Source organism: Photinus pyralis, unplaced genomic scaffold, assembly GCF_008802855.1.
Source record: "Photinus pyralis isolate 1611_PpyrPB1 unplaced genomic scaffold, Ppyr1.3 Ppyr1.4_LG6, whole genome shotgun sequence".
NCBI lineage: Eukaryota > Metazoa > Arthropoda > Insecta > Coleoptera > Lampyridae > Photinus > Photinus pyralis.
In genome coordinates this window covers 17,424,935-17,480,601 of record NW_022170663.1, presented here as the reverse complement: position 1 = coordinate 17,480,601, position 55,667 = coordinate 17,424,935, and the positions used below count along the sequence as shown (strand labels likewise).

Genomic DNA, 55,667 nt, shown 5'->3' with positions numbered 1-55,667 from the left:
GAAGAATCGGATCAGAGAACCCGAAAGAATCTAAAATTCGAAAGAAATGGAAGAATGTGGAGAACTGAAAAATCAGACGGATCTTCTGATTCTTCAGTTCTCCACATTTATGCATTCTTTCGGACTTTTTAGGTTTTTTTGGTTTTGGTTTTCAGTGAATGATGGGCAGAATTCGGAGAAAATGAAGAAATTGGATTGATTTGAAAAAATTGAAGAATTGAAAGTTAAAAGAAGATTCCTAGGGATATAATGCTCTGAAAAATATGGCAAGAACCCCCACAGAATTGGAAAAATGGGAAGAATGCAAAATATCCTACGTGCCTGAAGAATTCAGGAAAAAAAAGAATAATCAAATGATAAAAAAGTAAGAATCTAAACAAATAAAAGAATTTGAAGAATCTCAAATTGTCAATTAGGGCAACAAGTTTGAGGTTCAGAGAGACAGCGGCGGAACAAATGCACGCCCAACCGCCAACATGCCGTCACTAGCGGTAACGACACCTGAAGGGTGAGAATCCTAAGAAATACCTCCCGCTTTTTACAAACGGAAAGGAAGTTTTCCTACAATCGGGACTTTGAATCCAGTTACAGCTAGGACATATGGTACCTCGGAATGCAGAGGAGGAACTTGCGAAACAGTACCTTCCGCCAGGGGCGGACTGTCACGGGGGGGGGGGGGGGCGATTGCCACCTGGCCTGTAGATCATAATGGCCCGTTGGAAATTTATAAGTATGTGCTGTATTTAGTTTCTTGCACTATTAAAAATTATTAACACGTTTCTCTAATTGGGGTTGATGTTAGGTTGTTAAAAAATTCTGTTTTAATTGAAGTGTTTTACAATGAATTTATCATTTTTTGTCGTAGCATGAAAGTGCTGAAATACAATGATAGGCGACGCACCTCGTGTGGATTGTATATTTTGTTACTTTTAATTATCAGCTGCAATTTAAAAAAAAACTGTATGGTAATTGATTTTCGAGAAAGGAGTACTTTAAAATGTTTTTGTGGTGCACCTCAGAGCTACCCCCCCCGGCACCTTCATTACTACACTAATACTTTAATGGCTTAATGGCCCGTAAGTACCCAGTCCGCCCCTGTGTATAACCTTCCTTTTTTACCAAAATTCGACTACACCAAAATTTCTCGGGAAAACACTTTTTCTTATTAATTTGGGCGCGTAGAATCCAAAACAATTCGTACTTTTTCGATCAGACTTCCCAATCAAAAGTTATAGACTAGAAACCAATTTCGAAAAAAAATTCAAAGGGCTGTAACTTTTGAACTAGTAGCCCAAACTTGGAACTGTTTGAAATTATGGATTCTACAGGCCACATTCTATAAGAAATTTTTTTTTCCGGGTCGATCTGAGACAATTTTTTTTCGGGGCTCAAAAAAGGCAGTGTATAACCTTCCTTTTTTACCAAAAATCGACTACACCAAAATTTCTCGGGAGAACACTTTTGCTTATTAATTTGGGTGCGTAGAATCCAAATCAATTCGTACTTTTTCGATCAGACTTCTCAATCAAAAGTTATAGACTAGAAACCAATTTCGAAAAAAAATTCAAAGGGCTGTAGCTTTTGAACTAGTAGCCCAATCTTGGAACGAGGAGTGTTCAAACTTAGGAATCAATTGTAAGGAACTCATTTCCATCCTCACCGAGGATCTACAGATCTACAGGAAAAGGGGTTTATGGATCTTGGGCCAGAAGACATAAAAAAGACCATAGGTGTAGAATGGGCGACGATCCAAAATGTCTTTCGATTCAATCACTGAAGAGTACACCTACCAAACGAAGGGTCCTATCCCAAATCGCAAGATTATATGCCGCACTAGGTTGGCTAACCCCTATGGTAATACAGGCTAAACCGTTCATTCAGAAGCCATTGAGTGGGACGAGAAACTTTCAGCACGGTTCATAGATAAGTGGACCACTTTCCAAGAAAATCTCACGCAAATAGGGCAGATCGAAATCCCAAAATGGAAAGTAACCATTGAGCTTCATGCCTCATGTGAAGCATCAGAAAGGGCCCAAGGCGCCGTGGCATACAACCGGGTTCTGTGTGAAAATATGCAAGTAAAAACATCGATGTTAACAGCCAAATCTAACGTGGCTCAGGTTTAATTGAAGAAGACCCTATCGCGGTTGGAACTTTGTAGAGCAGCGCTGGCGGTAAAGCTCTTAACAGGAACCAAAAACCCCTCAACATGGGAAACATTCAGACATTCGCATGGTCAGCCTCTATGATTGCATTAGAATGGATGAAGGGTGACCCCGAAACCTGCAAGTTCGAGGGGCACCACACATGTTTCAGAGACACAAAAAGAAGCAAGAAGAAAGGTAACCGCACACAGCATACAGAAACAGGAGGCCATCCAGGTTTTCCTACCTGGGCAATATGATAACAGTGATAGCACACTGCCGAAAGTTTATCGCGAAATGTAAGAAGACACCCTGCCCAAATGGCGTCTAGGAACACAGAAGCTACCGATACAGCTAACATAGGGAGCGTTCAACGACAACATTACCCAGTGGAGATCAACCTTCTGCAACATGGAGAAGAGTTGTTTCGCAAAAGTAAACTCAGGATGCTCATTTCCTTCCTGGATGTTTGGCACCATTAATTGTCAAGAATGCCCATGCCAGAAACCTTCATGGCGGGAAACGGGGATCGAGCTGGAAACATCGACCCAAAAACGACCTGCTTTCCTGCTGGTGGCCCAAGATGTTTTACAACCATAACACTACATTGATCATTAAGAAACTGAAGAATCAGATGAAGATTCGAATCGTATTTAAACGTTATGAGTCTAATGAAAAAATGAAAGAAACCTACATACCTGAAAATGGAAAATGGGAAGAATTCGAAGAAATGAAACATTTTAAGGAAACCAAAGGATATGAATTTGAAGATCAAGTATATGAAGAATCCAAGAAATCTGAATCATAAAGTTTTAGGTATCGAAAAAATTACTTTTGTGAGTTGTCATCAGGCTGACGGTAAATTTGAAATCTTTCCCCCTTGTTTCTGCTTAATATCGGGAAAATATGAAGTAGGAAACAATGTAAGAACATGATGGAAACGTTTTTCTTTCACAGAAATTGCGGTATAAGTAACGGTTTCTTGATCCATTTTGCAGAAAATATGAAATAAGAGTTGAGTGTTTAGTGATCTCTTTGTCTTTGCACCTGTGTATTATATTATGTTTATTATACAAAGTTTCAGTAGAGATTGACATATTGGGCATTTTAAAGTTGATTTCGGATTCGGGTACTGAAACCACCTGGCTATTGTTCGTGCCCTAAACTTACCATATACGATTTACATTAAATCCCTTGAATCTGTCCATCCCACTCATTCACCAAAAATCTTGACTAATTGCACCACGGCGCAATAAATACCTATTTCATGAATATCGTTAATTTACAGTATGGTAAATTTATAATGGAAATGTGGTCATTGCAGACGCAAAAAGCTTGGGTGGATTATATTTGTACCCATTCCATCAAGAGATGTCATCGGCATTGATACTTGACGAGCAGCTGCTTCGAAAATCGCCATTGTCCCCATCACTCTTCGTCTAATCCCGTCTTCAAATAAATCAAGCAATTTTAGATTAACAATCACGAATTCACGTACCCTCGAAACAGCGGGCCGACGAATTTATCAGATTAAGAACAGACGGACAAATAACGACAAATATTTAAAAAAAGATCTTATAATCATGATTAAATTCACGATTATAGCGCGACCATTAATAAAGATTACCTTGTGCGGAGCTGACGAAGAAGGTATTATACCAATACACCGGGTATAGTATAACACCTTCTTGGACAAACAAACGTGAGGATTTCGAAAATTCCATTGGTTTGTTTATTTTATATTCGTTGGCCAGTAGAATATCTTGAATTAAGTAGTCCTAAGTAACTAAGGCAACGTGCTCGAAGTTGATTGAGTAAATAAGGTTTTTGTGTAGAACTGACCAATCCTGCGGTCCTAGTGGCATTAGCACCTAGACATTAAAAAGGACCAGTTTGTTTTTCTTCTTTCGTACACAAACATATCGTTCGTTTTGTACACGACCTTTGGCTATTTAATATCATTTTCTTTGTACATTACTTAAGTAGGTAGTGATATATGTTTGTATATGTAAAGACCGCATATATTGCCATTGAGCTTTTATGCTTGTATTTGGAGATCTAAATCTTTTATATTTTCTTATATCAAAACGTGTTTGTGGCTGCATGTGACTTAGTGATGTGATGAAATAAAACTATAATAAATTAACCAAAATTCAGGATGCCTAGATACAAGAAGCTATTTCTGTTCTACTGGTACATACTACATGGACATTACTAACTTAAATAAAAGACCTCTTGTTAGTATAACATGCACAATTTTTCCATCCTTCACTTCACTACACTCAGAATTCATTTTGATCTGTTTTTTCAGATTTAAACTTGGCTTAGAGGTGTTCTTACTCAGTACCTTATTACTAAGCTTCTCTACCGCTATTTTAACAAAATCGCTTTATGCTGATGCAGTAATTCCATTATAGTACCTACTATTTCAACTAGATCTCCATATCATTTCTCTGAAACCTCATTAATTCATACCTACAATTTTCATTATGGTTTTAAGATCTACAGAATCTTGTTCAAAACTATCACTCGTTATTGGTAGGTACTTTCCGAGGGCCTCAACCTCCCCCGGATGCTTTAAGGCTCGAACAAGGAAGTCACTTACTTCTAGTTTATTGTAATGAAGTTTTTTCGCATTTAAAAGAAACAAGTTCAAAAAATAATCGCAAACGATTTAAAAAAAGCGCATTTCCACATTAACAGTCTTTGTGCGAAAAAACTAGTTACTTCAGGTAAGTAGAGGCAAATAATTTAGTTTTTTTGTTTTCTTACAGGTTATTGATTTCGAATTTTAATTTCATCATCAGACCTTGCTGAAAATAACTGACATGAAACTGATGATGAAATTAAAATTCGAAATCGATAACCTGTAAGAAAACAAAAAAACTAAATTCCTCTACTTACCTGCTTATATATCATAAATAATTTCCATATGGAGCAATACATCAATAAAACTAGTTACTTCAGTCAAATTTGTTTTCAGCAATTTAACCAAAAAATCCGTCCACAAGAGAGTAGCATTGCGCATGTACAACCTATTCTTTGACGGACAGACGGGTGGACAAAGCGGTGGATTTTTTAAAAATTTTTATGAAAATGTGCTAAAAATGGGATTGTGTATGGGCAAGACAAATTTTTTGAATACGCATTAATTTTACTTTTACTCGAGGTGCTTACATACAAAATTTCATTTAATTATCCTGACAAATTAAAAAAATTAGATTCCGCATGCGCAAACCCAATTTTTTAATGAGCATTAGTTTTACTTTTATTCGAGGAGCCTACATACAAAATTCCATTTAACTACCTTAACAATTGAAAAAAATTCTTAAATAAGCATCGCTTTTACTTTTAACTAAGAACAATCAAATTTCAAAGCGATCGGACAGTTATCTTTCACACGGACAGATAGATGGACAGACAGGCAAAGGAACAGACGGGTAGACCAACAGACAGACGACAGACAGCAATACAAAATTATAAACGATCTCTAGGATCGTTAATACAAGGCAAAAGTGTAAAATTATGGAACATGTAAAAAATGGTTTTTTGGTTTTTTTACAAAAACTTTTTTAGTAATAAACGCAGAAAAAATTCCTTCCTTGGTACCTCGCCACCATAACGAACCAAAATGCGAAAACTCTTAAGATAAAGAACTAGTAGCGTCCAGACGAACGGACGGTCACAATAGCGCATTTTTTTTTATTTTTGTGGAATTGCGCTAAAAATCTATAGTTGAGTTCGTCGTGTTTACTCAATTTATTTAAATGGAACATTCCATACGATATGTTTTTTTAAATATTTGAATGTATCAATTTAAAAGGCGTTTTTTGGTGGTCCTATAACTGCGGTAAATAGTTTAAGATCTTTTTGCAATTTAATATGATGTAAACTTGTTAAAACAAAGGTCTATGGCTCAAATTTTTTTGGATTTTTAAATAAACCATTAAAATATCAATTATTATTACGTTGGATTGGAATTAACAAAACAATTGAGCACTATTCAGTAAGTACCGACGTACCGTATCGACAGTATCCGTGACTTTTGCCTTATCTACCACGGTCGAGTACGGTACAATCGTCACTTGATGCGACACCGCTGTCTTTTCTGCTTGAATGAAAAACTCCCAACTGTATAACCATATGGGTATGATATACCTACGAAACCATAAACATTTCCAATGTTAAAACACAAAAAAAACACAAGCGATGGTTTATATGTGTTGATTAAAGGCAGACATGGATTTGTATGCGAAATAGTATGTTCTGCTATATTCTCTAATATCTGTGGAGACATCGCTTGGAATGCCTCACGTATTATGTGTTTCGTATTCTCCTTGATCGTAACAGGAGTCTGATAGATAAAACTGTCCTTTGCAAACTCTTAGAGCAAAAAAACTATCTTTGTTAAGTCGGGAGTTCTGGCGAATTAAACGATTTGGAAACTGGACATTAAAAGAGTTCCTTTAAAAAAATAAGTGCTGATGCGACGAGGAAATGGGGGTTTTGTGTATTCCAGTCGTCCCACTAGACATGTTCCTTCTTACCTCATCAGTAAATAAGAATGAACTCACCATTTAGGATCTTTTTTGTCTGGTTTGTTAGGTTTACTTTCAGCAAAAGTAACAAAATTACTTTGAGATCAGCACACGATAAGCTCAGGCGAAGTAGAAATGGGTCAGGGGTGAATACCAGGGTTCTTGGACACTAGCAAAAACGAAGCAAACGGAAAAAGTAGAACAGTAAAGAGGATAGGCGAGAAAAGAGAATATTTAGGAAAAGGGGAAGACAAGGCAGATTAAGAGATCCTTGTTCTAATCTTGATAAGCTAAAGAAAGAAAATAATTGACAGGGATAGAACTTAAACAATAATTGATGTCACAATCGAGTGTAATTTAGTATATGATCTCAAAAATATTACAAATAGGACACTGTAATTTATTTTATTTTATTTTTATTTTTTTTATTTTTTTATTTTATTTTATTTAAATTAATTTTTCGGGAGATCAACACGAAGTAAGAGAAAGTACCAAGAAAGTAACCAAACGTTACATTAAGGAGTAGTCGAAAATAAATAAAATTACCTTTTGAACTACACGTCCTTGCGGCCTTTTTGGCTCAAGAAGAGCGCCTTTTACCAATATGCAACAGATATCAACACAAACAAAAAATAAGAGGGGTAGTGAATAGGGCGGTACATAAAATATTGCGAAAGCAATGCTACCGTCTGACACTTGGGCAATCGGATATGAAACCGTAATTAATATTTAATAAGAATCTATAATTTATTTTTTTTATCATCCCTCTATTGTTCTGGACTTCCAGAAACTACTTGCACAAATAATTAAATTTACATTCATCAGCAATGACTAACCAATTCAGAATGTAAATCAGTTAGTATGAGCAAATTCTTTGGAGTAAAACAAGTAACGTAACTAAAAATTGTAGATATCGGTCTCGGACCAAGTCTCGAGAACTTCAAAAACTAATTTACAGAGCAACAGTACTAGTATCTCGTGTAACACTCTGGCTCTGGGATCTGTAACTTAATCTAATCTCGTTGACAAACAGAAAGATAAATTAATTAATTTACTGAAGTATCTACCTCGCGTTAACATTAACGACAAAGGCAAAAGATAAATTAAAAGCAGTTGAACAGTTGATTACAGATAAATACTAAATGGACCTCACAGACTACAGTTTATTGAAGAAAATTTTGTACCGAGAGCCACACTGTAAAGACCTACACATAAATGACTATCTCACAAATTGTTCAGAATTTCTATCGTAGGATGCATCTCGTCTTCTGGAATGGTGGGCCCAGGGTTTGCTCAACACTGCTGATGATCGACAGTTGAGGTGTTGGAACATAATTGAAAGAACGGAGCGGCGGCGGCGTGTCTATCCATCGACGTTTTAAAAGATCACTCAGTAGCTCCGTTAGGCACTCGTAACTAAACATTTCGACTTCATCAAATGTTACTGTTGGGGAAAAATCTTACGCTTCATCAATGAAAATATTCTTCGCAACCATACCGTCGGGGGTCAGCGGAGGATTTTGATTAAAGGAACATACACCAACAGTTCGCATTCCTGTACGATATTGGTCCACCTCGATGTGTCCGGTTCGCATTTTATCCATTAAATTGAAAAGGCAATCTGTAAGATTTATGCTCAGTGCATTAAAGATTGGGGACGTTTTACCCAAATGCTTTTTGTCGTAGAGGAGGGGCGGTTTCGTCAGACCCGATCTGAACATCATGCATTGATCCATCAGGTCGATGATAAATTCAACTGGATTCTCTGGAAGGTTACAAAATAATTAGGGTTTTACGACTGGCGTGCAGAGTTGGACGGGTCCTGGGTTACTGGTCACTGGGTCACCTGGGTCACTAAATTAAACTGGGTCACTGGGTCAAAGTCATCTCTTTTCAGTTAGACCCAGTGGACCCATTTTGACCGCAGTGACCCAGTTTGACCCAGTGACAGTTGACCCCAGTTTGACCCCAGTGACCCAGTTTGACCCAAGTGACCAGTTTTGACCCAGCGGCCCAATTTCACCCAGGGGGGGGGGAGCCCAATTCGACCCAGTCACTAGTTTGATCGAATAAACGCCAAGTTAAGGTCAGTGCCCTCGTTCAGTGTACAAGATTATGCAATACATAAATGCTGGTTTGTTGAAATAATACTCGATTGCTTGACAACTGCCATTCTGTGATGTTTGCTTTAATACTGCGTAAAAAACTTTTCAATGTCCCGAATTGATTAGAATAATGTTTATTTCTTTTTGCTTCAGGGCACCCGTTTGCTTACAGTGGTGTTCATTTCACATTTAATTTTTTCTACTAGTTAGCTAAATCCAAATATTCTTTTCTCTATTACTTTCAAATTGACTAACTTGACTAAAACTATAAACAAAATGCATTTGATTTTTTTAGTATTAGTTCTCTTGATGAATTGGGCCTAAGTCTGGTTTGCCGAATATTCATTGAGGAATTTTTTTTTAAATTAAAAAAGTTACTTGAAATTGGTTTTGGATGAATATAACAATAATTTAATTACTGGCCACCGGTCAAGACGGGTCACTGAGTAAAGCTGGGTAAGCTGGGTCACCGGGTCAAGCTGGGTCACCGGGTCAAGCGGTCACTGGGTCAAACTGGTCCACCGGTCCCCCCAAGCTGGGGTTCACCGGGTCAAACTGGGTCAAAGCGGGTCACCGGGTCAAGCTGGGTCACCGGTCAAGCTGGGTCACTGGGTCAATAACTGGGTCAAAGTGGGTCACTGTCCAACTGGGTCAAGCTGGGTCACCGGGTCAAGCTGGGTCACCGGTCAACCTGGGTCACCGGGTCACTGGTCAGTAAACCCTAACTGGGTCACCGGGTCACTGGGTTCACTCTATGTTGACGCCAGTCCAACCTGCTGGGCGTGTGTACTGTAAAATTCCATTACGTGCAAATCGTAACAAAAAATCGGCATGCATGCAGTATGTTATTACTTATTAGAACTGACAATGGACGTAAACATAATTAAAAATGTGTGCAATTAGATTAATTGGCAATACTCGATGTCGGAAAAAATTAAGACTAGAAGTGGTTAAGAAAATCTCTTACCCATCGCGAGGCCACAAACAAGAGCAGGTGTATGGTATCATATTAATATTAACCGCTAATGGTTCTCATGTAATCATTATAGTAAATTTGCTCGTTCCACTTGCTATATATAAACTTGTTGGCTAAATTTAGTAAATTATAAATTAGAGGTTGTTGAATCTACATTTATCAATGAATTTCTACTCTTTGGAGGAATGTGAAATTATATGTCAATTAAAACTGTTGCTGCGCTTCCTTTCTATTTTTAATAATTAACGGTCATTCGATAATTGTTTTAAATAGCAATTGGGTGTGGTTTTCTCCTCTGTTCGTATGTTTGATTGTCAACTGTCAAATAAATGTCTAAAATACCACACGCAAAAATCTGCCTTTAATTCGAAAATATGCAGAAAGTTAAAAAGCGGATGTTGAACAGAATAGTTCACTTATATGAGGAGGGGGGGGGGACCTCTCGCGCCGCCATCTTAGATGAAAGGTACCCAAAACCGGTTGTTTCAAAATAACTGCATGGAAGAACAATTTATTGTCAGAAGCACTCATGATTACATAATCATGAGTCATTACGTCAACATAAACCGTTCAGGACTATATCAAAGAAAGTAAAACGATAATATCACGAAGTTGTGGCTTAGGTCTCTCGGCGATACCACGACAAAGAAAGCGCGCCACGTCCTGTACCTCAAGGTGCAGGTGTGCAAATGAATACCTTTTGGTTGAACCTTTTTGTCGAAAGATCAACAACCGCGAAATTATTTTGAAAAAAACCGATTTTTTGTACCTTACATCGTAAACTTTTATTTTCAGGCCTTTCAGCCCTCAACAACATATTAAAAAATTACTACTACACCACCAAAAATCCCTACTGACTGGACTAAAGCTGAAACCACTGAACAGGCGATTTGACCAGAACAATTATTGAATTCCTGTTTATTTTCTTGTCCAAATAAGTATAAATTGTACCATGTTGGTTCAGTCCAAGATCAATTGATGTGAACACAGCATTCAAGAAATTTAATTTAATAGTTTTTGAACGTTAACCAAACGAATTTTTGAATTGTGTCGGTATAATAGTCAATTGCAGTTGGTAAGCCCGTATCAAAATGAATTGTTCACTTTGGTTTTAGGCGAGCGTACACCAAAATTTAAAAAATACACAGGATGAGTTTTTTCCGATGTAGTATAAATCTCAAAAATTAAAGTTAAGTGGGGAAAAATTGCAGCTTTACCAAATCATGTGAATACCTTTTTTCATTTTTGATTTTAGATCTAGGATGCAGGTGGCCAAAGTCTTAGACTACAGAATAATTGTTATCTTATGCTAACTAGGCACAAAACTACCAAATACATATTTTGTTTGTTTAAACATTATAAATAATTATTAACTACGACAACAATTAACATTTTCATAAATATCGCGAAAACAAATTTTAAAACTAATTTTTCCGGTAAATTCAGTTATTGCTTAAACAATATAAAGTTATTTCTTAAAATTTGGATGTTTCCGATTTTGAATAGAACTAAAAACACGCATTAAAAAAATTATCAAAATCGGAGCTGTTACTGAGAATTGAGAAGTTAAAACCTTCATTGGCTCGACTAATTATAATATATATTATAGTTGTTCATTTAATGTTATAAAGGTTTTGCCGATTATTAAAATGGCATCAGAATAAATTTGAAGTTTTTCATCACGTATACAAAAAGAAAACGTTTATTAGGTTATGTAGCTCCAATTACGTTCTTATCGACAAGGAAAAATCAATCTACATTTTAATTGGCGCCAACTACTAATAGTCAACAACATACAGGAGGTGTCGTTGACATGTGTTATTGGTAAAGTAGTACGTTGCTTACGCGCCGCCGTTCCGAAGTGGGACAACTTTTACGTCAATTAATTGCAAAAAATCCCATACTCTTGACGCCATCCAGTCTATTTGCGTTTCTTATTTCGAGGCACCTGCACAGTTCGAAAATCGGTGGGAATCTTTCGAAGAAATGTAACCCTAGGCCACGAGAGTGAATCTCCACGAAGGTCATAAGTTACATAAGTACAGAACTTCAAAATACGGAAATGTCATTGACATTTAGGGAAAAGCGAACTTCTACGTCCAAACTTTCGCTTTAGTAATTAAAGCAATTTAAAGGTTATGACGCAAATTGAATGGCGCATTGAAGTCTAAACAAAATGAAGGGCCGGCCGTCTTGTCAAACGAGTCTATGAAAATGGCACTGTTTGCGTACTGTTATTTGTTTGTTTTTTCCCAGAAGTTCAGGTGTTCTTCGTTTTCCCCTCAAGCTATCTGGGATTTTGAGTCGCACCTCGGATAATCCCACCGCTTACAAGTCGATTACGCATACGGAAAATCGCGGCCTTTGCTTCTCTTCATTCTTGTAAGGATTCTTTTATTTACACCTGGTAACGATAAAGCAATTAGTGTTATCTGCACATTTTGAAATTACGTAAGTGCATCAACGGCTAGGTCATCGTGAAATGGGCTGATGGGATTTGTATTTAAACAATCGTTATACCTATCATTGTTTAAATACTTTATAAACAATAGTATAGGTAACCTACTCTTTGCAATTATTGTAGGAGGTAAAATGTCGAAATTTCGTAAAAACTGAGATTCTGGGTCTCAGCTAGCAACTTGCTTAGATCCAAATTTATGAAACTTCAAAGACTAAAAACTTTTTTCCTAGAGGCGAACGCGAAATTAACCACCTTTTGCAAGGCGCCCAACTGTTCCTTAAAGTTAGAATCGCGACCTCTCTTTCTCGTGTCTCGAGCTATGAGAAGTCCGCCAAAAATTGAGTAGTTTTGTAGAGGGTTTTTAGTGAAATCCATTAATATGCGAATTGCGGGTGAACGGGGAGGTCGAATGTGGGTACCCATCCAGGGAATGTGGTAGCTCCCAACAAGATCTTATTGATGGTGGAGTGAAAATATCAAATGGAATCCAATGGAATACTGATCTGTCACAAAAATGCACCGAAGTCCCTTCGATCTCACATGAGGATTTTCATTATTTTTTCTGTCAACTATGAAGAGTGGCGTTAATAATATGTAAATGAAATTAGTGTTCTCTGAAAATCTGCGGTATTCTATGGTAATCGCTCGCATTTTGGTGCTCGTGGATACGTTTAAATCAGGAATCATGAATTTATGGGTTGCTGTAAAAAATGTTGAACATTGTTAAGGAATATTACAGCAATTCAATTTGGGGTAACGGTTTACGACTCGGATCACCTCACATGTGGTAAGTTCGAATCCCACAACTGGCCAGTAAAGCTGGCGGTCCCGGCCATTGATGCAATCTAAAAACGTCTGTAACCCGGGAGTGTCACCCATACGATAAAAAAATAATAAATTCGGTAGCGAATATAACAGTGCAATTAGAGGAATATTCTGGAAATACGAGGATTCTTTTATAATATTGTAGTGACCGATCTGTGCCCATGCGTCATTAACTTGTGAATCAATTTCAGACCTACGTGTATGTGTGCCGAAACACTGTACCATATAGCAAGTGTGAAAACTATATAAACTTAATTGATTCATAAATCAATGGCGCAGGGGCACAGAATTATAGATTTTGGACCGCAACTAAATATGAAATTTACTTGGGTTTTGTTTTATGATAGAATGATCAAAAGCTGTACAATAGCTCAGCAAAATTTGTTGTTCTCTTTTCTGCAAAAACCGTTTCATTTTAAATTTAGAGATGTAATTACTACCCTTATTTTTCAGTGCAGAATCTATTAATGAACAGAAAAGGGGGGTCTTAACACTCACAAACCTTTCGGGCAGTTTTTATATAGGGTGTTTCATAAACGATCGGCAGACATTTTTGTGTGTCCAAGACCCCAAAATATGCTAAGAAAGTCCCTATAAAAATGTGTCCGAAGACGCTTCCTAAGTGAAGTACACCCCCAAACAGGGGTAAGCACTCAGATAGAACTAATGAATAATTGATTCAAATTTTGTGTGTACCCGTTACGGATGCGGAACTACCGTTTGTGCTTATTTTTGTCGTGATAGCCATCCAGTGGTGGTGCATACGGGGAATGAAAATTCAAGCAACTATTGTGAAATTGGTTTCTCCGTATGTAGCGAGTGCACACAAAATTCGAATCAATTATTATTAGTTGCGTCTGAGCTATGAGCAACAATTGTTTGTGTTATTTTAAGGGCCATACCTCAGTTAGGAGGCGTTTCCGAAATTTTTTGTAATTTTGGCATCTAGAACACGCCCTAGAATTTCTGCCGGAGTATTTATTATTGCTATACGTCTTTCGCTATAGAAACCGTTGCACGTCATTGATTTGTGTATCAATTTCAGACATATGCTGCAACACTGCAACATGTACAAAAAAAAAACAAGTGTGCGAAATCTATAGAAAACTTGTCTGAAATTGATTCATAAATCAATGACGTGCATCGGTTTTTATAGCGAAAGACGTATATAACAGAAATGTTTCTCTTTTTATCACTCGAAGATAATTTTAAATTGAGTGTTGACTACTCGTACCCCCATTTTGCTCGAAATGCACTCCACTTGAATTCCTTTAATTCGGTTGAAAAACGTTCTCAAATTCTCAAATTAAAATTTTATCTAAACTACGCAGTTGACAATCAGAAGGTCAGCTGCTTCTGGAGAAACCAATTCATACGTTAAAGACTTACGCTCTAATGACTTAATCAACAATACAAAATGGCGAATTGCTACTCAATATGGACGTGTTTAAAATTTAATTAATTAATTTATTTATTTTGCCTTTTTTTTGAGTGGGCGGGGCTTCAGCCAAGGCTGCTCCACCAACCCAACCCACTATACGTTTACAAATATCTATGCCCGAACCCGGATTCGAACCAGGGACCCTTAGCACCGCAGTCCAGTTTCAACTGAACTGCGCCACACGCGTCGGCCAATCCCCTCACATCAAAAATGAACTAGGGTCATAAATTTTCTCCTCGATTTTTTTCAAACGAGCTTACTAAAAAATGTAATCCTATATTGCTACTAAAAACTGAAAAGGATGTAATTTGAGCTATACCCTAGAGTTTGAGACGCTTAACACTTCTGGGACCATCCAAAGAACAACAAACTCATTGAAAACAATCGTAAAATGACGTAAACGTTACCACTGTCCACTACTATGAACTTTTTACTACCAGAAGCATTTTCACTTTAGGTATTTATTCGAAAAACTTGAGAAATTTAAATTTAAAATAAAAGCTACCGACACACCTGGAGCAATTGCACTTTATAAATGGTAATGAATATCAAGCAATTTTAGCACAAAATTTATTGCCATCAGTTGCAATATTATCACTTGATTCACCCACAACTATTTAGAAGTGGGGCAAAACGCAAACAATAGCAAATTTTTTTTAATTCTTAAAAATTAAAAATTTTTTTAATTCCTAAAAATTTAGAATTTTTGTAATTCTTAAAAATTTAAAATTTTTTAATTCTTAAAAAATGCGCTAAAAATTGAAAATGGTATGTTTCTATTAAAAAACATCAAGATGGCGCAAACTTCCGGTATTTACTGAAACGGCGCCATCTTAAAATGGTTTTATTTCAATTCGCAATAGTCGATTATGGCTGTGAACCAAATTTAAATTTCAACTGCAAGTTTAGAAACTTCTAACGGAACGCCTACTATAACTAGAAATTCGAAGTATCGCTTTTTAAAGGAATTTGTTGGAAACCATGGAGTACACCCTTTTTCACCGTCAAGGGTAGGTCTAGCAACCGGGTGCCGTATTCCGTATTGCGAATGCAAATTTCTATCATTTAATTCGCTTGTGCGAGTACAACTTTCAGGGGCGACACGAATGATGAGAACGAAGGCAATCAGAATTCCAAACTTTGGAATCTTAAAATTATACATTTAATTGTTTCCGACATGAACGCAATAGATGTAAACAATATTTACAAGAATCATTCTAATTACGGCGATTACGACCGGGCAAATGTTCAAGCTCGTTAAAGACTTCTCACGTAGCCAAATTTTTCAGCAATTGGAATTGAATTAGGGCCTACCAAGAATAACAATTACGGTCTAATACTAATTTAATTTCTAATGCACCTTTTCTTGGACTTGATTACGTAAGCGTGAGGCTGATTAGAGACTGCGGGGGGTTCGCGATGGGAGGCTTCATTATATAATTGTATAATTTGTTTTGTGCATAGTTGAAGACAACAAACTCGTTAGTCTCGCATTATCTTAATGTGCATTAATTTGAGAAGTAGAATCGGTGATATGTTTCTACGCACCAATTGCTCACGAAGGATCTGTTTTCTTGATGCTCTCAATTGCCTATTAAAATAACAGTGTTTCAAATAAACAACGAAACAGATTGATCTAGAGCTAATGATTGGCTTCCACATAATGTTGGCTGCATTTTGCTAATTCGGACTTGCTTTTGGCTTTAAAATTCGGCACCAAAACGACAATCTTAAACTTCAAGAAGATGAGACATTGCATCGCATCAAATTGGTAGCAATTCTCAGTTGGAATGCAAAATTATACGTATAATGATAGCTCGCATACGTAACCTTTTTAACCCTTGGTTTAGTTGGGATTTGGGAACAACTTATTTTGATACCAATGGACAACGAAAAAATTAACATTGATTGTAGAGCATTTTTACCTGGTAACGCACTCAAGAGATGAGCGACAATGAACTGAAAGAACTCAAATATCTTGTGCTCCCTCAGATACCTCTGTGCCCTACGCATCAACACACTTTTCCCCACTGGCGCCTCCTGTTCCATAGCTACTTCCGTTACAGTTCGCCGCACTCCCTCTTTTTGTACCCGATAAGCCTCCTGCTGCTCCTCCTCGATTGCCTCCGCGTCCAACCCCATCAAATAGTTCAACCTCCCCTCTTTCCACTCCACAGAAACGCTGGATTCCGTTTGCGTTTCGGACGTAGACTCGCTCCCGTGCACGGTAACTTCGACGCTTTTACTTGACGTCGTCGATTTTAGTGATGGCGTGTGCGTTTCGGGCTGTAGTTCCGCGTCAGTTCTGTAAACCTGTCGCAGTTGCCTTTCTTCTTCGTCGAGTTGGAGCGCCGTCTGCAATGAGGCGAGGTTGCGGATTCCAAATCCTGTGACGAGAATTGAGGGCATGGGTTCAGAGGAAATATCGCCTGTTATGGTTTCGAATAGTGGCTTTCCAGCGGAACCTATGTGATCCAGCAACTCCTTTTTCATGGCAGGGGTACGCTGCCATGTATCCTCGTGCGGTATTGCCACTTGTGGCGTGGCACCTTTCACCACAACCGACGTGTGTCGTTTTTTGCGAGGGGCTAAAGCGTCTAAGGGTGACATGGGTAACACAATCGTTGAGAGATACCTGGAGGTTCCCGCAGCATCGGCGCTGATCGTATGGATTCCTGCGCAAGACTTTCAACGAACTCATCACTGAGCGATTCATCACTATACACCGCCCTAGTGTCGGAGGAGGTCATTGTGCGAAATGATTTCGGCTCCTCGGTGATGGTAGAAAGGGAGTTACGGTTGTCAAGATTTCTCCGTACCTGATTATTAAGACGTAGAAGTTCCTGTGCTGATTTTCTGCTACCCTGAAACGGAGAAGAAAATGTTTGGAGTAAACAACACAACGACATAAACTTGCATTTGGTGGTTTTTCGATTGGGGGCATAAAAGATTACAAGTAAGATACGTATGCAGTTTTTGTTTGGCAAATTAGTAATGTCAAAAAAAAAATAACAAAACTGCTTCTCAGCTGCCTAATGAGTTTGGCGAAATTGCAGTTTTCTCCCTCCTTCTCTTTTTGCACAAGGTCCTTGAGCTCCAAAACTTCAGAAAATGTTAATTAACCATTTCATTCATTCTTTCTGTGCGTTTCATTATTGTTTTATGTATACTTTATCTTCCCCTCTCCCGTCATGTCTGGGTTACGGCTTACGGGCTTACTCACATGTTGATTTCGCGGACGATAACACGAAATTTCTTTGAATTTTCAAATGGTTCTCGGAACGCTGTCTTGCTGGTGTATCCTTGTATTTTAAAAGTTACGAGCAAACCACCATTTTATTGGTACAACTGTTTGAGGTTAACGAGTTTGACCAAAAAATTGGAAACACTAGGTGAGATTATTACAACTAAGGATCCCGCGCTAGTAGAAATGGCTTTCTAAATATTGCTAGATAATCCGCAATCCTATCGACTCTATCCCTGATGGTCAAAAACCTGAAATCTTCCCCAAAACTAATTCCCACTATTATCTTTACTAAGTACTGTCCCATTTTAATATGACGTGTAATAACTAAGTCCGCCATGTGTTTTAATTGCGCCAATTGAAATTATTATTTTCACGAAAACACATAAGAAAGAGGTGGAGCCAAATATCCAAATGTTGTTGACTGATCTCCTCTTGCTGAAGATAGTGATCTAATGCTGAGCTAGCAATTTTAACCCAATAGCACTAATTAAGAAGACGAAATGAATGACTGAATGAAAATGTATAAACTGTTCTTGTTTAGGATTCCAAAATTCCAAACTCCACAAAGAAATTTAAAAAAAATTTAAATGCAAACTTAGAGCACCGTCACACTAATAATAATAATAATAATATATTTGATCCTTGTGACATATATATCTACATGTATAGGATAACGTCGATGTTCTTACCTAATAATAAATTATCATTGTTAGTTCGGAGGAGTGCCAGAATCATTAAGAAATTCGTCTACGCTGTAGTATATATTTTGTAAAAGAAACCTATTAAGCTCGCGCTTGAGGATGTTTACGTGTTTAGCGTTTTTAATATTGTATGGAAGTTTATTAAAAAATTTTTATTCCAGTCACATAAGGACTGTCTGTATGAAGTTTTGATTTGCCGATAGGTATCCTTAGATCAGTGTTCTTCCGGGTATTGTGTCTATGTATATCGCAGTTTTGCAGAAACTCTTTTTTATTGCAGAAAACATATTTACTTACTTCTAACATATACAAGCTCGGAAGAGGCAGAATTTGTATGTGTGAGAACATTGGTCTGCAAGACTGTGTAGGTTTTGCTTTAAACATGCATCTTATGATACGTTTTTGTATTATAAAGGCGTGTTTCATTGTGGACGAGGAACCCCAGAAACACAGCCCGTACCTTAGTCACGATTCAACGCATGCGTGATAGAACGTTTTTAGTTGCCTCAATTCGAGATAAGAACGAAGATACCGAATTTGGTAACAACAGGAGCTTAATATCTTTATTAAGTGTTCATTCTGTTGTTTCCAACTCAGTGTGTCATCAAAAATAATTCCAAGAAACTTGACGTTGTTGGATTTTTGTAGAGCTAGACCGGGAATAGAAATATTCGTATCTAGAATATTTCTATTTTGGTAGTTATGAAATTGTACAACTTTGGTTTTACTCTGATTTAGAAACAAAACATTATCAGTAAACCATTTCGACAAACTTTGTACGGTTATAATACATTTTCTTAGTAATTCATTCTTATCTCGATGTGAGACGACCGCAGTGGTATCGTCGGCATATAGAGTAAGGGTTGCGTCGCCTTTTATACAGTTAACGATGTCGTTTGTGTATAGCGTGAAAAGAATAGGTGCCAATACGGTACCTTGTGGAGTGCCAATGTCTAAGTCAATCGTATCAGATGTAAGATTGATCGTATTGTTGTCAATGTTATGATTTAGGGACACAAACTGCTTTCGGTTTTCCAGAAAACTTTTTAGCCACATAAGAGAGGTTCCTCGAATTCCATAACTGGATAATTTTTGAAAAAGCCTTTCATGGTTGATGCAGTCGAATGCTTTCGTAACGTCACAAAAAATCCCAAGTGGTGCCTCTTTATTTTGAATATGATGAAGTATTTTCCGATAGTAGAAATGTATGGCATCGGATGTGGACATGTTGGGTCTAAAACCAAATTGATTTGGTACTAGTATCTCCGATTTTTTTATAAAACGCTCTAACCTATCTAAAAAACAGTACTCGAATATTTTTGAAAACACTGATGTAATCGAAATAGGTCTATAATTGTTGGGGTTGTTTAGATCACCTTTCTTGTGTACGGGCACCACTTTAGATAATTTCAGGGTTTCTGGGAAGCGACCAGTTAAGAGTGATAAATTAATTAAGTAAGTTAAGTGAATAATTATGGCTGGAGTGACTTGTCTGATCAGAAAACAGGGAAAACTATCTGGACCTGAAGACCTCTTGCTCTTAATTTTTTTGTGCACTATTTCTAGAACCTCTGATTCACAGAATGGTAAAAGATACATCGTTCTATGATTAGAAGAGATACCAGAGAGGGATGGACAGTTTGCGTCCCGCACTAGATTATTAATAATCTCCAGAGGAGCACGTTTGAAGGAGTGGTTGAGATAGTTTGCTACCTCCACCGGATCTTTAATGAGGCCTCTGTCTGTTTGTAGATTAATGTCTTTGATACCCTTTTTTATTTTGTTTCGATTTATGAAAGTCCATGTGCTTTTGACCATGTTATCGGATGTTAGGATCTTGTTTTGTATGTTTGTTTTACGAGTAGTAAGGATTAGCGCTATGTGCTCTTTTTTCTTTTTCACTAATCTAGCCCTCGCCCCCTTAAACGCTTAACCGAGCTTTTAGGAGAATTTTGAGAACATTTCCAAAGTTTCTTTTTAGAGCTAGAAGTATCTAGGATTGTCTAGAAAGGAACAAAGGGCGCCTGTCAGTGAAAAACCACGTGAAAATATACAGTTGTCTTCTAAGTTCTCTCCACAATATTAAGAGATTTTTCCGAATAATTAAATGCTTTCCAAACGGTTTTAGGTCCTTTCAGAGCCTACTAGGCTCCTTTGAGACTTCTTTTAGCCCTCTGGATCAGTTTCACAGTAATCTAAGGGCTTGTTACACCTTTTTCAGTGCGTTCTAGGGCCGTATTATTTATAAACACCTTTCCAGTTTGTTTTAAGTGATTTTCGGGGTTTATTAGGTTGTACTCTTCTGGGGACTCACGGACTCACGCTATCGCTGGACGTTCCGTACAGAGCCTAGGTTTTCTCTCACTTCAAAACCGTGTGTGGAAACTCGCAAAATAGTGCTGCCTTTATAATCGTTTGGGTGATCATTCTAGTCGATTTTAGACATATGCCAGGTCAGCGCTTTGAATAACAAAAGCCGAACAGCCGTTGAAAACCCTCCCAGATTCTATAAGGTGCTTCTAGAACACTTGCTAGAGCGTTTCCAGAGAGTTCTGTCGCCTTCTCTCATTATCTCAGCGATGATGGTTTGGAAAGGCGTTAAAACGCTTTAGAAAGCAATTATAAAACAGTGTAACCTTGTTGGTATGGTATCGCTTTCTAATTCGTTTACACAGCATTGTTTGTTTTTCCAGGACTGTTTGTCCTTTTCCACAGCTTTTTAGATCCTTCTCACGGCCTTCTCTGCTATACTTGTTTGGAATTGCTGCTCAAATATACCTGTTTTCTTCCTTTCGTCTTTCGGCAATGTATTCTTTCCATTTCTCAACGGAGAAAAAATTCTTTATGTGATGGTTTTGTCCGTTTGTGTGTCCGTTTGTTCTTCGTGTAACTCGAGAACGAAAAGAGACAACGCTGTCAAACCTTCACTAATTCATTTCTATGAATTATTCAAGGATCAGTACTATAGAATATGAGCCGGATTAAAAGTTCCTTTTCTGAATGTGGCAAAAAAGTCTCTACTGAAAATCGTATGCGATTCTTCATACGTTATTTTTCTTGTTGCTAAGCTCTTATGTGTTCTGTATCACCTATTATATAATTTAACCGCTTTTCACGCAGAGTCGCTATTAAAGATGGAACCAAAGCTTTCACGCTCAAACCGTTTGAGATATAGGCATAAAAATTTAAAATTATTTCACATATTTTGAGGTTACACATTTTTTGATGACACACGGTTTATGAGTACAACCGCCATCTTGAATTTTCTAAATAGCAACATAGGTCATGTGATACGTCCTTAGAAAGCTTATTTTTAGGTAGCTTCCTGTCTACCTATTGTAATGGTACCAGCAATTTATGGGTTTATATATATATCACTTCCAAGAAACACTCTAACTTTCGTAATTATGAACCGATTTCAACCATACTTTATAAGGTTTGAAGTTTTGAATATTAAAAAGAACTACGACTGTGTTTTTTATTTTTCTAAAAAGCGATCGATTTCTGGTTATGAGTTACCCATCATCAGGCTATGCGTCAATGATATGAAAAAGCAGCGTATTCATATCATTGACGCATAGCCTGATGATGGGTAACTCATAACCCGAAATCGATCGCTTTTTAGAAAAATAAAAAACACAGGCGTGGTTCTTGTTAATATTCAAAACTTCAAATCTTAGCAGAACCAGAAAATGGAGAACTTCATCACATACAAACGTTAAGGGTTCGTGTAACTCATAAATATCTCGGTCAAGTTCGCGAATCAGCCAATTTCGCCATATTGGAACAAAATGGCGGAAAGAAGTCTACCTACACTTGATCGGCCGAGCCGAAAGGAATTTCTTGTTCTCTTTCTTACCACCTTAATCATGAATCATGAAAAATTCTGTGAAATGATCCATATTTCACAAAATTTAAATTTAAAGTGCAATACATTGGCAAACCAAGCATATGGCAAGCTTTTGCTAACTTTTATGTATTATTTTTTAATTTAAAACCATACATGTTTATAGTAATAAGAAAGAGAAAAAAATAAGCTCTTTAACGACGTATCATGGACCTATGTTACCATTTAAAAAATTCAAGATGGCGGTCGCGCTCAGAAACCATTTGTTAAAAGATTTTTTTGTCTGGTATATTTTAATTTGATCGCTTCTCCATTTCCCTTTTTTTCTTTTCTCTTCTTCTTGGTTCTTCCCCACGTCTATTTTCCTTCGCTCTCCTCTACTAATTATTTTGGTGCAAGTGTTCATTCACATCCAATTATTTGGAATGCGTTTGACACTTAATTTGAAGATGCAAATTTTCGAATCGTACACAATAGATTCGTCCTGTGGAGCTCGTAAGTAAAAATTCTTCAGACCCAGTGAATTCGCCCCCTGACAGTTCCTAATGAACATGGGCTCTAACAAATTTTGAACCAAGGTGAATGAATAATTCGCCCACAGAAACCCTGTAGCGAAATATTTGCCCTTAAAAAGTTCCCCTCAGCGAAATTCGTCCTTAAACAAAACTCCCAAGGGAAAATTCCTCACCTCTGAAGAAAACTCGGCAGTTCTCAGTCGTAGTAAGTAAGGCCTCATACCGAACGAGAAGGAAACTCGAAAGGAAACGAAAATTTTCTTGAATACAGGATTCCGATCCGATTAGTGGGGAAAGTTTCCGTGAGAGCGAAATTTTGGACCCCAGTATTCTTGGAGGCGGGAAGTATTAAAGCGACATTGCGGGAGTGACTCTTCCGCAGATGATTTTTCCGTAGTCAAACCTAAACCTACACCCTTTCAAATTAAACCTGGAAGCACAGGTTAATCATGCAATTCTAAGGCGTCATTCAAACCATACAGTACTTAGCATCTGTTGATTTTTTAACATTCATTGATGATGTTTTGTACACGCCTGCGATTGTATGAATTACACTGCTGAACAGGTATGCAGCACTCTCAGTTGTTCTCTTCAGGACGCCACATTTCGATTTTAATTAGATAACATTTCCTTTGTATTCCACATTGTATTTTGGTAAATAGCCTCTTTGCCAAACATCCCTCAATCTCTTAGTGCACTTAACGCACAAAAGGATCCATTGAATAATCCCACTTTTGTATTTTTAACGATTTCGCTATTAGATTGTGTAACAACCCTTTTCTCTGTAATGCAAAAATAATGTTTTCAACAAAATCAGGTAGATTTGTTGTTGAACAACAAATAAGCAAACTTCACCGCAAACACAAAGCGCGCTCACGCCGCCTTTATGCCTTGAAATTCCTTTGTTAGAAGTGTAATTATTTCGAAAATCGTCCGTACCCTCTACAGACCCTTTAAGGAGGATAATACCTACGCTTATCTGTCTCAAATCAGCTGGTTAAAAGGCAAATTTAATGTGCTTAACGGTCCCAGAATGCGAGGTTATCTACTAGTTGTAGATTACGACGGATGTACGGATTATGTGAGCTGAATTTTTAATGGCCATCCGCCGTAAGTTATCGACGATATTTCCCCCTTCGAATAATTAAACTCAACCCTTAAAGGTTAAGAAAGTAAATTTAAAATAATTATTTAGATTGCGTGTCACCACTTGACATTCCTAAATCGTTTGGGGTTTTTTTAAAGCAGGTATTTGACGTGACGTTTATTGTGGAACTTAATTGTGGGGTTGTCGACGCAAATCACCACGTTGGTTGAATTTTATGCAATTTTGTGTTAAAATTTGAAAGGTCCTCGCCCTAGGGAGACGTTTCGTTTTATTATTTACTAAATTTGTTATAAATATCTTTCTATGTCTCGCGCTTGGTTTGGTTTGGTTTCCATAACGAGTTATGCAGGCCTTGATTGCATTCTACAGTAAATCAAATTATCACACGTTCTTATTTGTATTCTTTTGAGGTATTTTTGAGTTTTTGTCATAGGAATCTGTTATACCCGTGTAGGGTCGGGAAAGAATAACCCTACCGCAGAAGGCACTGCGTGTCGTAAGAGGCGACTAATCAACTTCATTTTTCAGTCTGCCAAAAAAAACGTTATTTTACATTATTTAGTATGGGCAAAATCTAGGGCAAAATACAGATAACCTGCACGTTAAGTTTAACGTTAGTGATATAGGACGATAATTGCGTAAACGTAAACCTTTACGAAATGATAAGAGACTAAGAAACTGGTAACGCGCTAATGTTAAAGCGTGTATGGACGATTGAAGACAATCCAGAAATAGAAAGTATATCTTTTACACCGTAATTAGGAGCGTGGTTTTTTCCGAAACGCATTGGAAAACCAAGTCTTGGTTAAAGTCTTCTTCTCTTCGTTTGGAAATACCAATAACCTTGTAAATGTCTCCTAAAGTATTCGAAAAAACAAATACTTAAACTCAAATGATTGACCTTATTGTGTAGTGCACATTCGTGGTCTTGGTCAATAGGATTTTCCGGATGAAGAAACTAAGGACTATGCTGTGAGTGGTTGTTGTCTTGGTTAAAGTAAAATGGGTTCTTGTCACAGCTTCGTGCGGAATTAATTGAATACATTGGCGATCTCGCGGATTTAATTTAATTTAATTTAATTAATCAATTAATGACTTCTGGCATACGATTTAATTAAAATTCTGGGATGAGGGGGAATCTTTTATGCAAAGTCGAATCAATGAAAATATGTATGTAAATTCCGCTTTGTGGTGCCAGGGCGCACCAATGGTGGCTTCGGTTCTCCTTTACACAACAAGAATAAGCAATACAACAATTACAAAAATGAAATTTAATGAAAGTAAGAAAAAGGATAATCCGGCGGTAATTTACAAGTCAAAAAAAGCGTCCAGCAATTTTCCGAAGCGGGAACAGTAAGTAATCGGAATCGGTAGCGATTTCTACGGGAAAGCAACCGCAGGAAAGCGAGACACTATCCCCGCCCCCCTTATAATTAATGAAACGGAAAGTAGCAAAATGATTACCTTGCAATTAACGGAGCGGTAGGAATTACTGGGCAAGAAACAGCAAAAGCGGTGCAGAAACTTAATGGAAAAGCAAAATTTAAACGGCATGAAAACAAATAATTGTACACAAAAGCTCAAAATTATGGTACTTACAAAACGTAGTGGTCAAAGGTGCTAAAGGCAGAAAGCAAATGATTTAAATACGATTAAACACAATAGGCAAAGAAGATGCGAAAGATTTTACGTTTCGGTAAACCACCAAATGCAAAAGATTTAAATACAGTCTGGTAGAATTAATTTTAAACAAACCAAAACTGAACGGGACCGATGAAAAGTAAGCTTACGGAAAAGCTACAGAACTTAAGGTGCTTAAAAGGCAAAAGACCTCCTTTAAATAAGCGTTTACCTTATATAAAGTTCGGCTTAATTACGTCTTTCCTAGACATCGTACGGGAACGCTGTCAAAATTCAAGTGTTTTATGTAATCTCGACTTAATCGGAGGCTTTTTTCTATAATCCATTCACCTAATTACCGTTAATTATACATAGCGTTAGTCGGTGGCTGCAAAAACAATTTAAATATTCCTACAAGAACGGCTGCAAACGGCCTCTTATTTTCCTTAACGGGTGGCTTTACAAAGTAACCTAGTAATTTGTACCTCCTACACAGAAGTAAATATTTTCGTAGCGACAATTTTCGTAACGAAGCGCCCAACTTTAAACGCCTTTTGCTACCGGGTGTTCATCTAAAATCGGGAAAAACGAGTGCTTTGTTATAAAGCTTCACTCGGCCCTTCTTTTTCTATCATCGCACCTCTCTCACCCCTTTTTTGCGACCACTTCATGTCTTTTCCACGCCCATTTCATGTGTCACTTACGTTCAATAACTACTTCATAAGTAGAGCTTCTTCTACCCCAACAGTATCATATTTTTTTGTAGGTGAAAGTTAGTATCATTTTTTAGTTGAATGTTATTATTGGATTATACTTATTATTCAGCAACGATCTGAATAATAGATACCTGCTACGTAATTAGGGTTGTGCCCTGTGTAGTTTGTATAATAATAAATAAATAACTTCTGCACGCTCCTTACACGTCTTTCCAACAAATCCAGCACGCCCCTTTCGAAGCGTTTTCACCCCTAACTTAAGCTTTTGTTGCGCTTTCTTGAAATCCTCATGATAATGGTACACCATATGTCCATGTACCTCTGAAATCTTTTCTTCTTAGAGGCGTAAAAGACCTTTTCTAAATATCCAGTTCTTCCTAGAGTTCATCGAATCAAAAATGGCCTAGAGAAGAACAAAGAGCACGTCTGTGGAAAGTTTTTAAAAATGCACTTGTATCATTTAAGTGCTCCCCAGACCCTAGTCTAGTAGGTCTTTTACACAGCGATCAAACGCCCTTTCTGATTGTGTGATTTGGTGTGAGGGCTCTTTCCCTTCCAAAGCTCTCATCAGTTCCGTGATTTTTGAAGGTCAGTGCCTACTATCTAAAGCAACAAAAAGACCTTTGAACCTCATAGACCCTTTCCAAAAACCATAAGTAGCCTCCCTCCTCAAGCCTCCCATCGTCCTTCCAAAACGTTCATGATGTTTCCAGTGTGTTTTAAGGCCTTTTCATAGCTGTCGGGTGATGCAGATTTTCTTAAGCTCTGTCTCTCGATTTAAGTTGCCTTTTCCTTTTATAAGATTTTCGAGCATTTTAAATCGTCATGAGAATGGTACACTACGTACTACTGAAATTTTTTACGTAATCTGATCTAGTTTAAGTGCCTCTGTAGATGTTTTAAGGAACTGTTAAGTGTTTAAAGAACTCTAGTGCCCAACCTCTACTCAGACCATTCGGATCTGCAAACCCTAATGATTAATCGATTTTAATGTCTTACAAGATCCTGAAGGGCGTAGAGGTTTTCAAACTTGTCTGGGTTTTGCTAATGTGGTGGGTGCATTTTTTTGCGTCATTTAATTCCTTTTGAACATTGTTTCTTAATGGATTTCGGAATCCTCTCGCGCCGAGATGTTTGGGATTTGTATCATACTAGCAGTCCTGCCAGACTTCGTGCCGCCTTTGGGAAATCCCGTTGTTTCCCGTACCCCATTCCCGTGAGAATCGCGGAAAGGTCTTTCGGAGTACACCTTAAAACGCCTTCAAAAAAACCTACGTTATAAATATGGCAAGTCTCTGTTCGATTGTAAAATGTAAAATCCTTTTTTATCCTACTCGGAAACTTTCGTGGGCATTTTTACTGCAGAATGTTTTGCCATTGGAAAAGCTTTAGAATCAATTAGAAATAGTCAAGTTGCCAATTTCGCGATAGTATCTGACTCTCTAAGTGCGCTCCAATGTCTAGGATCAGCCAAAGTTAATATAAATTTAAATTTTTATATTCTCAAAATAAAATACGAATATAACAAAATTATGGCAAAAGATCCAAGCAAGAATATAGTCTTCGTATGGTGTCCATCTCATATTGGCATATTGGGAAATGAGGCTGTCGATGAATTAGCAAAATCTTACACAAGTAAAACCCCTACTCCTAACTTTATAATTCCTTTCACTGATTTTTCGCAGAAAATTAAAAAAACTTCATATATTAATACTAATGATTACTGCTTAGAACAATCCATCTATAAAGGTTCCAAATATTTCAAAATTTTTTACAATGACTCGCCTAAAACTTGGTTCCACAAATCTAGAGTAAATCGTAATATTACAGTATCAATAATTAGATGCAGAGCGGATCACTACAATCTCGCTACCTCATTGTTCAGGGTCAATATCGTAGATGATCCAATATGTGCTGCGTGCGGTGATTATAATGAGGACCTAAATCATGTTTTATGGCAATGTGATATTTACAACGATCAAAGATTAAATTTAATTAAGAATATTTGCAGAGGAAAGACGTTATTACCGCTACACGTACACTACCTATTGTTTTATCCCAACTCTACTGCTTGTGAGCACATTGTTAAATTCTTAGATGCGATCGGTCGACCAATTTAGTTATATATCTACTAAGGAAATAATATGTAAATATTATTCTATGTATATGTAGTTTATCTTTAATAAAGAATAGCTGATATAAGGCTCCTACAAGCCTTGAAAAGCTTAAAAAAAAAAAAAAAAAAAAAAAAAAAAAAAAAAAAAAAAAAAAAAAAAAAAAAAAACGTATAAATTAAGTAGGCGCGCTACTATAAATTAATTTATGTACAAGAAATTTTGTGGTTTGAAAATTTTTAATGAGCTCAACATTTCCGATTTAGTGGGTACGTTACAATGATATTTTAGATAAATTGTGTGTATAAAAATGTGTAACATTCGATTGTTAGGTTTGATATTCAGTCCAGATTAGTTCCAAATAAGATGTGGCCACAACATTGATTTTGTAGTTTTGAATTTATAGGGATAATCTGCCATAGCCAAACTTGTAAAAGGCAATTTAAATTGAGGTAATTTTCTGTTTGAATTTGCGAGCAAAGTCAAATATCAACTCTTCAATAAATCAAAAAAGTTTGTGATCTTCCCACTCTCTCACGTCACGCTCGAATCGTCAGATTAGTCAACTGCACACTTTTCAACACGTAGTCAACCCACCTTGCTTTAATCTGACGCGCACGAGTAGATCCCAAAATCTCCTATTGCGTTCCTCTACTATTAGAAACTCAAAATTTTGATTTCTAAAAGAAGTTCAACCCCTTTTATTGCAAAATCCTATTGCAATTTCGAATAAATTTGGTATACTGCCGCACAGCCTTTGGATCCGACTTAAAACTGACGCACATTTTGCGGTCGGTATCGCGCATCAAAGTAATTTGGGACGAGGGCCCTGTCACTTTCGTGACTTGTCCTCAAAATCATTAAACATGGCCCACTTCAGTTTTAGTAACAAATATTTCATCCATTTCTTCCTGGTTCTGTTACAACATTCCGACATGTTAAAATGTTATATTAACTACACAACATTGTGGATGTGGTCAACTTTCAACCAAAGTCCCTTTAGGTATAGGATGTTGAGTTTGTTGCTATCAGAAAAATTTTTGTATGTGGTTGAATTAAAGTATACGCACGAAAATCTGCAAATGAACGTAAATTAATTAAAAGTAAGAGAGAGATAAAAGTTTTCAGGAGATAAAAACGTACACGAAACCACACCTTTAATGCGTAACTAACACAGTCGACTAAACTTAAGCCAAACGTGTGCCATAGTCACCTCAAACGAAACCGACATGATTGACAATGACAATATTTTCTAAAGGATGCTACGAATTCTTCTAATCCCGCTCAAAAGCCTTCAATAAGGAACTCGACTGAAAAATTTGCTACAGATAAGACGTACATTAGTGACAAGCCAACCCTAAAAAAGGGCGAGATCGTTTATGGTCACTCAACACTTGTTGCGTGCTTTTAAGTATCTTATTTCCCCAAACATCGATTTCGCATTTAAAGCGACGTGTTTTGAATAAAATTTGATACCTGCGAGGGGCCGTTAGAAATTCTATACGGACGTTCTTTGGCATGTTGTATAAGTTGCGTTTAAGAAAGGTATTGTATAACGTGCCCCCTTTTACCCTTAATCCGTACAAAAAAAAGCCCCTAACACTTGTTTTATGTTAATGTAAACCTGTATGTGTTCTAATAATCCTTCACGCAGAGAACGTAACTTATACGGCACCGGCTAAGGGCGGAATTTTTAAACAGGCAAGATGCACACGTGCTCATTTAACGCACCCCAAAGGTTGTATCTATTTAATAAATATCACAACATGAAACAAATAGTATACGGGATTTTTATTTCAAAACGAACCACCGATTTGCAATTTTGGAAAACAATTAAAAATTATATAAACCCATCCATTTAGATAGGTAGGAAAACGTTCATGAACTCAAATATGATTCAAATTCGAAAGGATCTCGGAAACTGTAATAGATAGGGTAGGTAGTTTAAATTTGGTAAAGTTGCGTATTTTGATGCTTAACAAAATGCCGTTTTGAAACTGAAAATATTCTGACTACTTTCTAGGATATCCTGAAAAAAACGAAATTTTGCAAAATCGTTTTTATTTGCTAGGGAAGTTATCTGATGTTTCGTCTCCAGTTAATCATCATCAACTTTGTTTTTTCTTATTGAAGTCATTTGTACTTTTTGCGTCATTTGATAGAGCATGAGTGGAACTGGTTTTATCCTTCATGGTACTTTAATGAAATCTCAACTCCTCCCCCTCGACCTTCAGCTTCAGGTCAAAACCATGTAATCGATGTAATCAAAAAGTAACCATAAATTGAGCAAACATTTACACCAAAAATGAAAACGATTGCAAAAAACAATAAAAGTTAACGGCAATTTTCATACACGTGATGTAGGTAGCTTGTAGAGAAACCATGAGAATTACATAACTTTTTCAGTAGTAAATAGGATTATATTACCACGTATAATACTACATATTATTAATGACTTATGTCGACCGATTTTATTTGGTCTATTCTCTTTATACACAGAGGGTAGCATCAAAAACCCCTCGGATCGCAATTATTTTCCCATAAAAGATACCGAAAATGTTTTAGAGCAAAATGTATACAATTATCGTCGCTATGTTTCTAAAATATTGTTGATGACCAGGAGCGTGCTGCATTCCAGTGGTGTATCAAACTGTGGGTTTTTCAAATGGAATAATCCATATTTTATTGCAGATTTGAAAAGTACTTGAAACGTAGTTAATTTTTTATGTAACATGTTATACCCTTAACGATTTCGCTATTATAACCTTTTTTTCCTCAAAATTTGATAGTTTTTCGAATTTTTTTTAGAGTTTTGGGAGTGAGTATTGAACTGAGGTACGGGCTCCTCTTCCATTGAAACATAATTTTTTTAGGTACTTTATCGAAAACATTAAATTTTTTATTGACTTTCGCCAAATGTCATATTTTTTTTTAAATTTCAATGACACTCCTCTAAACAAATTATAGTTAGATCCGAAAAAGAGCGTGTTTTTACAAATTGGGGTTTCATCTTGTTTTTTCTCTGAAATGTTCTTATGGAATGTGTAGTTTTGTTTTTATCAGTGAAAAATTTGTAGTTTCGGTTATCCAGAGCGACAAACTTTTATATTTTAGATTTTTTAGCCTGTTTGGGGAAAAAGGGCTATATAAGTTTTACCATCGAAATCGTTAAAGTTAAGGGTATAATATATTGCATAAAAATTAAGTTTCCAAATCGGCAATAAAATATGCGGCATTCCATTAAAAAAACGCAACGGCACTGGAATACAGGATGTCCTTGGTGATCAAAAATAATTTAGAAACAAGGCCACGATAATTGGGTACAATTTTGCTGTAACACTTTTTTCGGTATCTTTTATGTTAAAGGAATTATTATCCGAGGGGTCTGAGATGCTACACCCTGTTTATTTACAAGCTTTAAAATGACGTATGTGCTTACGACTACACACATTTATTGCTTAAATTTGGGTTTTATTTATTTAAAACCAAAGCTTTCAATTTAAAGATAGACGTGTACTGATCTAATACAAAAAACTACCCTTTGTAATTTTAGAATTGAAGTTACTATTTTGGATTATAACCATTACTTTAAATGTTAACGATATTTCTGAATGTACCTTTTATTGGGAACTGGAATATCCTAAATCACGCGCTTTTCATCCCACCACAAAATTTTATATGTTTACGATTGGAAATTTAAACCATATACCGTGGCCACGTTTCTTTTCTACCTTACCGCCATTTAAACTCCAATAAGAATCAGAAATATGGAAATGTTGTTCCAAAAAAAATAAACACATTAAGTTAAGCTAACAAAATTAAACTCATTTATGGGAATTTTCTTTAAAAGAACGAAAACCCCCAAAAATTCATTCTAAATGAGTCCAAAAATAGTGTAGAAATATGATACAAATTTGTTACATTCAGCCAATCAACATTCCTTTAGAAATTTTCTGATTACCTACTTGCAATAAAATGTAAACTAATTTTTTAAAGGGAACGGATCGTTATTCGAATTTTTAATTTTTTTATTTATTATCCCTCTCTTGTTCTGGGCCTTCAACAGGCTTGCGCCAATTACAGAGTGGCCCGCATAATGCTTTTTAGAGGTGCCTCTTCAGAAGGTCTTAAGTTGTTCTATAATACTACTCCGGTATTTACCTTACGAATTAGGAAAACTGCAGGAAAACCTAATTCGGAGCGTTTTCTAGAATCGATAGTTTCCCTATAGTATAATTTGGTATGGTCCTTCTGGAAGCAATGATGCCTTAAAGCGGGTCTATATAGTAACGAATCCTATGTATAGTCTGCTATCATTCACTCTAACAATGTAAATTATTATGGGGGCACAAAAAGGACCAAAGTTTTTAACTTTCGCCCAGTTCAGTCGTAACTCAGACTGTGTTTATTTTAGACATTGTGTAAGGCCCTTTATAATGAACGTGACATGGAATTCTGTTTTTTTTTTGTTAAACATTATGATCGAAAGGGCATTTAAACCTTGAAAGAATCGAAAGAAATCGCGAATAGCGACAGAGCGAGGGGCGAACTAATTATAAGAGACGCTATCTGGTCACGTTGTTTCTCAATAACCAAATCAATTAGTAAGTGTAAAGAATAGTTACACTATATGATGGAAATTATTATTATTATTATTATTATTAATGGCTTTACCTTGGCTATTAAGTAGAAGACCTTTTTTCATTTTTTTGCTGAAAAGTTATGATATGATATAAAGGGGGTGCCAAATTGCTTTTTGGAAAATGTTTGACTCTACAACGAAAAGCTGGTATGATTCTAAATTGCTTTTACCCGCAAGACACGAAAATGACTCTAAAATGAATGAAAGCGCCCAACCTTTTTGAAAAATTGTGCTGTTCAGCCATAAACCTAGGAAAACCTCAAGTTCGTACTTACATGTTCTGGTGGCGAAAGAAATTAAAGAATAAAATCATAAAACAGACTATGTATTAAAATTGTTCTACATGTAACAACCGGAGGCGCTTTCTTTCGGCTACTTCGCAATCATGATTTCGAGATCGTGATTCGTAGGATCACGTTTTACGAAAGAACGCGCGAATTTGAATCAAAGTTTGGTTAAGTTTACGTAGCGCACATTTGCATTCGAATTATGTATTTTTTGTTTGGATTATGAAAATAATTTAAATACAAGTGGAAGTACTTGCACGATTATGCTCCTCTTCAGTTACAAATATTGACTAATCTAACATTTGAGCAAAAATATCCTTGCATTTATAGGTTAGGAATTCGTGTCAAAAAAATTTTATGTTCGGTTTGTTCACGATTTTAGCAATCATGATTATAAGATCACACTTCGAAAGAACGTGATTTGACAATCCAAACGCGTTTGGATCACCGAAAGAAAGCGCCTCGGAGTACACTTAGAAAAAGTCCCTAGAAGAATGCAGGCCAATAAAAATAAAGCAATAACTATTTCGCTATTGATATGGTATATTTAATAATGCATGTCCAAAGACTCTCATTATTTATACCAGCATGTGCTCGATTATTGCGTTTATACGTTATAAAGAATGTATGAAGAAGATGCTTGATTTATTCATGAGACCTTCGGGAAGAGTTGAATTGAATTGATGATTCTAATGTCTTTATACGACAGTATAATGTATGAGGCAAACAAGCGGTTTCACAGAATTACTATGGCATCGTGTGTTATTTGAAAAATCATAACGTTCCGGTACTGTCAAAATGTTCAAAAAATTTCCGTAGTGCAGTTACTTTCTCCACGGTGGGTGCGCGTGTTCCTAATTTTACAAAAGTTATGTAACGAAACTTTCTATGTTGTTGATGTTACCTAGGCCTAAGCGGAAGGAAAAAATTGTGATTAATAAAATATTGTAATTAAACGCCTCGCCTTATTGATATAAAATTCGTATTAGTGCAATTAGCTTCACGCGATAAAAAAAATCAAGGAGCGGGGGATAATTACTAGCATTTGTTTTTCGTTAAAATGTTGACAAAGAGGAAACGCATTTGTATCGAAATGCAATTGAGTAACAGTTTTATTTACTTAGTTATCGTTTGTTTCGCGAAATTCAGTTTACCATATAATCAAAATTGTTGCCACCAGTTCGACCCAAACATTTTGAATTATCCTGCTGCTACACCACAATTTTTTCAACTTTTATAACTTCTTCTTGGTATGAAAACCTACAGGGTCGCTGATGAATCTGGAAACGGTCGATTATTAAGGAAAATATACAAGATATCAAAAAAAGTTTTATATACAAAAGTTTTGAGGTTCTTTAATGTCTACGGTAATAATTTTAATTATATAGGGTTACTGTAATTGCTGTAAAAGGGTACTACACCAAAATTGCATTCTTTTAATGGAACATCCTGCACATTATTGGATATTTTTCTATCAATTTTAAGCAAAATTTGTAAGAAACATAATGTACTTCGAGTTTTGAATATAAACGCTATTGTTTAAAAATTTATTGAATTTTTCCAAACAATCATAACAAACATCGCAATCGGTTCTTTCGTGATTTGCTTAAAATTGATAGAAGAAATGAAATATCGAATAGGGTGTTCCATTAAAAGAAAGCAATTTTGGTGTGGAACGCCTTTATGACCAACCCTGTATAAATAAAATCATTATTGCGTGGTAGACATTGAAGAATTCCAAAACATTATTTGTATAAAACTTTTTTCTATATCTAGTATATCTTCCCCTAATAGGTAATGGACCGTTTCCAGACCAATGAGCGACACCGTATTTGTTTCTATTGTTTGGGTTTAAAGAAGAGAGAAATCGTCCTGATACCCATCATTCTCTGATTTTGTGTCCAGGGCGTTGCCACTTTAGATTTTTGTTTTTAAATCGGTTTTGTTTATTATATCAGAAATAGGGAATGCAATCTCGCAGCAAGATCTCAATCCCGGTATCTGTGGGATCCCGGTATTTGCGGGATCCCGCAAAACTTTAAATAAATTGGCAAATACGCAATTCTGTGCGGTTAACTTCTGTATTAAAATAAATCGCTAATTATCACAATATTTAACAAGAAAGTACCTTCGGCCTAACTTAGAACTCAAAAAAACCTCACCTGTAAAGCACAAAAAGGCAAACTTCTAAAATCCCTCAAAAATCATAGTACATTTTTAACGAAAAAAGTTTAACAATTATTTAAAAGATAACTTCTCCGTTGTGCGTTTCATTCACAAAGTAAACAGAGTCGTCCCCTTGGTGGACAAATTCCTCAGTCCCGTAAATCCCGCGGGATCCCGCTCCATTTATGTGCGGGATTAATCCCGCAAAAATGCTGCGGGATCCCGGTATTTCGGGATCCCGCGATCCCAGTATTGCATTCCCTAATCAGAAACTATTAAAATTAATGCTAATAAAACGTAGAATAAAACCAATAGGTAATTGAAAATAAAGACACAAAAAATTGCTTCCTATACTTCCTTTATTATATCTCTCGAATAATAGAAAAATAGGTTTTGTAACAAAAAAGCATAAAAAATCATAAAAATGGTTAAACTTTTAACAAATTTTCTGTCGCCGAAAAAAGTCACACTTTTTGCAACGGTTTCGGTTTTGTTCAATTTTTGAATTCGGTTTCCGTATTTATTTCCTTTAACCACAATAGTAGTTATTTACAACGTTTTTTGTATTACTATAAGAGAGTGTAAAGAGTGTAGCAACATTTTTAATGGGGGAAATATGATCATGCTAACAAAAAATTAGTAAAATACAAAAAAAACAGTAACTTGTTCTTTGCCAGTGTCGCAAAATGTACTTGTACATTTTGCTTCCTTTATATTAAAAAAAAATAGCAAATTGGGCAACGAACAACCAAAAAGACTAGGTTGTTTTACTCTATTGTTTTTCGGTCGACTCCACATACTATTCTTGACCATAAACAAAAACAAATGGAACAAATCCGCCTATCCTTTTGTGGGTGTTCTTTACATATGTTGCAATTCATTTTTATTTTGCCTTTGTTTCATTATTCTAACAGGAGGGTTCAATAGCTCCATGGGACCTCTTACTTGTAGAGAACACATTTTGTGAATTTTTTGATCTTGCGTTTTTAAATGGTATACTAAGACGGAGTTCCATAGGTCCTAGGATCTATAGGGTTCGTTGCACCCTTTTAACTCAGAATAGCTTATGCATGAACATATTAAGAACTGATCAGAAACTCAAGTAAACCATGTTTATTATCAAATGTAGTATTCATTCTTTTAAAATAATGCATCAAAATAACCACAAGTAAACATAATTTTAAACACACTTTGGAAAAAAACACTTTGTGATTCATCAGATCATCACTTCTAAAAAATCACGCGGTACAACGAAACTGGCGGTGAAACTGATGGCGGCACGGATCATGTGAATATTAAATATTATTAGTGATAGTGGCATGTAAAACGGCAGCCATTTTGAATTTTTTAAATGGCCAGCGTTTTCATATAAAACACCCTTATAGAAGTTTTCATAATAATTTTCATGGTAGTATCATCAATTGCCCCTTGCCACTAATAATAGTTAATATGTGCCGCCATCTTGGGAAACGGCGGCAATTTCGAATTTTTTTAATAGTCAGCGTTTTCATACAAAACAATACATCGGAATTTTCTCGTTTTCTTCACAGCACGATAATAACTCTTTCATTGCGCAGATTCCCTAATCTATGGTTTCCGAGATCCACATGGTAGACATCCTTAGCTTGGACACAGTCAAAAAAGAAAAATATTAAAATTATACTTTCTTATCAAAGGTGGGCTTGTGTGATTCTCTTTTGCTTTTTTTTAAAATAAAAGCTTGAGATTTTTACTTATTTTGGATTTTTTCCCATAAAGTCTAATCACAATTTTTGATTTGCTTTCTTGGGACTTTTGTGCCTAGGGTCTTGGTTGCCTATTGGCAGAATACACCCGATGAAATAGTGTTCCAAGAGTGCTTGATTTCTGTTTTATTGCGACTGTGCCAACTAGCAGGTTGCCGGGTACTAGGGAGCCTTGTTAGGTCTATTTTGGAAGGATGTTCATCATTGCACATAAGTCGATGGGATGCAGAGAATCCACCCCTATCTCTACTTTTATTGTTAGGTATTTCAAAAAAGGATTCCAATTTAATCCATTGATTAAAACGCATTATATAATTGTAACTTTAAAGTAAAAGAGAATCATGCAAATAGGTACTTGTAGTTACTAATTGTTTGTAACGAACTGCGTACTTTTCCATCCGCTATCGGTATTTTTCAATTAGAAGCACATGATATTAACATACTTAAAATATAATTATTTCCTATAAGTTCACGTTTATTTATTTTTCTCAATAATTGCTTCTCATTATGGATTTTATTTCGATCTTCCCTTAACTTGTTGAGTATTTTTAGCCGCCTATATCTAAAAGTGTGTAATCGGGCAAAGCTTTCTGTAAAATTAGCAAAGAACGAGGTAGGTGAAGTGTTGATTAAATAACAACTGAACTGATACGCTAGAATTACGACCAGGATTACGACAAACCGGGGTTTTCCCCTTTTTGCAATTTGGGCTATTTTAATTAAGAGATGATCATCGTTATCTTTCAATGTTTGCATATTGCATTCTATAGCAGTCTTTCTTTACCGTATGCTTGTGCATGCAATGGTAGTCGGGTGTTTCCAAATCATGCTGGTACAGATTGGTACCTACAATGAACTAGGGAAATTATAAAAACCGTTATTTCAATAACTGAAGTAGGTACTTACAGTATCTGCGTAAGTACTTAGATAGAGATTGTTCTACATTTAGCACAACAACTGGAGGTAATTGCTAGGATTCCCCGGTGATTTTTTCTAAAATTTATGATGCAAATGTAATACTAATGATTAATGAATCAGATTCATCACTTATAAAACAGCATAATTACTGCATAAAATAATTCCCTTTTCATCAGTAAAATGGTATAAAAAAATATGCTTGACGGCAAGTCATCAGGTCAGATTCTATTAATTTTTGCTCCTGGGATAGTTCTCGGGGAAGAAAGATTCCATGATATGTTTAAGTGAGATTTTATTCTTATTTTACCTAAACTTTTACCGTAAAAAGTCTTTAGCTTTTGTGCCTTACTGGTCTGAACTGCGGAATTAGTTTTATTTTGAGGTACGACGTAGACAGAGTCTGGAGTATTAAATCAGACGTTTTCTTAGAAATTATAGCCAAATAATCGTTTCACATAATTTAGATGCAGAATTTATATCTCTATAACTTTTATTTGAAGTATTTTTGCGTAAAATAATTAGGAAACGTTTGCGCAAAGAAAAAGTAATTTCCCATGTTAAACGCCTATGTTCCCCTTTTCGATTTACACCCTGTACATTACATTTGAACTATTATTTGCACTAATTTACATAGATTTAGTGATTTGTATCTTTTTCTGCATCGCATGCCCTAATGCTCTTCCTTCACTCCGTCCAATCTCGTGTATTCCTCTTCATTGCTACGTATCCTCATCTCCTATCCTTCACATTGTGTATCATCTTCATCCTTCTTCTTTCTCCACTCTCCCTTCTACCCACAGTATCATATTAAACCGTTTTTTCTCAACACCTGACTCAACCAATTTCTCTTTCTGAGCGTCCATAATTGATCTCTTCTCCAACACGTTTCAGTACTTCTTTGTTCCTGACTCTGTATTTACAATAGATCTTCAAAATCGTACTCCATATCCAAATTTCCAAAGCTTCTATTCTTTTTCGTTCTTCTTCGTCCATGCTCCACAGCCATATAGCATTACACTCCAGACTTTCGACTTCTTTAAGCTTCCTGCAAAGAGGATAATGTCGTCAGCCAACCAAATAGAAGCTATCCTTCTCCCTTCAACACTTCCTGCTCCATATAAAGATTATTGATAAGCCTTATATCTTTCCAATCTCCTCCCTTTTTAGTATCGTCATTAATCCGTTCTATTTTATACTAGGCCAGTCAAAATCAACAAATAAATTCGCAAAAAATGATGTATCTCTGATTTTTGAGTATGTTGTTTGGATCCATTAGGATGGGTGGACACTAATTAATACCCAAGTTTCCAACTCTGTAAATGTTGTGGAAAAACCGTAGCACATGAAAAACGGCAAACTTTCAGTGTTTGCTCTATATCTTGTAAACTATGCAGCCACTAATTACCTACGTTTTTGAAAAGCATTAAATGTGTGACATTTTAGGCCCGGAGCTACTCGTATGTAGGTCAATTAGTTAGCGAATTACTGATTACGGCAATTTGACGTTTTAGACCTTTGTTCCGCTTAATTAAATTGCCTTGTTCTACTGGCATATTCTACTGACTTGAGCCGCAACAAAGAAAGTCTAAAACCAAAAATTTCACTTTTTGGAAAAAAAATCCTATTTTCAAAGTGCCGTAATTCGATAACTAATTGGCCTACAAAGCGCCTGTTGGGCCTAAATTTAATGTCTTTAGAGAGTTGCTGTCTTTGGAGAGTTGCAAACTTGGTTGTACAGCACCTTAATGGATAATGGATCCAAGCAACATACTAAAAATCAGAGATTCATCAGGTTTTAACCCAGTAAACGTAGGATAAACCCGAATTTATAAACCTGAGATTTCATAATCTAATTTTTTTATGAAATTGGCTGGCCTACACAATGAAACGCCTTCTCCATGTCACCAGATCACATTTTCAAATTTTTCCCCTTTTCCAATCATCTCTCCAATTATTCTGGCAACTACAATTGCGTCTCCTCCTTCCATCTTTGCAGCATAAATAATCAAGGTAATGGTTCTATGATCTCCATTTTTTTTACCAGCGGTACCATTATTGTTCTCATAAACTCTTTCGGTAATTCCTCACTCAGATATACAGGGTCCTGCAACAGTGAGTCGGTCTTTCCTAGTTCATACCTGCCAAAAAATATCAAAACACCTTTTGTGCAAATGTCAACCATAGGTGGTTACGCATCTACGGAAATTATTTTTGAATGTACAAGGTGTCCCATTTTACGGTGTCAATAGACAGCCAAACACCCTGTATATTTTTAGTTGTTTCGATGTCATTTTTTAACTTCTGCGCCTATTCACTTTTTGGTTATTAATTTTTTTCGGAATAATTACCCATACGCAAGCCCTACTTTGATAAATCGTGGCCACCTTGATTTTAAAGTTAAGAAATACCTTTGATTGTGAATCTGGATAGAGGCAACACTTTGGTAATGAGAAAATTGGATTTCGTGTCAATGTTGAGTTATTTTGATTTCTTAAGGTTCGCAGAAAATTGACCGAGCACACTTTAACGCATATGCTTAGCTGTACCTTGGTTTTGTACAATTAATTTATCAGCAGATCATCCAAAATTCAATTTTCTGGGTATTTTTGTGAAGAGAATGTTACGGTCTTTAAAATGAGGGGAGCGTATTCTCATTTTTAAGCGGTGGTAGCTTGGGTTGCCGTAGGGAATGCTAAAACTAAGCTTTAAATGGTTGTGTTTTTGCAATCTCATATTTTGGTTCTTAGTCTATCCCTGTGTGGAAACGGGAAAAGAATATTTCCACTGCAGAAGCCTACTGCATGCGGTAGAAGTCCGCCAATCAAAAGCAACCCTTTCACTTTATGCATCTTGCGTGTAGGTAATTGTACAGTGTGGTTCAAATTCGTGGCTCACCATTGGGATCTCCGTAACGGTGATACAGTGTAGGTTAAACGGGGGCAAAGCAGAGGGGCAAAGTTGCCGCTTTTTGTGACTAAAAAAGACGCATTTGAAATTTTTGAAACATCTTTGAAAATAACTGAGATGTCTCCACAAGTCTGAAAATGTCAAATTTTTTCTAGTTCAAACTGTCGAAAATTGATGGAACATGGAAATGCAAATGGTAATAAATACAGGATTGGAGGTAAATAGTAAAAAGCACAAATGAGAGCTACAAATCCTTTCATCATGAAAAGCTACTGATACAATCATTAGTAGCCTAGGATTGCATCCGAATGAAAAGCACGTCACGATGAACGCACGAACAATCAGAAAAGGTCAAAGTGCCTCTAGGATAACCAACAATCATGGGGTGTTACAGAACCCTAAGTAGTTAATGTGCAATGGTGAAAGTAGACAAACCCTGCAGAGGAAAACCTGTCGATATATAAGGGTAAAAGAAGGGAGTAGAGGGAGGCTATAAAATGAACAATTGTATTGACCAAAACTACAACGCCTCCAATGCACTTCGTCTTCATTGTTTCATTGCCATTGAAAATCTGATTTAGAAAAATCGCCTCCAACTTCACAAGCGGCCCGGCGAGATTTTATAAATCCTTAAACGTTTAATGCACCTGCTACGGAATTCTCTGTGATACAGCCCATACAAATCGTTTCCATTCTGTCCTTGCCGTGTTTGTTTGGAGTCCCCACTTTAGGGAACGTTAGTTCAACGTTATTAAAACCAAATTCTCTTTTCTCACGACCAAATCTCAAAATGTATTCTTTGTCATTCTCGCTACACTACAAGATAATAACATATACAGCGTGTTCAAGATAAGACAACAGACACCGCCCATCCTCACAGCCCACGTCATGCTAGTTTTCTAAATAATGAAACATGAATTTCTCCATTTTTTTTGTATATCAAAATTTGTTGTCGTCGTGCAGCAAATGACTTGTTCTTTTCAAATATCTTAAAGAATCATAGGCTTTGTGTTTGAAAAAAAAGTTGCCTCCAATTCCGGTTAAACCGGAAGTGATACCGGATGTTTCGAAATGCGATCGGATAGTCACATAATAAATTATCTCGAACACACTGTATTGTATACGGAGTCTTTTTATTATTCAGGATAAGGGTTCATTCTAAATCGAAAAACGGCTGGAAACAGGTTTTGGTAATCTTCCGATACTCTTCTCGTATTTTCGGCAATCGGTAAAGGTAATCTGCTTTTTGTATAGCTACTCCAGAATAGATACATGGGTTCCGGCACTGAATATTCGCGGCCAACTTCACAATAGCAGATACTGTAGAATGTAGCTACTATCTCATTTCCGCTGATTGATGGATGATTAATATTACATTAATAAACAATTGATTAATCGAACAACAAGTTTATTATTACAATCTATGTACCATTTGTTTGCTTATTTGGGTTTGATAGCACATATGAAATCTATTTGCCAAACCACTTATATTTAGGTCGGAAAGATAAAATTTCTTCTTATTGGCAATTTGGTAAATAAAAGTGCAGGTGGTGCAAACCTCTTCTTCTTCAAAAACACAATTTCTGAGGGTTCCTATTGTGGGATTTTACGAAGTGGCATTTCTTCCATAATTAAGTGTCGACGTTAAAAAACATTTTTTTAGTAATTATTCTTGGTTTAGATTTGTGAACTAAAAATCCCAAACATTATAGTTTCAAAGAATTCATATCGTTTAAAAATGAAATTTACCTACTTGTCCGCAATCAGCCATCATTTATTTATTTATTTATTTATTTATTTATTATCCCTCTTGTTCTAGGCCCTCAACAGGCTTACGCCCAATTACAGAGTGACCCGCATAATGCTTTTTTAGAGGTGCCCCTGCAGAAGGTCTTAAGTTGTTCTATACTACTCCGGTATTTACCTTACGAATTAGGAAAACTGCAGGAAAACCTAATTCGGAGTAGCCGGCGGAATGCTCGAAACTGATCTAAGGAAAATCCCATCTCTGTCACAGATGAAAAATTCACCTCAAACCAGGTTCGAACACCCGACCTCCGGATTTATACCCCAGCGCTTCTACCACTGAGCTATAATGCCGATCATATGATCACTTATCGATGAAATAGTAGGTAACCGTTAAAAAGCACTAATGTAAACAAGTATAAATATAGTACGAGTGTAAAATTAGAAGTTAATTGCCTCATGGCATTGACATTGATGACTTCCTCAAATTATTTATCAGGAATTTTTGTTCATGGTTTTGTTTATTTTTAGTTTTACAGGTTATCACGAGTGGAATGTAAGACTGTTATCATCGAATTTTATTTTTGAGGTCTTGTTGTAAAGGTGCATCCTGTATCATTTTGTTAATGCATGTATGGATGACGGTGACCAACACCGTAGTAACAGAAAGAAAAATGCGTTTTTACTACAATCTGGACTCGCAGTTCATTATATAAAACAAATCAAAATTGAATTCAGCGGGGCAATTATACCGACATATGAAATTGAAATGGGCGCCATATGTGATTTTTACGTTACCATTGAGAGTTTCTATTCTCCTTTCAACGATGTAAGATACCTATGATTAGGTCAAGCAGACCAGTAAAAGTAATTAATTTCTCATTTTAATCAATTTGCCTTAATTATTTTAATAATCCATTCGACACTTTCTTTTACTGGTATTCTTCACTCTCAAGTTATCTAAGTTGTTATTCGCCAATATCCCATATTCTGAATTTTATTTTGAGATGCCTTGAACTTGTCTTATCCAAATAAAAAAACTTTCATATGAAACATTAAAGTGATATCTCAGTCATTATTAAAGTTATGACAAACATAACTTTAATAATGACTGAGATATCACTTTTAATGAGACTTGCATTTTAAAACGGAATTTTAATTACACAAAACAGAAAATTTTAAATAAACCATCTGAAACAAGTGCACTTGTTCTTCCTAAACCTCTTCGATCTATTTTAGCATGAGTCTCTTCAATTTCTTTCCACAAGTTTCGGTTTTTGACTTTAGCTTTTGTTCTTATCTAGGTGTTGAGTTTTATGTCTTTTAATGTGATATATAGCATTCTTCGCTCCATTGCTCTTTGTATCTCTTAATCTGTCCATATTTCTCTTTGTCACCGTCTATGTTTGTGAGCCGTATGTCATCACTGGTAGAACACACATGTCGAATAAATACTCTTTGATCTTATGCAAACAGTGCACAGGGTATTTCTTCAGTTGTTATTTTTGGTATATCTTCTGAGTTCACATTCAATATTTTCTTTTTCACTTTAGCTTTTGTTTCTTCTGCAGGATATTGACCTATTTGGTATAATTCACTGTAAAATTTTCCTTTTTGTTTTTGTCTTTTAGTTCTCTAATTATATTTCTCCCTAAACCCAGTTACCATTTTTGCCTCCTTTGTTTGTAATCGTTTCTTTTATTAATCTTCTTATCGTCTTCCTCTTTCATTTCTTTCTTTCTGTCTTTCATCATCTCCTTTATTTTGTATGTCAGTTTTTCGTCTTCTTGGGATAGTTTTTCTGTCACTTTTTGAGGCGCTCCGTTTATTGCTTTTATTAACGCATAATTTATTTCTTCTATGTACATATGGAGTGTATCCTGGTTACAAAGAACTACAACAACAAATAAATGTATAGTTGAAAGACATACATAGGTGCGGAACTCCAGTTTCGTAAGGAAGCGCACATGTGAGTTGGTCAAAGTACCGGGTGTTCATTAAAACTAGTAGCTTCCATCAATGTACGATGCGTTAATTAATTCTGATATAATTCCCGTACAAAAACGTGGGCTACCATAGAATTACTGACGGTTCCGAGTTTAAAATAGAGCGGAATCGAAGAATATAAAACAACATTCATTCTAAATAATTTTACCCATTCTTAAATTCGTGCTATCTGCACGAAGAAGCTGTGGAAATGCTAAGAAAAATCGTGGTTTGGGGGTAACGTCTGTATGCGTTTACCCATATCCGTCCAAATTATTGTAACGAGAGCATTAAGGATTAAATGAGATATACTCGCACCGTGGAAACTGCCGATCGTGTGGTTTTTGAAATTGGAGGACGATCTTTAAAACTATCTGAGATTGGTAGTAAGAAAGATACCAATGAAAATTTCGACATCGCCATTTTGAATGATAATCCGCCATTGGAGAGGTTCAAAATTTTACAAGGTAATAAGAGGGGGATTGGTTTTGTAGAACTTGGAGGCATTCACGTGTTGGTATTCAAGGCGACCATTACGGTCCTCAGGTTTCTTGGTTCATAAGAACGATAACAACCCCCAACGTTTCGTTAACTTCAAAATTTTACCCGGAGTCTACACGTTCAATGAGAGTTTACGACAGTAACCGTTTAATCACCATCAATCTAGCCGATATTTGTGATAGTGAAAATTAAGGGTATTTTAATTTTAACTGGTAATGAGCGCGTATAATTAACTATCAGCCTGAGCGTAAAGGCCCCCCTTCACGTGCAGTTCTTATCTTCGCTCGTGGATTGAATTCCTGGCGCGCGCTCCCGATGACATGCGTTGCAACTACACGTTCGCGCTTGATTTTTATTTTATTTCAGTTTTATTCTGTTCCTGAGTCTGGTAGTGCAACAGTGCTGTTACAGAATGAGTTTGAAGAAGAGGAAAGCAATTGCTTTTTTGTTGCTGGTGGACGACGAAAGGGAAGTAAGAAGAAAGAGAACAAAGTATTGGTCGAAACCGTGGTATTTGAGAAGAAATGAATCCACACACATCGATTTGCTAAAGGAGATAAATCAAACAAACCCTGAGGACTATCAAAATTATTTTAAAATGGACAGTGGAACTTTGAAAGACCATTTATACAAACAGGATACCGTAATGCGTGAATCATCAATTACATTCTAATAAAGCTCTCTCTTTTGCACACCTTAAGCGTACTACCTCCACCTTTGTCATATTGTGTCAATCCCGATGTGAGAACTGAGCCGCATCATACATGCTCACATCTAGCTGTCGCTGCATGTCAGTTCGCGCCAGGAATTTAGTACGATTTGATTTCTTCGCTCCGAGCCGCAACTGAAGCGCGCCTGGCATGTTTAAGCCCTTCACGTGCGAGTTTGGATTTAACTGAAGGAGCGTCAGTCTAAAACTGGCATAAAACTGTACGTGAAGGGGGGTCTTTACACAAACGACTTTGTTTTATCAGGAAGTGTCAACTTTCCAAGTGTTAAAAATCACTCGTTTTTTCAACTAATAATTTTCCAAACCCACAAACTACTCTGTACCATTCATTATGATTATACAGGAAAGTACGCATCATCTTTTTAATGTAATGGCGCAGGTAATGAATAGTAAATCATAGCTTACAAAAAAGAAGGTTAACACGAACGTTGTTTTTTTAATGGAATGAATGAATGCGAAACGAAATTTCCACCGCGCAAATGATTTCGTCTGACAACTTAAAGAAAGGGTGGTATAATTTCAAGTCAACATATGCACGAGTTGCACGTGAGCTGGTTTCGTAAGCGTGTGTTATTTCAATTGCGGAGAAAAAAAAATAATCCCAAGATATAATAAACTAAAAGGGTGTCTCGGTAGCGACACGCAACATATATAAGACTGTTTTTAACCAACCCCTTTGTATTCATTTGAACGGCTGTTGCGTCTTTTCAATCATTTTTTATTCCCTAGTACCAAATCTCAATATGCCTCCATTGTAAATAAATTACGGTTTATTATAACAATGAGGGTTTCCATTCATAAAGTGTCCAAAAAGTTCCTACGCGTAGTTTGTATACAAACGTATGTGCAAATGATTATTTTCACACCTTCATTAATTACCGGTAGCAACTACATAAACAAAACGGTCATTATTAACATAGTGAGTAATGCCAGGTTTTTACTGCACAAATATGCATGGATTATTGTTTAACTAGTAATCGCAGTTAGCGTACAAAGTAACAACTTTATTGTTTGTTATCATCTCATATCAACATTCTAATCTGTACTACTGTAAATTACGCAATCTATTGTTGCTAAATAAGTATCAGTAAGCAGCGATTTCAGAAGTAAATTGTCAAACATTTTCTCCAACACTCCAGTCTTGGAACTAGGCGGGATCGCACATACAAAAAAATTATAATAAAATCAACAGTAAGAAAACTATACAAGGAAGTACAGTTATTGGTGTTAGCACGAAATTTCGCAACCTCAATTATCTTGACCCGAGGCAATGATTGCTCAAATTTCTCAAGGAGTCAAAAATTCACTACAATTAGAATCAAATCAATGGTCCATGGGATTTCCATTTTTAACGCTGTTAAAGAGAATAACTAAAGACCATAAAAATCCAATGTTTCTGCCTTGTACAAAGTGGCCCCCATTTAATGGTCTTAACTAGTTCTTCGCGATTTTATAAATAACCTCGTGCAATAATATGGTAGAATCTTTTTATGAAAGTATCTTCTTACAATTTCTTTGGTTTTACATTAACCCTATTATTTTCCAACAAGGTAATAAAAATATACAGGGTGGACCTAATGGTGCGTGAGTGGAAGATTATGGGTTTATTAACGCAGATATTTAAAGTCCATTGTTAAGGCTACAACCTAAAAATATATTCAATAAAATTGCAATTGTTATAGATATATAGGGTGATTGATATTAAAGTTGCATATTTTAAAATAGAATCTCCGGTATATTATTGCATATTTTACATATTTTTTATAATTCAAGAATTTCTAATCATTCAAAGTCCCTCAGTAATTAGTACGCTGCTAAAAATTATAAAGCATTTTCATGTTATCTTTTGTTGTTGGGACTTCTTTGTATAAAATTCCTTTTACTTATCCCCATGCGAAAGGGTCCAGGGGTGTAAGGTGTGAACAGCGCGATAGCCAATTTATAGCGCCTCCTCGACCTATCCACCTTCCAGGAAATTGTTAATTCAGCTGTTCTTTAACATTTACAGCAAAATGAGGTTGAGCACCATCGTGCTAAACAATAAAGAATTTTAGATATCATGTGTGATAGGTACATAAAATCACACTAAAATTGACCAAGAAATCAAAATGCAATAACTTTACTTAAAAAATGCAATTTTGATATAAATCGCCCTGTATAACAATTTGGTCTAGTTCAGTAATTGACAAACTGGGGAGCGCTGACGCAGTGTATGCGCAATTTATGATAGTGCTATAAGGGAAAGATGTTCTCAAATGAACTAATTAAAATCATCCGACTTCATTAAAAAAAATTTATCTTAGCACCATCAGAAAGCTGAGAAAAATCCGTAAGGGTTTGCTAAAATTATAAAATTCTCTTTTTTTAATTTGACAATTTTCATGTAGAGCTGTTCCCTGTGACATGTGCGGCCGGAAAAGTGACAGTTGCGGCCGGTAATGCCGCCTGGTAGGTAATGAACTGCCTCCAAAACAGAGCTGGGCAGTATTCGATTTTGTAAATACTTTTTAGTATTCAAATCCTTTAAAGTAAACTTTTATGGAATCAGTATTTGTATTTGTAACTCAAATTCTTTCACAAATATTTAGTATTCGAATACTTCGCATAGTATTTGAATACTTACCCTTCCTTTTTTTTAACCAAAAATCGACTACTCCAAAATTTCTCGGGAAAACACTTTTTCTTATTAATTTTGGTGCGTAGAATCCAAAACAATTCGTACTTTTTCGATCAGACTTCTCAATCAAAGGTTATAGACTAGAAACCAATTTCGAAAGAAAATTCAAAGGGCTGTAACTTTTGAAATAGTAGCCCAATCTTGGAACTGTTTGGAATTATGGATTCTACAGGCCACATTTTATAAGAAAAAAATTTTTCCGGGTCGATCTGAGACAATTTTTTTTGCGGGCCTCAAAAAAACGCAGTGTATAACCTTCCTTTTTTTACCAAAAATCGAGTACACCAAAATTTCTCAGGAAAACACTTTTTCTTATTAATTTTGGTGCGTAGAATCCAAAACAATTCGTACTTTTTCGATTAGATTTGTCAATCAAAACTTATAGACTAGAAACCAATTTCGAAAGAAAATTCAAAAGGCTGTAACTTTTGAACTAGCAAAATGAAATTGAGCACCATCGTGCTAAACAATAAAGAATTTTAGATATCATTGTGTGATACATAAAATCATACTAAAATTGACCAAGGAATCAAAATGCAATAACCCTACTTAAAAAATGCAATTTTGATATAAATCGCCCTGTATAACAATTTGGTCTAGTTCAGTATTTGACAAACGGGGGAGCGCTGACAGTCTATGCGCAATTTATGATAGTGCCATAAGGGAAAGAGGTTTTAAAATGAACTAATTAAAATCATCCGACTTCATTTAAAAAAAATTATTTTAGCACCATTAGAAAGCTGAGAAAAATGCGTAGGGGTTTGTTAAAATTATAAAATTTTCTTTTTTTAATTTGACAATTTTCATGTAGAGCTGTTATCTGTGACATGTGCGGCCGGAAAAGTGACGAGTTCCCATAGTAAAAATGAAAAAAACTCACCCTGTAATTTTTTTAATAAATATTTAGTTTAAATTTTCGTTTTTAGAATGGGGCGCCAGGGAAAAATGTTTGAGAGCCACTGTTGATCACAAGATTTTGATAGAAGACAAATCATATAAAACAAACTGCATACGGCGGGTGTCAATTTTAAAACTTGTAATCGGCCATATTTTCCAAACTAAAGAAGATATTGAAAATCGCGCAAAACCGTTTCGGGGGTATCGAGGGGGAACCAGAATGACGTTATGAATGACACCCCTTTCCTCCTCTTCAAAAATCCCAAATGGCAACCCCATACTTGTGACACATCAAATGCTTTCCAGTGGTATCAATAAAGTCAATAAGTATTCATTAAGACAATTTAATATGTCATAACATAACAATAATTTTTATTGCCAATTTATTTCTTATTGGTAATTAGTGTCACCGAAGGACGGTTGATTCATTTTTCCTGTGAAACCCACCAAGTAATGACGTAGTACGTTGTTCTCACAGAACTGTATTAACGGAACATTGGACCATAGGCTGATTACTTGTAGGCCCCCTCCCCCCCCTCCAATAGCTTGGGTTAACTATTTTACAAGAAAAATTTTGAAAAAAGAAATTTTACTACTTCATTGTTTTGTTGTTTTACTGATCAGTCTTGTACGTGCCAAGCGTATTGTAATTTTAGAGTAAAAACATAACATTTCACTGAAGGTTAAGGCAAAAACTTCAGACTTTGATGTAAAAGTGCTCGTTTCTCTTCCTTGGATCGACTCATTCTGCTGGATACAGAAATACAGAAGGGATCAACTCTTCCCCAGCCGGTTCCAGTGCAGGGATTGACTGCTTTCGCCCACAATACCTTAAACACATTACCTCGAAATCAGCCGGTGAGGCACTTGACGCCAGTATAAGATTCTGCAATTTTCTCTTAAAAAGCAACGTCATCCCAGAAGTACTCCCAATCATTTACGGTGCCTTTTTTGAAAAAGAAGGAGACATTCGTTAAATTCCCGTCGGGAACACTTTCGACCAACCGGGAGCTCACGCTGCCTGCTTCAAGATGAAAGAGAAAATATGGGGTTACCTTTACCTTAATTAAGTCAGGGTGGCAACAAAATGCGGATGCATCTACCCTACATCTAAGGTTTAGTATCATTCAACATTCTTCCTAAAACATCTGAAACACTACAGGGGCGGTAAAATTTTCCTCAGATTTCCCAAAAGTTGATGACAGTTTTTCAGTATTTTTTCTTATTCTGTATTCACGTTGATTCTTCGAAATTTACAACAAACACGGGGCACAAAAGCGATTGCTGATTTGTGGGAAAGTATGGGTACTTAATTAAATATCTATTAGTAAGTAAACTAGGCAAAAAAGCAAGAAAGAAGTACGCAAACAATAAGGAAGTAAAAATATTTAATTTTTTTTTAATGAAGTGATAAACAAATTGCTCAAAAACTTTTACGGTTTGATGTTCGGATTTTATACGTGTATTATTACACTCTTCCTTTCTTCACGGACTCGATACTTGCGGCACACAAAAATTTATTGGGACAATGTGAAGGAAACTGTACCTTTGAGCATGGGGATCGATACCTTTGCAATTTTGTTCAGATCGCAACATAGCTTTGAAAAACCAGAGTACATTTCCACCAGGAGTTAATCACAGTTTAGTTGTGCGACAATAGTGATAAATTATTCATAGTTTATAATAATCTCGTTTTACCAAAAAAAAAGTTAAAAAAGTGTGTTTTCCCATGTTTGTGTGCTTAAACGCTACCGGGATTCATTGAGAACTTTTTACTCTACGTTGAACTTCGAAGTCCTTCTTTTCCTTAATCGATGAGCATGGCAATAATCGTGCATTATTCTGTCAATTTTGACCCACTCTGTACAAGCCCTGTTGTCCCAGTGAATTTTTCATTAAATTTGTGTCCGTAAAGGGAAGGAATGTACTTTTCTTTGACAGAAACTCGAATTTACATAACAAAATGTCAATTTTAACTCAATCTGTACAAACCCGTTTTGGTCCATTGATCTTTTCATTAAATTTGTGGTCGGAAGGAGAGAATGTTTTCTTCAAACGTCAAAATATTTGGTCATTGCTCCACTGAGTAGTAGGCGCCATTTGAAATTATAGCTAGAGCAGGTTTTACTTTTTCTTTTCCTGTCTCCGCAGAGAAAAGTGTTGTTATGGTCTTATGAGAACACAACAATTTAATTTTTTACTGAATAATAAGGTTATTTACTGGGTTACCAAAAAAACAGCGCGTAACAATTCATTAGAAGGAAAACAAACATAACTATTTGTCAATTGTGTTTAATTTAACAAACACCTATTAATACCCCGTGAAAAACTATTTATTAAAATAATTTTTTTTGGCAAATTTGCGGAAGTTTGAAGAAAAAATAGTGTATTTTATTTGGAGAAGTTACTTTACATGGTAAGTTCGCTCGGCAGCTAAACATAGGCTCGCCATGAAAAGTAATACTAATGAGGGAGAGAAAATTTTTTTCTTTGACGAAAACATGAGTTTTTTACCATTTTGGCCCACTCTGTACAAACCCAGTTTGTCCCAGTGACTTCTTGATCAAATGGGTTGGGTTTTCGCTAAAAAAAATAATTGAAAATACCATAGCCATTGTAAGGTTTTTAAAAATACTTTATAACTTGGAACAAACAATTCAAATTGTTGAAAAATGCCTCGTTAGGATTCTATCTAGCTTTTACAACAACATTTATCATTTTATTGATCCCGTAGTAAAAGCGGTCTTAATTGTGTTTTCGAATTTGGATTTGTTTCTATTTGCACTGATCTCCTTATTGAGGATTTGAATGGGAATTACACACATCCGATATCTGACGGTTGCGCTGACGTAATTTGATAATTGTCACCCATCGTTATTCGTATTAAATGGTTTCTACGTCCTCTCATTACCTTTGACAAAGTTTTTTCTTCCTGCGAGTATTTCCTGGTGGACAATACCAGCCCAGCCTGAGAGTGTTAAAACTACCAGGGTGTTTCCGTACGAAGATATCAATTTAATTGTCGATCTTCTCAGGGAGATAACGACCACCTTGAAGTCATTGTGTTGATTGCACCGACCATCTGGACACTTAGGCAATTAAATAACCACCAGAACAACTATTTTCACCGAAGAAATTTAACCAACCAGGGGTTACCTTCGGTTACTTCTATGTATCCTTAAAGGGATAAATTTTGCATTGTATTTGTTAACGTAACTTAATCAGTAATTTACAAAACAATTATTGATTGTATTTCATTTTGCTTTTGGGAAACTTTTGTTATTGATACAGCCAATTATTTATTAATCGTTCTTTTCGATTGGGGGTTTAGTTAAATGCGGAATTTTACTTGAACATTTAATGACTAACGGTTTCAAATCTAGAAGGCCTTTGGGGATGGGGGCATATTTGGGGAGATAGTTACTGATGATGCGCGTAAAGAAAACTTTTTTAATACTTACTATAGAGATGTAGCGGTTACTACGGCCGAAAACATTGATCGTTACCCGGCTGAGAGAGTGATGCTAAATTCTGCCAATATAAACCCCAACACAATTTATTTATCACCAGTTACTGAAGTGGAGATAGAAAACCATATCCGTAAATTACACAACTCTACTCCCCGGGAATTGATGGATTATAAAACTCTATTATTAAAAAAGTTGGTCCTATAATAAGCAAACCTATTGGTCATATTATCAACTTGTGTTTTAAAACAGGACAATTTCCTACAGTTTTTAAGAATTCTTTAATTATCCCGATTTTTAAAAATGGTGAACTGAGTAACGTGAGCAACTACCGTCCTATCGCATTGACAAGTAGCATCAGTAAAATTATTGAAAAGTGTCTTAAAACTAGGTTAATAGACTTCATTAATAAGCATAAAATTCTATCGGAATTCTAATTTGGTTTTAGGAAAAATGTAAGTACCAGCGATGCAATTTATGAATTGACATCAACTCTGTACCGTAATTTAGACCAAAATAAAAAAAACTGTAGCTGTCTTTCTAGATTTGGAGAAAGCCTTCGATACTGTTTCCCATCCCATTTTGTGTCAGAAGCTATGTAACATAGGAATTAGAGGTGTTGCCAATGAGTTAATCGAATCATATTTGTTAGGTAGAAAACAAAGAGTCATGATAAATAAGGTTATTAGTGACGAGGTACATGTTAAAATGGGAATTCCTCAGGGAACGGTTTTAGGCCCAATTCTCTTTTTGATATATATCAACGACCTGGTTAAATTAAATATTGGGGCTAGAATTGTATCCTTTGCTGACGATATAGTTTTGGTCTTTGATGCGGTAAATGATGAGACATTACGCTTAAAAATGGAATATGGCATGGCCCACGTCAAGCACCAACTAAACTCTGATTTGTTGTCTCTTAATTTAAAGAAAACTTATTTTGTGTATTTTTCATTAATAAATCGCCAAGTTCCTTTCAATAACGTTTTGATTCATTCATTTAGTTGTTTAAATCAAAACTACTTAACTTGTGTATGTGATCACAACATAATGGCAGCATCTGAGGTTAAGAGTTCTGTATACTCACTGCACCCAATGTAAATTTCCATAAGAGCGCCCGCCATAAAAACTCTAGTTGTTTTTCAAAAAACAATTTTTTAAGAACTATTTTATAAATTTAGACCTTTATCTACAAAATGTTCGGACTATTTTTTTTTTAAGTTTATAGCAACTGAATACCGATTGTTTAAAGATTAGATGTTTCGCACCGATTATTGCGCTGATCTGTTTTATTTTTTTACTCTCGATCAAGACGATTTATGGAAAAAGTAAACCGACAGTTTTTTAGATAAGTTACTTCTAAACATAACCCCAAAAAATGAAATCATAATTTTTGTAAATAAAGTCTGTATCTTGGCGGGCGGTAAATCAACAATTTGAGTGTAACAAGTGGCGCCGCTGCGCAGTGTCGGTGGGAACTAACAATGGACCAAGACAGGAGTTGACAAAGCAAGAATATCATCTTATCTCTTGCAGATATAATCATCTATACACTAAAATGCAAAAAAGTTGCGCATAGGTAAAGAAGACTCTTAAGTACTTAGGTATCCTAATTGACTGTAACTTACGATGGAAAGCCCATGTGGACAATGTAACTTAAACGAATAAGATTGTTAACGTACAAAATTAAATTACTTAAACCAATATTACTGACTATTCAATTCATCTAACATTTGTCACATTTCAACCAGTGAAATGTCTCGATTTCAAATTGCTGCGCCAATGGGAAGGAATTATAGTGACAATTCAACTCATGTATAAAAAATTATCAAAGTCCTCGTTTGAGATCGAAGGGACTTCAGCGCATTTTTGTGTGGCAGATCAGTATTCTATTAGCCACTTTCGATTCAACCATCAATAACAGATCTTGTCGAAGGCTACTACATTCACTAACCGCTTCCCACTTTCCTCGTGCACCCGCAATTCGCTTTTAAAGATTTGACTCCACCATCAGGAAGATCGTGTCGGGGGCTACCACATTCCCTTTGACGGTACCTCCTTCCGACGTCCCGTTCACCAGCAATTCGCGTTTGAAGATTTGACTCCACCATAAGTGAGATCGTGTCGCGGGCTACCACATTCCCTTTTACGGTACCCACTTCCGACGTCCCGTTCACCCGCAATTCGCGTTTGAAGATTTGACTCCACCATCAGGAAGATCGTGTCGGGGGCTACCACATTTCCTTTGACGGTACCCCCTTCCGACGTCCCGTTCACCCGCAATTCGCGTTTGAAGATTTGACTCCACCATCAGTGAGATCGTGTCGCGGGCTACCACATTCCCTTTTACGGTACCCACTTCCGACGTCCCGTTCACCCGCAATTCGCGTTTGAAGATTTGACTCCACCATCAGGAAGATCGTGTCGGGGGCTACCACATTCCCTTTGACGGTACCCCTTCCGACGTCCCGTTCACCCGCAATTCGCGATTGAAGATTTGACTCCACCATCAGTGAGATCGTGTCGCGGGCTACCACATTCCCTTTTACGGTACCCACTTCCGACGTCCCGTTCACCCGCAATTCGCGTTTGAAGATTTGACTCCACCATCAGGAAGATCGTGTCGGGGGCTACCACATT

The 55,667-nt window shown here is 36.2% G+C and overlaps 1 protein-coding gene across 1 annotated transcript; it reads right to left on the bottom strand.

The window, feature by feature from the left end:
* Positions 1-7,827: 7,827 nt before the first annotated feature.
* LOC116174156 lies at positions 7,828-17,608 on the bottom strand. Its single transcript, XM_031491979.1, has 6 exons — positions 17,408-17,608; positions 17,126-17,354; positions 16,416-17,078; positions 8,349-8,447; positions 8,147-8,303; positions 7,828-8,098 (listed from the first exon to the last, which is right to left on the bottom strand). The coding sequence occupies exons 1-6, from the start codon at positions 17,432-17,434 to the stop codon at positions 7,927-7,929; spliced, it is 1,347 nt and encodes a 448-aa protein (XP_031347839.1). The 5' UTR covers positions 17,435-17,608; the 3' UTR covers positions 7,828-7,926.
* Positions 17,609-55,667: the final 38,059 nt, after the last annotated feature.

Excerpts from the sequence above, each read along its gene's own strand:
- LOC116174156 (XM_031491979.1), bottom strand. The coding sequence starts at position 17,434 with ATGCCCCCAATCGAAAAACCACCAAAT. Across the intron at positions 8,448-16,415 it reads TCTCTTGAGTGCGTTACCAG|AGAATCCAGTTGAATTTATC; the intron begins GTAAAAATGCTC and ends GTAACCTTCCAG. Across the intron at positions 8,304-8,348 it reads CTACGACAAAAAGCATTTGG|ATTGCCTTTTCAATTTAATG; the intron begins GTAAAACGTCCC and ends TAAATCTTACAG.